The sequence below is a fragment of the Macaca fascicularis genome, chromosome 8 (genome assembly GCF_037993035.2).
Source record: "Macaca fascicularis isolate 582-1 chromosome 8, T2T-MFA8v1.1".
Taxonomy (NCBI): domain Eukaryota; kingdom Metazoa; phylum Chordata; class Mammalia; order Primates; family Cercopithecidae; genus Macaca; species Macaca fascicularis.
The window spans coordinates 13957189-14028185 of record NC_088382.1 but is presented as its reverse complement, the minus strand read 5'-3'; the positions used below and the strand labels follow the sequence as shown (position 1 = coordinate 14028185).

The window sequence follows — 70997 nt, the reverse complement described above, 5'->3', positions numbered from 1 at the left end:
TTACATGTAGATATCATTTGAAGTCATGGGACTGACTGTCAGTAGAAACAAGAGAAGGCAAGGAAAGTTTTTATATTTATATTTATATATAATTATATAAAATTAATATACATAATTATAATATGTAAATATATCATATAGGCTGAGCACAGTGGCTTACACCTGTAATCCCAGCAATTTGGGAGGCCGAGGTGGGCAGATCACCTGAGGTCAGGAGTTCGAGACTAGCCTGACCAACATGGAGAAACCCCATCTCTACTAAAGATACAAAAATTAGCCAGGCGTGGTGGTGAGTGCCTGTAATCCCAGCTACTCAGGAGACCGAAGCAGGAAAATCACTTGAACCCAGGAGGTGGAGGTTGTGGTGAGCGCAGATTGGGTCATTGCACTCCAGCCTGGGTGGCAAGGGTTAAACTCCATCTCAAAATAAATAAATAAATAAATAAAACAAGAAATAGATATTTATGTCTAAATATATAATTATAATACATAAATGTGTATATATATACATTTATTATAAATTTATTAATATATGAAATATGTTTATTTCTGAGACAGGGTCTGGCTCTGTCATCCAGGCTGGAGTGCAGTGACACTATCATAGCTCATTGGAGCCTTGAACAGATGGCTCAAGCGATCCTCCCATCTCAGCCTCCTGAGTGGCTAGGATTGCATGCACACACCACCATGCGTAGCTAATTTTAAAATTTTTTGTAGAGACAGGGTCTTCCTTTTTTGCCTAAGCTGGTCTTGAACTCCTGGGCTCAAGTGATCTTCCTGCTTCAGGCTTCCAATGTGTTAGACGTGGGCCACTGCATCTGGTCTAATGCATTTTTTAATTTGCGAGTTTATATTATTTAATATTTTTAAGTACTGAATGTGTTGAACAACCAACTTGCAGAATTCCTGAACAATGGACAGTCAGCTGTCATGTCCTGGTTCAAATTGCCCCAGCACACCACGGCTAGAAACCTTTCAGCCAACTTCCGCTTATGTCTCCCGGGGCAGGACAATGTCACTTGGCCAATCCCCACTAAGAGGAACTCTGGAAAGGCAAGAAACTATTCTGTTCTCTACAATGGAAGGTGACCAGGGAGAAGGCAGCTGGGAGGGCCAGCTGGGCCCTGCAACCAGCAGCGTCCAGCATCAACCAACTGCCCTAGAGCTACACCGTGCTGGGCATTTGGGGCACTGTTATGAGCAAGAGTTTCCATTTTTCTTCTCATGGGACCTTCATGCTGGTGGCAAGAGACAATTTTTTTTTTTGAGACAGTTTTGTTCTTGTCACTCAGGCTGGAGTGCAATGGTGTAATCTTGGCTCACTGAAACTTCTGCCTCCTGGATTCAAGCAATTCTCCTGCCTCAGCCTTCCGAGTAGCTGGGATTACAGGATTGCACCACCACATCTAGCAAATTTTTGTATTTTTAGTAGAGATGGAGTTTCATCATGTTGGCCAGGCTGGTCTGGAACTCCTGAGCCACTGCACCCAGTCAAGAGGGACATTTTAAATCAATAAGTATAATTGTGATGAATGCCAGAAAGCAGAATGTGTGTGATGGGGAAGGGACTTAAGTTATTGTCTCATATTTTAACACTTTCATAGGCAATAACTAAAAACTTAGAAGCTTAAAAAAACACACACCTTTAAGCCAATTTTGGCAAGCTAGGAGTTGAGCACATTTTAGCGGGTCCTGTGCTTGGGATCTCACGCTAAGCAGCTGGGCTGCATCCTCATCTGAGGCTCCACCAGGGCAGAATCCATTTCCAGGTCCGCCGAGGTTATTGGCCGAATTCATTTCCTCGGACCCGCTTGGCAAGGGCCCAGCGTTTTGCTTCCTTGCCTACGGGGCTCCTCCAAAGGTCCTTTCTCAGCACAGCATCTCCCTCCTGCAGCGCCTGCAGGCGGAACCGTTCTCTCTAGTGTGCGAAGGTGACGCACTGTGACATTGACATCCCATTGCTTTTGCCAGGCTCTATGGGTTAAAAGCCAGTCACCGGTTTTGCTCGTACCCAAGGTCAGGAAGACTATGCAAGGTCATAGGTCATTGGGGGGACAGTCACTTTAGGGTGTGGCTGCCACCACTGAACTTGGTGAGACTTTAAGAGTTGGTAGGAGCTGGCCAGGTACAGGGGTCAGGCAGGGGTGAGGGCATGGAGGCGGATGCAGAGGCCTGCACCCTGGAATGTCCTTTCACTCCCTGAGGTTTTGTTCTCCTGATCCCTGAGTACATCCCAGAACACGGTGGGGCCCTAGCAGGGGAGAGGTAGGGAAGCATGTGTTGTTCATCCGGGGACCTTGTTAGGCAAATCAGATTAGGGGCCAGGCTTTCAGTGGTGGGTGCGAGCGTGGGAGTAATGAGGGTGCAGGTGTGTGTGGGAAGAGCGATGGGGATGGGGTCAGCCCCAGCCACCATGAAGACTTTAACTGTGCATCCACCCATCCCAGCAGCCTCCCTGGGTGAGTGCCTTCAGGGTGCAGGTCCTGTTTTACACATGAAAGTGAATCAGAGTGGGACACTGCCTTGCCTTAGGTCACACTTCGTCTCCTTCTTCTTCTTTTTTTTTTTTTTTAAATTTGCGACAGATTCTCACTCTGTTGCCCAGGCTGAAGTGCAGTGGTGTGATTGGCTCACTGCAACCTCTGCCTCCCAGGTTCGAGCAATTTTCCTGCCTCAGCCTCCTGGGTGGGGTAGCCGGGATGATAGGCACGCATTACCATGCCTGACTAATTGTTGTATTTTAGTTTCACCATATTGGCCAGGGTGGTCCCAGTCTCCTGGCCTCAAGCAATCTGCCCGCCTCAGCCTCCCAAAGTGCTGTGACTACAGGCGTAAGCCACCACACCGGGCGAGAGGTCACACTTCATGCCATGTGGGTGGCAGCCACTCAGACAGCACCCCAGCCGGCGCTGGGAGTGAGGGGTGCTCAGTGTCCTAGGAAGGCAGAGGGCTGCATGAGAGGTTCTGGGAGGAAGGACTGGAGGAGGATTTGAGATTTTCACCTGAGCAGCTGGGTGGATGGAGGGGCTGTTTACAGAGAATCACAAGAATGTGGATGAGCAGGTTAGGGCACTAATAAAGCACTCTGTTTTGGCCTGTGGAAAATTTGAGATGCTTCCCTGCGTCCAGCTGGAGCTTTGGGAAAGGTCAGGGCTGGGCATCTGATGGGATGGATGTCTCTGGCAGGCAGCCGAGCATGTGGATGGTTTGTGAAGCCCGGAAGGGCATGAGATTTCCTGTGGCAGTGCCCACTGCAAATGGAAGGGCATTTGGCCTGATTCCAGACATATACAAGTTGGGCAGAGAAGGGGGTGGGTCCCTGGGACCCACGGAGGAGCAGCTATGGAAGTACAGGGAAACCAAGGGTGTGGGGTCACATGAAGCAGGAAGCTCAAATAAGATGAGGAAAGAGGTTTTAAAGACGATCAGGGCTGGGGACAGTGGTTCATGCCTGTAATCCCAACACTTTGGGAGGCTGAGAGGAGAGGATAGCTTGAGGCCAGGAGTTTGAGACCAGCCTGGGCAACATAGGGAGACCTCATTTCTATAAATAAATAAATACCATTGGTACTTGCCATTTCAGGCGGGGAACAGCAAACACATGAAAGCTCTGAGGCAGGAAAGGGAAGTGATTAGTGCTCGCTCCTGGTTCCTTTATCAGACCTTAAAGAGATGCAGAGACATTTCAGGTACTCCTTGGCCGAGCTCCTTCAGGGAAGGCCTAAGTTCGCTTCTACTTCCCATCTATTAATTTTTTTTTTGGAGACAGAGTCTCACTCTGTCGCCCAGGCTGGAGCACATGCAGTGGCACCATCTCAGCTCACTGCAACCTCCACCTCCCAGGTTCAAACGATTCTCCTGCCTCAGCCTTCCCAGTAGCTGGAATCACAGGTACGCGCCACCACGATCGGCTAAGTTTCTGTATTTTTAGCAGAGATGGGGTTTCATCTTGTTGGCCAGGCTGGTTTCGAACTCCTGGCCTCAAGTGATCCACCTGCCTCGGCTCCACAAAGTGCTGGGATTGCAGGCGCGAGCCACCGCGCCTTGCCCTACTTCACTCCTAACGCCCACCATACGTGCTTCCAAATGTTTGCTGAATGACAAGGTGAACGAGTGAATGGGACTACGTGACTTCGGGCAGCAGGCAATCCTATTCCTTGGACCTCAGTTTCCCTTTTTGTAAAGCAAGCCTGTCTCTCTCTCTCTGCCCTAAAAGCCTGAGTTCTGGGCTTGAGATGAGCGCGTCCTGTAGAGCAGACTCCAGGTGGATGTTGAGCTGGGTCCTCTAGGAGGCCAGGATCTGGCGGGCTCTTGGGTCCCGTCCTCCCGCTGGACCCCGCACGCCCAGTCCCAGCGCCGCCCCGCCCAACCTCCCTTTGTTCCCCCAGGCCCCGCCCTCTCCGCGCAGCTCGCTCCGCCTTGGCCGGGGGACGGGCCCTGGGCGCCCGGCTCCGCTGGGGGCGGGGCGGCGGGAGGCGGGCGGGGCCGTGTGCACCTGCACGGTGTGTTTCCCGGCCGCAGCCCCGCGCCAGCTGCAGCTCCTTGATCCAAGCCGGATCCTGAGCGGGGAACACGAGCTGAAGCGGCGGCGGCGGCCCCGCCCCGGGGCTCGGTTGTTGAGGCTGCCGCGGCTCTGTTGGCTGCTCAGCTGCGCTCCAGTCGGCCCAGGCGCCCAGGTGAGGAGGGAGCGCTGCGAGGCGGCGGCTTGAGGTGAGACGACGCCACGGGCGACGGGGTCTCCGGACCGGGCGGGGGTCTCTGCCCCGGGCGTGGCGGCTCCAAGCTGGGCTCCCCAGGGTCCGAAGTCGGGATCCGGGGTCCTTGCGGCTGGGCTTTGTCTCGGCCTTGGGCGGCACCGGGGGCTTAGAGCCTGCTGCGATACGGCGTGGGCCCGCGCAGGGGTCCTGGTCGCCCTGCGTGTGGGGGCCGGTCCCCACTGCTCCCCGGCTCCCCGCGTCTGCCGCGGAGGGGACTGCATGGACCCGGGCGCTGGCTTCTGCCCAGTCCCCCGCGGCGTGGCTGGTCCCCGCGTGCGGCAGAGGGGGCCCTGCGAGGACCCACTCGTGGGGCGGGGTCCGGGTCACGGCGAGTGGGAGACTCCGCCGCCCTCCCCGCCCTCCATCGCGCAAGACTGCTTCGCCAGACTCACCGAGGGGACTGCGCGGACCCTCGGACGAGGGAGTCCGTGACTCTGCGTGGGGGCTCTTTCCCGGCCCCGCATGACGGCTTCCTGAGTGTTTTGTCACCTATATAGGTGGCTGCGTGGACCCGCGCGCGTGGGTCCTGGCCGTCCTGCTAGTGGGGCTGTGCGGCGCCCCGTGGCTCGTCTGGGTCGACCCCGCCTGGGACGCGCGTGTAGTGGAGGTCCGTGCGCGGAGGGCGCGGTTGGTGGGGGCGCACTGCCCCCGCCCCATGGTTTATCCTCTCACTTGCCTGGCGGGAGGAAGCGAGAGGCGCGGGCCCGGAGCTGTCGCGCAGCGGCCACACAGACCCCACTGACCTCTGCCCTGGCCGGCGGGTCCCCGGGGTGGAGGGGCTGTCGCCGCGCGTCCCACCGCTGCACTTCCTGCTCTGGCCCCGGGCTGGGCTCTTATTGGCGGGAGCAGGGCGCTTCTGCCCGGCGCTTCTTGATTTTTTCCGTTAGTAATGGGAAGAAAAAAAAAAATCTGTAAAGCCAGATTGAACTTTGTAGCTCTCAGCGCTTGGAGAGTGGAAGAAACTCTCCCAAGAATTTGGCGGGCTGGAAAATGCGTTTCAAGCAGGAGCATCCACACCCATGGAATGAGACCAAGGCAGTTACAGTTAGAGGTCAGATTTATGAGGGGAGAGCGAGGGTAAGGTCCTTGGGTGGGGAGACTCCGACCTCAGCTTGATGGGAAGACCTGATGCTGCCCCTCAGACGCTGTATTTCTCAGCCACCAAAGAAAGTGGAATCACTCCTTAGTGAATGCTTTCATCAAACTTATGAAAAACCTGTAATGTCCCGGGAAGCAAAATCGAACTGGACAGTTTTCCCCTTTTAAGAGTGTTAACCGTCGCGGAGACAAACAGCAGAAGGCTCAAGGAGTCCAAATACTCAACCTGAAGTTCTTTCTGAACAAGAGATGGTGTATAAGTAACAGGCATACAAGACAAAACTGAACTAATGACCGCAGCTGTGGCTCCTAGCCCTGTAGCGTGTCATGCAGGCCCTTTTGCCTTCTCTGCCCTCCGCTATCCCAGACCCCAAGGCTACCGCGCACCTCCAGTCATCAGCTCCTGCCGACCCATTGCTATGAACTCTGTTTCGGTGGCTCTCTTCTCTCTGAAGTTTTGCTTGTTCTCCTGAAGTCCTGGTCTTTAAGAGCTTATGATTTGCAGGGACAGATTGGCTTTGGGCAGTACATAGTTAACTGTAGCACAGCTTGAAAAATGCTCTGATAGAAGTGCGCAGGCAGTTTGTACATACGGGTAAATGCGAGGTCCTTTTTCAATACCATGAATCCAAGTATTCATGCTATTTTAAATCTGCGATTCTTTGACTCTCCAGAGGGTTTTTAGATTAATTTTTTTTTCTATTACTTCCTAGTGTTTGTTGCATAGTTCAGAATACTTGATTAAAACTTACCAGGTTGGCCGGGTGCGGTGGCTCACGCCTGTAATCCGAGGACTTTGGGAGGTCTAGGCAGGCGGATCACTTGAGGTCAGGAGTTGGAGACCAACCTGGCCAACATGATGAAACCCTGTCTCTACTAAAAATACAAAAATTAGTTGGGCGTGGTGGTGGGCGCCTGTAATCGCAGCTCCTCAGGAGGCTGAGGCAGGAGAACAGCTTGAACCCAGGAGGCGGAGGTTGCAGTGAGTGAAATAACTGCACTGCACCCCAGCCTGGGCCATAGAGTGAGACTTCCTCTAAAAACAAAAACAATGTACTGGGTCTACCTCCGGCTCTGGAATTCTCCTGGAAGGCCTTCACTTCTGGGCTTCATTTTTCTCACTTTTGAGGATCGTAAACTGAATAATTCCCAAGAATTTTTGCCCTACACCTTTAATTCTTTCAAGCAAATATAGCAGAGAAAAATTCTCTTCCCCGCAATGGTGTAAATAATGGAGGCCTTTGAAAATGTGGATTCTAAAGTGGAAGTTCTTTTTCTTCTTCCCCTTTGTTTGCTTTTAAACGAGTTTAGTTACATGAGTATATACTTTATCTCAGAGTTAAGGACAAGTATCTATGATGAAACCTTAAGCAGCTTTTTGGCAATATCTTGCATATTCTTCACAATTGTGTTTTATGTGCAGCATCTTCCCTATATCCAGTTGGTGTTTTTTTTTTTTTTCTCATTAATGGAGTTGTTGAGCTCCGAACTTTTCAGGAGCATTTTGTTGATCTTTTAAGTGTCGTGTGAAATATGTTCCAATTTAACATTTTATTTTGTCGAGTAAAATGGGAGTAAATGGAAACTTGAGAGTGCCTTGAGTAGATGTACTTGGCTTTGTGTAATGGTTTGAAGCATAGTTGAAAATTACCACTTGTGGCCGGATGTGGTGGCTCACACCTATAATCCCAACACTTTGGGAGGGCAAGGCAGGCAGATCACGAGGTTAGATGATGGAGACCATCCTGGGTAATATGGTGAAACACTGTCTCCACTAAAAATACAAAAAATTAGCTGAATGTGGCGGCACACACCTGTAGTCTCAGCTACTCGGGAGGCTGAGGCAGGAGAATCACTTGAACCCGGGAGGTGGAGGTTGCAGTGAGCCGAGATTGCACCACTGCACTCCACCCTGGGTGACAGAGTGAGACTCCATCTCAAAAAAAAAAAAAAAAAAAACCACTTGTAAAAAATTGCATCACATGTTGAATGACCTATAAAGGAGTTACAATTCTAAGGAATATGCTAATTAATTCTTTAAAAGAGTCAGGCCGGGTGCTGTGGTTTACACCTGTAATGCCAGCGCTTTGGGAGGCTGAGGAGCGAGGATCACTTGAGCCCGATTAGAAGCTGCAGTGAGCTATAATCATGCCACTGCACTCCAGTCTGTGTGACGGAGTGAAACCCTTTCTCTAAAAAATAAAAAGGTAAATAAATAATTTAAAAATAAAATACTAAGCTCCTTTCCAATTTATCTGTTTGGTAAGGTGGGAATTTGATGTGCTTGAGTTTCTTAAAGCCACGTGTCTCTGTAGAAAGGAGACACAATTTTCTCTGCTATTCCTAGTTATTTGGATGATTATAGGGATTAAAAATAGCCATTTGGTCAAGTCTTGAGCTACTGAATTACAATTTTTGCTTCGCTCAGTAGGATTTTGCCTTTATTTTGATTTGCATTCTTATCTTAGTTTAGGAAAAGATCTTTGTTATATGCCCCATGCACTTTGTTCTTTTGGGGAATCTGATCTTAGGAGAGGGCGTCAAAACGCGACCAGATTTTCTTTATGGTTTTCTAGATTTTATTAATGTCTTAATAAAACTTAGCTAGTTAATGCTGCTTCTGTGTCGAGGTATTTTTCATTTAGAGTAGGCTTGATTTTTATATGGATTAAATGAAAGGAAGTCTCTCACGGAAGGGGACACATGGGTATGGAGAAGACAGAAGGTATATATATATGTTGTTTTTTTTTTTTTTTTTTTTTTTTTTTTTTTTTGAGACGGAGTTTTGCTCTGTTGCCCAGGCTGGAGTGCAGAGGCAGGATCTCGGCTCACTGCAAGCTCCACCTCCTGGGTTCACTCCATTCTCCTACCTCAGCCTCCCAAGCAGCTGGGACTATAGGCGCCTGCCACCACGCCCGGCTAATTTTTTGTATTTTCAGTAGAAACAGGATTTCACTGTGCTAGCCAGGATGGTCTCCATCTCCTGACTTCGTGATCTGCCTGCCTCAGCCTTCCAGAGTGCTGGGGATTACAGGTGTGAGCCACTGCCTGTGGCCGACAGAGGATGTATTTCTGAGCTCTACATTTCAGAGTTCTTTTCTCTAGCCCTGGCCTGGGTCCCAAACAGGGAACTTAATTCACTCTATCACTGAAGTATACTCTTGCTTTGATGCCATTGGTATGTTGTCCTAGAGATTTGCTGTGGCTGCTAGGAGTGTTTCAGAGTTAAGAACTGATGCAACCTTTCTTTTGTCAGATTTTGAGCCTATAAACCATCTTGTTTCCTTTAGCGTTATCTCCCTGGAACTGGAAGGTCAGAGATGAAGTTTTCTTAGATTATAAGTCTCAGCCTTTGCTATCTACCTTCGTCTGTCTCCCATATCACCTGCTGTTTTTTTCCCCGTTTTTCATTTTAATGTTTTTATTGGATAGGTGTCTATTATTGCAGGCTACCTCAAAACATTTTTGGATATTGACAGGATATCAGTATGAATAATATGTAAAAGATAACTTATTCTAGTTCTTTTGAGCAGAGGATTTGGTTTCGATATGTGGCCCTATTAAAGCTTTTGTTAAGCCCAAGTACTTGCTGAACTTCATTTCCCTTACCTGTAAAATGGAGTTAGTTGTTAGTAATAGCTGTTCTGCCTAACTCAGGAGATTGTTTGGGGATCAAATGAAATTATGAATGTAATGGAATTTTGTAAATTTTAAATGAAATATTGTATTACCTAAGAATTTTTTTTTAAACGCCGTATTAAGAATGGAATGAATCTGGGTTTTCCTTTGAAATCCCAAATGTTTAATGTACAGAGAAGTTTTAATGTGTCTGTTGGGGAGCTTCATTAGGATTGTTTTCTATCTTTAATTGGCCAGTATTGTTTTATATCTTAGCATTTTTGGGGAACATCAAAATTTGTGTTTCAGTTATCATTAATATTTTACAAAGTTATTGAATGTGCATGATTTAGTCTTTAACAATCTCTTCAATTATTTACATTCCCATGTAAAAAATGCAATAATGAACGTCCATGTAAATAACATTCCCATGGTTCAATGAAGCATAATTTCTTGACATCTCAGTTTCTAAGTGCCCTGTGTTGAGGTTGGGAAAGCTAAAGGGCAGTCAGAGGTCAAGGTCAGCAAAGCGTCACCTTTGACATTTGAAATCCAGCAGCAGGTATCACAGTGAACCCCATTCCAGCATCCAGGAAGTTTCTCTGTCCTGCCTCTCCTCCAGCCACCTCCGAATCTGTGTCTGCGGTGTTGGTCCTGCTTTCCTCTCTCTCCTCTGCCTTTTCTTTCTCTTCACCAACTACTACCGAGTGCCTCTGATGTCTCAGACAGTGGCAGTGGGATTACAAAGGCTAATAAACTCAGCCCTGGTCCTCAAAGAATTGATGTTTTCTGTGCAGATATTAAGTGACACTGTCATACATAGTGTTGACAAACATTGATACAGATTTCCTGTGAAGTGCAGAAGCACCATCCTAGAAGCAGAGATGCGGAGGCAGCACTGGTGACTCACACATGGAGAGCTGGAGTTCTTGGTCTAGTGGGATCAACTGACATGGACATCATTTCAGTGCAGCGGAGTGAGTGCTGGGACGGGCTCCCTCGGGGCATCTGGGGCTGGGTTTGTCTGGTGTTTAGTCTCCTGCCTGGTACTTAGAGTTTATCAGTAAGATGAGCATTGGGAGGCTTCTAAGTGAAAAGAAAGGCAATCACTTACCTGAAACCTAAAATTTGTAGGTCTTCTGGGCCATTTATAATTCACTGAATCTGTTTTGTCAGAACAAGTCTATCATCTATTGTTTTGGATGGAGTGTGGCCAGCCCTGCCTTGCGATGTAAGGAAATCAGGAAACGCTTGTCAGGTGTCAACACTGTGCCAGACACTCTTCTAGGGGTTTCCACGTGAATCACTGTATTCATTTCTGTTGCTTTACCACATTTCCACAAATTTAGTGACTTAAAACAATTGAAATTGTATCATCTCACAGTTCTATGGGGCAGAAGGCTGACGTGGATGTCACTGGGCAAAAATCAGCATGTGGGCTGGGCTGCATTCCTCACTGGAGAATTGTTTCCAAGTGCTTTTGGCCAAATATAGTTCCTTGTGGTTGCAGGACTGAGGTGTCTGTTCCCTTGCTGTCCATCTGTTGGGAGCTGCCCTCAGCTCCTGAGGCCTCTATCTGGTCTTTGCACATGGTCCCATCAGCTCCGGACTAGCTAACCCAGGGACCTGGTCAGGCTCTCCAGTTCCCCTGTGTGCATTTCTCTTCTTGCACTCGGAGAAAGTTCTATTCCCTATTTTAAAATATTTTTTTGAGATGGAGTCTCGCACTGTTGCCCAGGCTGGAGTGCAGTAGCGTGATCTCAGCTCACTGCAACCTCTACCTCCCAGGTTCAAGTGATTCTCCTGCTTCAGCCTCCTGAGTAGCTGAGACTACAGGTGCCCGCCATGATGCCCGACTAATTTTTGTATTTTTAGTAGAGATGGGATTTCACCATTTTAGCCAGGATGGTCTCCATCTCTTGATCTCGTGATCCGCCTGCCTTAGCCTCCCAAAGTGCGGAGATTACAGGCATGGGATTAGATTGGACCTCCCTGGATAGCCCAGGATACTCTTCCTAAGGCCTGTGGCAAAGCCCTTTTGCTGCATGACATAGTCACAGGTCTCAGGGGTTGGAATCTCCCACCACAGTTACCGATCCACTTACTACAGCAGCCTGGGAGGTGCTTTTTATTGCCTCTGGTTAACAGATATGAATCTTTTTTTTTTTTTTTTTTTTTTTTTTTTTTTTTTTTTTTTTCAAATTGGCAGGAACATGAAGATCCTTCTTTTTTTTTTTTTTTTTTTTTTTGAGACGGAGTCTCATTCTCTTGCCCGGGCTGAAGTGTAGTGGTGCAGTCTTGGCTCACCACAACTTCCACCTCCCGGGTTCAAGCAGTTCTCCTGCCTCAGCCTCCTGAGTAGCTGGGACCACAGGCACGTGCCACCAAGCCTGGCTAATTTTTGTATTATTAATACAGACGGGGTTTCAGTATGTTGGCCAGGCTGGTCACAAACTCCTGACCTCGTGATCCGCCCACCTTGGCCTCCCAAAGTGCTGGGATTACAGGCGTGAGCGACCACACCCAGCCATGAAGATCCTTCTTAAATGAAAAAACTGTTCCTCTGACTTGATGTGAGGCTGTTGGTGAGACTGATAGCTGTGGAGACAGGTCCGTTAGAAACGGACCTAAAACTTTGTTTTCTGGAGTATTTTGATGACCTGCCCTGATCATGTAAGTTTTGCTAAGAAGTCATTAGAGTAATTCCTCTACTGGAAGAAACACCATATGGGGAATTTGGGACCTTCCCTTTTCAAGTTTTACACAAAGGACTCTTCATGGGCGAAAAGTACATGATTCCAGGTCCATTTCTAGAATGGAAGCAGCTGCATCAACCCAACAGCGATTCACATTCCTGAGTTTGAGAGAATCTGATTGTTTCAAGGCTGAAGCCAAAAGCCCAATAAACAATGTTTGTACCTTTATTAATAGTTAGGAATTAGGTGCATCCTGTGGTCAAGCAAACAACTGATGGTGGTCACCAAGTAGTTTAAAACCAAGTAGGACCTCATTTTATCATGTGGGTGTTTTTCATTTTCTTAACGAAGTTTTTATTTTCCTGTGCAATAAATGACAAACTCTGACTTGAAATGCATTTCCTTTAATAAACCAGAATCTAGGGCCGGGCGCGGTGGCTCATGCCTGTAATCCCAGACTTTGGGAGACCGAGGAGGGTGGATCACAAGGTCAGGAGATTGAGACCATCCTGGCTATGGTGAAACCCTGCCTCTACTAAAAATAGAAAAAATTAGCTGGGCATGGTGGCGGGCGCCTGTAGTCCCAGGTACTCGGGAGGCTGAGGCAGGAGAATGGCGTGAATCTGGGAGGCAGAGCTTGCAGTGAGCGGAGATCACACCACTGCACTCCAGCCTGAACGACAAAGCAAGATTCTGTCTCAAAAAAAAAAAAAAAAGAAAAGAAAAGAAAAAAGAAACCAGAATCTATAATCCTAAGGTTTTTAACCTGGCTTTCAGAACTTTATGAAGTCCCCAAAATCCTGTGCAACAATTTTGTGTATATGCATCCATGTGTGTTTATGGGGAGATGATTTATAGCTCTCCATACTTTTTCAAAGTGGTTGGATTCCAAAAAATTTTAGAATACACCACTTTGGCCTGGTGTGGTGGCTCACACCTGTAATTCCAGAACTTAGGGATGCTGAGGCAGTAGGATCCACTGAGGTCAGCAGTTTAAGACCAACAACATAGTGAGACCTCCACCTCTACCAAAAAAAAAAGAAATAAAGAATGCTGGGCATGGTGGTGCACACCTGTGGTTCTAGCTGCTCGAGAGGTTGATCACCTGATCCCAATAATTTGAGGCTGTAGTAAGTTAGAATTACACCACCGTACTCCAGCCCGGGCAACAGAGCAAGACCCTCTCTCAAACAAAAAAAACCAAAAAACCATATCACTTAATATACTATTGTTGTTGGTCAAGTATCAGATTTTGTTTAAAAACTAAATATTCTTTTTTTTTTTTTTTTTTGAGATGGAGTCTCGCTCTGTCGCCCAGGCTGGAGTGCAGTGGCATAGTCTCAGCTCACTGCAAGCTCTGCCTCCTGGGTTCACACCATTCTCCTGCCTCAGCCTCCTGAGTAGCTGGGACTACAGGCGCCTGCCACCACGCTGGGCTAATATTTTGTATTTTTAGTAGAGATGGGGTTTCACCGTGTTAGCCAGGATGGTCTTATCTCCTGACCTCGTGATCCGCCCACCTTGACTTCCCAAAGTGCTGGGATTACAGGTAAATACTCATTTTTAGCAAAGTTGTACAGGCCTACAGCTCTAAGAGTCAGAAATTAAGAAGGCTTAGGACAAAACCCAGCAATCTCCTACCTTACCCTTCTCCACTCTGATCCCTGCTCCTTGGAGGTTACTGTGTTTATGTTTTAGCTCGTTCTTCCAGATTGTGTGAAAGACAGGGAGATGTCCTACTATGGAAGGCAAGGATTCAGGCTGCTTACCTTCCCCGCTCCTCCTGTTGCCCATGTTTTTCTCCCCCATCCTCTCAGTATAATCATTGTGATAGTGAGGCCAGGCACGGTGGCTCGTGACTTATCCCAGATTTTTGGGAGGCCGAGGCGGGCAGATCACTTGAGGCCAGAAGTTGAAGGCCAGCCTGGCCAACACAGTGAAACCCCGTCTCTACTAAAAAATACAAAAATTAGTCAGTTGTAGTGTTGCACACCTGTAGTTCCAGCTACTCAGGAGGATGAGGCACAAGAATTGCTTGAACCTGAGAGGTGGAGGTTGCAGTGATCTGAGATCGCACCATAAGCTGAGATCACACCACTGCACTCCAACCTGGGCAACAGAGGTAGACTCTGTCTCAAAAAAATTTATTGTGATAGTGGGATACATAGTACAATAGTGTATATATTTAGTATTCTTCCTGGTTTTTGGCCCAGAGCTTCTAAAACCCTTGTAATTTCCTGAGTGATAGGAACATCATTGGTTATAATATTTGGTCTTAGGTTTCAAGACCTGACACAAGAGCTTCTAAGACTTTTGGAATCTCTGGGGTGATAGGAGTGTCTTTTGTGTGATAATGAGATGACAGGTGGCTTCGGCCCCTAGACAGGTTCAGGATCAGGGCTGGTTGCCAGAAAGATGAGTCATGAGTATAGAGTTGGACATGTCAGCCCCACCCCTACCTCTGGGAGGGGAGACGAGACAGGCTGGAGATTGAGCTAGTCACGGGTAGCCAATGACTTAATCATGTTGATGTTATGAAAACTCCATAAAACCCTCTAAATACTGGGTTTGGGGAGCTTCTGGTTTGGTGAACTCATTTGGTGCTGGGGAGGTGGCACTTCCAGGGATGGCATGGGAGCCCCGACGTCTCTGCTCCGTGGTGTGCCCTGTGCATCTCTTGCATTTGGCTGTTCCCGTGTTCTCTTCTTTGTAATAAACCAGTAAGAGTAGGTAACTGCCAAGCACTTTGAGTCTGTCACCTCACTTACTTTTTCAGCAACACTGTGTGGCAGATAATGTCCTCATTTTGCCGGTGATAAAATGAGACTGACGCATTGAGTAACTTGCTCAAGGTCACATAATAAGCGGAATTCAAGCTCTGACTCCGAAGCCTGTGCTTTTAACCAGCATGCTGCATACGTGGCCTCTTTATTTGTTAGGAGTTTCGGTGTCTCTAGGGCCTGACACCAAGTTGACGTTGAGGCCTAGAGCTGTTATAACGGAGCTTTTAGCGGCCCTGCTGAGAACAGAGCCAGCACCTCCGGATTGGCAGGGCAGGGGCTGTTCCTGCTGGGAGCTGCAGGTCACTCCCTGTAGCCCTTGGCTGATCTTGCTCATCCACTCCCTCCCTCATTCAGTAGTTCCTGAGTGCGGCCTCTGTGCGGAGGAGAAGGAGGCAGCCTTCCAGCCCAGGTGGGGCCTGCAGGTACAACACAGGGAGACGCAGCTCTGCACTGAGCTGGCTGTAGGCTGGGACAGCGTGGCTCCAGACGTGGTGATAGAATGCTCTGGGGCTGCAGAGGGAACACGTGCTTGTGAAAGGGAGGAAGGGGCAGGCACCGCAGAGGAGGTGTACTTGAGTTAGACTTTGAGGGAGGAGTTGGATTTCCACAGTGGAACCGAGCAGCTGAGGCTTTCTCAGCAGCTGAAGATTACAGCCAGCCAGCCTCAAATGTTCAGTTTCTCCTGAATTCCCTTTTTTAAGAGAGTGCAGTAAGTTTTCAACAGAGATAAAGCGGTCACCTCCATGTCATTCATGTTCTGCGAATCCTGTGTGTAGTTTTTGATGCTTAGCAGATGGGAGCAACCTGGGCCATAAGAGAAGAGCCTGTGTGTCCACTTGTTTGGACATCAGTCAGGTGTGGCACAGGGCAGTGATCACTGCCTTCCCCTGAGGAACTCAGTTGTACTTTTATGTGGAGAAGACAAAGAAAGGTGTTGTACAGGGGGCAGGAGACATTTCACCTGCAAAGCAAGGCACAAAATACATAGTCTTTGCCCTGCATGAGAAACCTAGCAGAACTGTGTGCTGATTCCCACCCCTGCCTCCCCTGCTGAGAGCGAACCATCCATTGTACCATGGCGGAGGGCATATCTGAAGCCTCTGCAATCGGAGTGATCTGTTACTTGCCCATTGAGCCTTAGGGGCAGCAACCAGATGGGGTGGCTGAAACACAGGCCTTGGCCAGACGTGGTTGGGCATGTTGGTTCTGCCACTGATTGTGAATTACAAAACCTTGGAGAAGTCGTTGTCTTTGTCTGTGCCTCTCATGTAAGATGGGGAACACTGTGGCCATTGCAGAAAAGCAGATAGGTGGAGTGAGTATGGAGTGCTTTGTGTGTGTGTGTCATACGGTGAATGAAATGGCACTGATTGACATTATTGATAGTAATAACAGGTTTAATTCAGGAATAAAACTGGTAAAGTAGGCCAGGTGCAGTGACTCACACCTGTAATTCCAGCACTTTGGGAGGCCAAGGCGGGCGGATCATGAGGTCAGGAGTTTGAGACCAGCCTGGCCAATATGGTGAAACCCCATCTTTACTAAAAATACAAAAATTAGCTGGGTGTGGTGGTAGTCCTGGGTGTGCCTGTCGTCCCAGTTACTTGAGAGACTGAAGCAGGAGAATCGTTTGAACCCGGGAGGTGGAGGTTACAGTGAGCCGAGATGGTGTCACTGCACTCCAGCCTGGGCTAGAGAGTGAAACTCTGTCTCAAAAAAAAAAAAAAAAAAAAACCTGGTAAAGTATTTTACCCAGCCTAGGTACATGTGGTAGAGCCGAATGAAAGCTTAGAAAAAGATGACTTGAGAACTAGCCAAGCAGAGGAATCAGGCGGGATGTGTTGTTACTAAGTTAAATTTCCACCTGCTTTCTCCCAGGCCTCGCTGAGTTGTGTACAACAGAGAGGTCAGGTGTTGGGGGCAGTGGACCCGTTGAAGAATGCATTGCTATTATGTGAGGAACATTGGGCTTTGAAAAAGCAGAACTGGATCCACGTTCTTGCCTGGTAACTCTAACTATCATCTAGTTTGTAAAGGGGAATGCAGTTCACTGAAAAATTCTTATGACAGTGGGGAAAGGATTGGGGCGTCTGCATTGGTGTCTGTAATATAGTTCATATGAAAGAGCATTTAGGCTGGAGGGAGATTTTCATCTCTATAACTTTCACAGAACAATTCCATCATGATTTGAAGATTTTTGAGTCAAAACTACATTGTTCTGCTATGTGTTTCGGGGCAAATTTATATATACAATTTGCTTAAATATTTCAGATGATACAAGAATATATGTGTAGCATAAAAAGCTGAAATTTGCATTTCCCCTTCTCTAGAAGTAACCATTGTGAATAGGTAAGTCTGTATTCCGCTATTTTGTGTATTATAAATACACTGTGAATATATGATTGTATATATACATATATGTTACAGAAACACATTTTTAGAGATGGAATATTGCTGTGTTGCCCATGCTAGTCTCAAACTCCTGGGCTCAAGTGATCCTCTCGCCTCAGCCTCCCAAAGTTTTGGAATTACAGGCGTGAGCCACCGTGCCTGGCCTGCATGAATATATTTACTAATTGCTAAGTTACTCTGTTCATTACGTGTTTATTGAACTCCCCCATGTGCCAAGCATTGTTCTGAATACCTTATATGCACGAATTCACTTAACTTTGAGAGCAGCTCTATTATTGTGGCCCTTTTACAGTGAGGAAACGGAACCACAGAGAGGCTGGGGACGTTGTCTAACATCACACAGCCAGCGCTGTTGGAATTGAGGTTTGAACCCAGACAGCTGGCTTCAGATCTCTTAGCTGTTATCATAGATGGCACACCCAAACCTTAGGGCCGCCTCCCAAGCCTTGCCTGAGCTCTGCCTGAGCTCTGCGAGAGCCATATATGTGAGGTTTCTTTCCTCTTTAAGAACACAAGTTTTGGAATTGTCCCAGACGCTGGTAGGACCTCTTGAGGACCAAAAAACAGGGATTCTTCAAGCCTGCCCCAAGGCCAGAACTCTGATTTAGCTACTTGGAAGGTAGACGTGGAAGAGAGTAATTTTGCCAGAACAAAAAGTCAGGATGGCTGGGCTGACTCAGCCAGATGCAGTGGCTCATGCCTGTAATCCCAGCACTTTGGGAGGCCGAGGCAGGTGGATCGCCTGAGGTCAGGAGTTCGAGAGCAGCCTGGCCAACAAGTTGAAACTTCGTCTCTATTAAAAATATAAAAATTAGCTGGGTGTGGTGGTGGGTGCCTGTAATCTCAGGTACTTGGGAGGCTGAGGCAGGAGAATTGTTTGAACCTGGGAGGCAGAGGTGGCAGTGAGGTGAGATTGCACCATTGCACTCCAGCTTGGGTGACAGAGTGAGACTCCATCTCAAAAAAAAAAAAAAAAAAAAAGGGAAGGAGAATGGCTGGGCTGTCTCATCCTAGGGAAGAGACCCTACAGCAGCCGTAGGACCTTGGCCACTTGGGTGGCCTGCAAAACCACACTAAACAGTCTGCAGAAACTGCCGGGCGCGGTGGCTCAAGCCTGTAATCCCAGCACTTTGGGAGGCCGAGACGGGTGGATCACGAGGTCAGGAGATCGAGACCATCCTGGCTGACATGGTGAAACCCCGTCTCTACTTTAAAAATACAAAAAACTAGCCGGGCGAGGTGGCGGGCGCCTATAGTCCCAGCTACTCGGGAGGCTGAGGCAGGAGAATGGCGTGAACCCGGGAGGCGGAGCTTGCAGTGAGCTGAGATCCGGCCACTGCACTCCAGCCTGGGCGGCAGAGCGAGACTCTGTCTCAACAACAACAAAAAAAAAAACAAAAAAACAGTCTGCAGAAACCACACTAAACAGTCCACGTCCTGGAGCCTGGCCACCCCATTTGCTTCTCTTCTCCTTGGGTAGAGGGTGTGGGGAGATTTCTACCCTGGAGGCTGAGCAGTGCAGCTTCTAACCAGGGTAGGCATTTGTCTGTCCCTGGGAATACAGACAGCATTCTCATAAGCAGCCCAAATCCTCCTGAACAGCTTTTTGTAGGGTGGGGCAGGGCAGGGCAGAGGGTCATTTTGACTCATAGGTACCATTTCCACTTTCACTGCTGATAACTGTGTTACAGATTAAAGTTTTGTTTTTGATACTGAAGAGGATTTAAGAGAGTGAGGTATTATGGCACATCTGAGTCTGCTAAAATAGAACCACGGGGTAGTGTAGGAAAATCTCTTCTAAATTATGGATCATATATGGTGAACGTTAGAAGCCATGTGTACCTAAGTTGAAAAATCAAAACGTGGCTTGTATTTGGGCGACCCGGGTAAGTCTGGATCCCACTGCGCCTTGTGTGAACACAAGATGCTGAGGTGTAGGGATCAACAGGCTTTTTCTGGACATCTTGCGCTTCTCCCTTGGGGTAAAGTGGGGTGGCAGTAGGAGCACACAGCTGTTGGGTCCCTAATATTTGTCAGCTGTTTTACATGTGGGATTCCATTTAATGCAATCTTGGAAGTAAAATTATTTTATTGAAGATGAAGATAGAGGCTTAGACAAGTTAAGGAAATTGTTCAAGGTCACGTCATTTGTTTTGTTGTTGTTGTTGTTGTTCGTTTTTGTTTGTTTGTTTGTTTGTTTTTGAGACAGAGTTTTGCTCTTCTTGTCCAGGCTGGAGTGCAATGGTGTGATCTCGGCTCACCACAACCTCTGCTTCCCAGGTTCAAGTGATTCTCCTGCCTCAGCCTCCCGAGTAGCTGGGATGACAGGCATGCGCCACCACACCAGGCTGATTTCATATTTTTAGTAGGGACGGGGTTTTTCCATGTTGGTTAGGCTGGTCTTGAACTCCCAACCTTGGGTGATCTGCCCAACTCGGCCTCCCAAGGTGCTGGGATTACAGGTGTGAGCCACCACGCATGGCCAAGGCCATGTAATTTGTTAAGTGGGAAGATGAAGTACTTGATGAACTCAGAAGTTTGACTTCAAGGCCCTTGATCTTTCCATAACACGTGGTTCCTTCCCTGGTTGGTGGGGAGTGACTGAAGAACTCAAGGAAGCTGTGTTTTGTGGAAAGAGGACCTGAGGGGTGTATGGTCTTTCCAGGCTTGGAATTGCCATGCTGGGCTTCTGAATTGTATAGCTTGGCCATATAGAGAGAAGCCCCTCATTGAAGACTTATTCTTCGAGGGAAACAAAGGAAGGACGCCCACATGAGACAGGCAGAGGCAACTTTCTCAGTGCTGCTGTGGCAAGGGAGTCAGCACTGTCACTTGCGTGTGGCAGAGACTGACATGCAAGTGAGTGGCGGATGAGGAGTGGGGAAGCTTCAGGATGGAAAAGAACGACTCCCAGTGGAGGCTGTTGTGGGGGCTGGAGGCGGCTGTGCAGAAGTGGGGTGTCCTATGTGATTGGTTAGGGGCGTATTTGGCTTTGTCTGAATTATCCTAACTGGAAATAGGGGCCAAAATTAGGGTGGCTGTCAGTTTTGAGTCAAGTCCTGGCCACGTGGGACAGAGTTGTGGTATAGTTTCTGGGTTGTGGAGAGAGAGCAGTCTGGCTTCCTGTCTGATGTGCTAGCCTGGCTGGCCTCCTGGCTGTTTACTGTAGATAGGGGATTGGTTTCCTGGGTGGGCAGCTACCGGTTGTGGTCTGAGTTCTGTCTTTATACATATGATCAGGCATGGTCTGTTTGTATATTCAGTCCCTCATTTTTCTTGTCAGTAAATATATCAAATGACAAATTGGATACATTGAGAACTTTTTAGATGTCTGCGTCCCCTGGAGGAAGTTTTCACGTTCACATTTAACCAGAATGAATATAAACAATTGGGCCATTTATCTTGAAGATGTAAAATAGGAAATCTTCAACAATACTACCTCGGCGCCATTGCCTGTCTGTCCATCGTTAGGGAATGTGTTTTTATCCCCCGCCGGCTCATCGTCCACCAGTTTGTGGTTGATCCACTTCTCTATACGTCTTGTCTTGTGTGCATCTCATTGTTTGCTAGTGTTAGCTTTCCCGTTCGTCAGTGTAGTTTATTTGTGTAGCCTCTGTTGGTAGGAAGTTATTTGTGGAATTTGTGAATGGAAGGGACCTTGGAGGTCTGCTAGATCAGCCCAGTGATTTTCAAGATAAACGGAAATACAGGGAAATGTTCCAGCTTCTTTGGTGGCAAAACCAGGAATAGAAAGCAGTGTTCTTTGTGCCACAATGTCATTGGAAGACAACTCAATGTGGGCCTATTGGAAGATAACTCAATGTGGGCCTAAATTGTAGAGTAACTAACTTTCATGTATGTCTGCTTCTGACTCTTGTTATCAGACATTTTAAATTGACCTTAATGTATTAGCAGAAATATGAAAATTCCTGACTTGTTTACATATAAGGTACTTCTTCGCCTACTCATTTGGTTGCTTTTTTCAACAGGATTGAAAAGACATCGTTATAAACTGAATGTTTATGTCTCCTCCAGATTCTTGTACTGGAGCCCTAACTGCCAGTGTGATGGTATTAGGGGATAGGACCTTTGAGAGGTGATTAGGGTTAGATGAGGTCATGAGCATGGTCCCTGGTCTGACAGGATTAGTGCTCTTAGAAGAAGAGAAACAAGGCTGGGTGTGGTGGCTCACACCTGTAATCCTAGCACTTTGGGAGGCCGAGGTGGGCAGATCAGGATGTCAGGAGATTGAGACCATCCTGAAACCGTTTCTACTAAAAATACAAAAATTAGTTGGGTGTGGTGGCACGTGCCTGTAATCCCAGCTACTCAGGAGGCTGAGTCAGGAGAGTTGCTTGAACCAGGGAGTCGGAGGTTGCAGTGAGTTGAGATTGTGTCACTGCACTCCAGCCTGGTGACAGAGTGAGACTCTGTCTCAAAAAAAAAAAAAAAAAAAAAAAAAAGAGAAAGCAGAGAGCTCCCACTGCCCTGGTGTGAGGAAACAAGAAGAAAGGTGGCTATCTGCAAGCCAGGAAGAGGTCCCTGTCCCAGAACTGAGTTGGCTGACACCTTGATCTTGGACTTCCAGCCTCCAGAGCTGTGAGAAATAAACTAATGTTTAAACCACACAGTTTTTACATTTTTTAATGGTATTTGCCTATAGTATTTTTATGGTGTTTTTTATGGTATTTGCCTATAGTATTATGGCCATCTGATTTGACTGATACAGAGATGGTTCCAGAATACTGTAGCCTGTATCTAAGTTGGTGATGCCATGAAAATAAATGTGGTAGTTTATTCCTTTATATAAAGATAGGGCTGTGAGCCCAGGGCCTTTGCTCGTGTCTTAGTTGAGTCTTGTCTTCTTATAATAGCTTCCTAATTTCTCTTTTCCCCCTCTAATTTATATTATATATCTGGATTAAATAATATATGGTATGATTTTATACTTTATGTCTATACAACCTTTAATGATTTTATTTCATTTCTTTTATTTTTGAGACATGCCCTTGCTCTGTTGCTCAGGCTGGAATGCAGCAACAGAATCACAGCTCACGGTAACCCTAAATTCCTGGGCTCAAGTGATCCTCCGGCCTCAGCCTCCTGAGTAGCTGGGATTACAGGTGTGCTATCCTGCCTAGCTAATTTTTAAATTTTTTGTAAGGACAGAGTCTTGCTGTGTTGTCCAGAGTGGTTTCAAACTCCTGGCCTCAAGCAGTCCTCTCGCCTCAGCCTCTCAAAGCACTGGATTAGAAGCATGAACCGCCGCACCCGGCCCAGTGATTTTTCGTTGTTAAGATCAAGGAGGGCTTCCCTGGCTTGGCATTCAAGGCTCATGATCTGGGCGTGATATGCAAGTTGGGTTTCAGTGTTTCTGTTCCCGCCATCAGCCTTGCATTCCAACTTGTTGCCTAAGCCCTGTTCTGAAGCCCAGCCTGAGAGCTGCATTTAGAATTTATACCTTCTCATTTCTTCATTTTCTTTGCCTATGTTCTTATCTCCATCTGGGACATCATCTTCACCTGTGTTCTTATTTCCGTCTGGGACATCGTCTTTGCCTATGTTCTTATCTCCACCTGGGACATCGTCTTCGCCTATGTTCTTATCTCCATCTGGGACATCATCTCCACACTTCTGCCTCTTTAAATCTTCTCCATCCTTCAAGACTTGAAATACTTCCTTTACATGATCCCCGCTCTGACATCCAAGCTAGAATTAATCTTTCTTCCTTTGAACTCTGATAGTGATTAATGTTTTTCATCCTTTAATTATGCAGCAGTCCTGTGTGTTAGATATTATTATTTCCCCAGTTTTTCATAGTTACTCTGAAAATATTTACTGTAGTCATATATTTTGAGTATGTAATATGAGCGACATTCAAAAGGTCCTGGAGAGTGAAAGGCAGTCCTACTCCCATCACTGTTCTGTGACCACTGTTGACAGTTTTGTTTGTTTGTTTGCTTGTTTGTTTTTCCAAGATGGAGTCTTGCTCTGTCACCAGGCTGGCGTGATCTCAGCTCACTGCAACCTCCACCTCCTGGGTTCAAGCGATTCTCCTGCCTCAACCTCCTGAGTAGCTGGGACTACAAGCGCACGCCACTGTGCCCAGATTATTTTTGCATTTTTAGTAGAGACGGGGTTTCACCGTGTTGGCCAGGATGGTCTGGATATCTTGGCCTCGTGATCCACCTGCCTCAGCCTCTCAAAGTGCTGGGATTACACATGTGAGCGACTGCGCCCAGTCTATGTATCTTCTTTTTAAAAACACAGATGTTGGCATAAGATAAACAGTGTTCTTCACCAGTTCCCCACTGGTAAATATTTAGGTTATTCCCAACCGTTTGGATTAATCAATGCTGAGTTGTACGTAATTCTTGCATATTTGCGTCAATATACTCATAGGATGCATTGCTAGAAATGGAATTGTGGGATCCAGGGTTCTGCGCATTTTAAATGTTGATGGGTGTTGCTCGATTCCCTTCTGTTAGGGCCATACCGTTATCTCACTGTCAATGTGTAAGGACGTCTATTTCTATTTCCTTGCCAACAGTTTCTTCTGACATCACACACACACATAAAAATAGCCCTTTGTTCCAAAAACATGGACATTTTACGTTTCTACTTAAAGTGTGCGCACACTGACTGAAGCTCTGTGTTGCAGTGATATGTGCTGCTAGGATTGTGGCTCTGTTTTGAATTTGCTAGCCAGGCTATGGCTTTCCACTCAGGTATTTTTTGTTTTGTTCATGTTGTTGCTGCCGTTGGGCCCGGGTAACCTGTGTGAATTTCCTTCTACTGCCCAGCCAGATTTCCTTTCCAGTGGACGTGATTAGTGTCTCATCTGGCTGCCCTGTTTCCTGGTGATCTGGGCTGAGTGGCTCCATGAGAAGTTGCACCCATCTTCTCCAGTAGTGCGTCTTTTCACAGCAAGCAAAACATTTTCACCACGTTTCTAGCGGGACAGGCACTAGCTCTTTTCTGGGCATCAGGAGACCTGGCTTTGTTCTGGTTCAAGCAACAGCTGGTGAGTTACCAAAGACAAGTCGCATCTGGCCCCTGGTCCTTTGCTTTATAAGTAGAATCACAGTCCGAGTGGGCATCACTGCCCTGGTCTCTATGTGGTGCTGAGTGTTGTGGGGATGATGGCTAAGTGTCCGGGTGCATTTCCACCACTAGGGGATTACAGGCCAGCCAAAGACACAGGAGGAAAGCTAACAGCCCTGGGCAGGTACACACAAGGAGAGGAGCCTGGGCAACAGCGTGAGACTCCGTCTCAAAAAAAAAAAAAAAAAAAAAAAAAGGGTGGTTCCAAGCTCCTTGGTGTGATTGATGTGATCACAATAAGTCTTTTATCTCTAAGTCTTGGGCCATTGGACCAAGAGAAGAGAGAGCTGGTGTTGAGTTGTAGTGAGAGGTGCGTGGTTCGTGAGCCTGCTGAGCCTGGCTGGGACTCAATTCCATTGAGTCCCATTCCATTTTACCTTCTGTTTCCACCTTTTTCGTGCTCCTGCTTGTTTCTCCAGAAAAAAATGCAATAAATTCCTTTCAAAAACTTTACAAAAGCCATAGATGCTTATTGAAAATAGTTCAAATGATTTGGAAGACAGAAAGATAGTGAATGTTTTTCTCCTGTGTGTTTGGATGAATGTGTCTTTGGCGTAGTCACTATTAACACTGGGTGTATTTCCTTCCAGATCTTTTCCAGTGTACCTACAAATATACATGTACACATTCTAAAAAACAAAATAGTACCTGGTAAACATTGAGTTCCCCTACTCCCACTCCGCAGTCTACCTGGACATCCTTTCATGGTGATACGATGAGACTTGATCGACTCCTTTTGTTCGCTGGAGTGGCAGGTAATAATAGCTATAGATAACTCACCTTCAGTGGGCATTTACCATGTGACAGGGTCTGTGCTCCAGGCAGGCTACATGAAGTGGGTCTTAAGGCTTTTTACTACAATGCTATGGGTGAACACAGTAATTGTTAACATTTTGCAAATGATAGAATTGCAGTAGAGAGAAGCAAAGCTGCTTGCTCAAACTCATGGCATGATTCCTGAGAGACAGAGAGAGAACACTTTTAAAACAATTGTTGTTATAGTCAGGTGATTTATGATCATTCAAGAAATAGTGCATTCAGCGAATACATTTCAGGGTCTGGTACAGTCTGGGAGCTGGTCCTGGAAATGCACTGGGCTAGAGGTAAGGGAGCGGTCCATTGGCCTTGGAACCCTAGTGCAAGGAGGGAGGTCCCGGGGAGAGGGGTCATGGAGAGGAGGTCTCTGAACAAACCTTGCAACATCCATTTCGGCTGAGTCTGGTCCGAGGTCTGGGTCTTGACATGTACACTTTTCAGAGATACTTGGTTTTGATTTTTATCATGGCTCACCTGAGCAGCCATGGTTTCAAACTGCCTGGAGATGTGGTCTGGCAGGCCAGTGCTCTGCCCATCCTTCCCGCTCCTGCAGGAGGGGAGTCATCCTGGACTAGAGGGCTTCGCCTGTAATCAGCTATCTCATAATAAGTGGATTTGATGCTGGTTTCGCTAGGTCAGGAAATTTCCCATTTGGAAGGAAAACTGATACTTGTTTTTGGGTTTTGCTGAGGAGCCACAGGGTTTAGAGCAGGGACTGGAAGTTTGTTGAGACACATGTGAGTGCACTCAAACATCTTCCATGAGACGTGGAAATGAAGACAGTGTTCCAGAGAGGTCCCTGGCTTTGGGATATAAATATTTCTGTAACAGAATGGCACTGGATGTCTGCTGTATTTTTTTCTCTGCTATTTTGGCAAGTTTTACCTGGGTGTGTGTCTCCTGTACAGAAGGTATGACATCCGTTTTTGCCACCAAGGGTTTACAGCGGTTGGTCCCTCCTATGTGGGTCACTTTTGTGCCGTGGTTTCTTTGGGGAAATTGTAGGTCTCCTACCCAAAGCACATTGCCCATTTCAAGGTGTTCCTGGTTTCTGAACACCTGTGGCAGTGCCTTTCCTGTAGGTGAAGCCAGCGGAGAAAGTACCCCTCCCCAGGAGGTGGGGACTGGTGATTGCCTGAGTGAGGAGGCTGGGGATGAGCCCTGGACTAGAACTTGTGACCGGCTGCTTTTCCTTCCCCTCCTCTCCCTCCTATTTTGCCACCACCCCCTCTTTATAAAATTTATTAAAAATTAAGCAACTATTTTGGTTTCCTTTATTCGCTATTCCTTGCTAATCGCATGCAGAGTGAGCCTGGGACAGTGGAAAGGAAAGTTGTATTTGGCTTCAGATGATCCTTCCAGCCCCGCATTGAGGGGCTTCCGCCAGGCGGCATTGTCAAGTGGCGTTGTGGAGGTTCTCCTTTCAGTCCTCAGCGTTAACCAGCAGAGGCAGGTGGTACTTATTCCTGGTTAATGTTGAGGAAGTTGAGCTCAAAGTGGCTAAGGGAACTTCCCAAAGTCACATAGGAAGTAGCAGAGTAGAACCAAACACAGATTGTCTCTGAATCAGGCAGGTCGTCCGATTCCAAAATGGACTCTTAATTTTTGGAGGTCAAAAAGCTGAACAGGGTCAGGAGATCGAGACCATCCTGGCTAACATGGTGAAACCCCGTCTCTACTAAAAAATACAAAAAAAACTAGCCGGGCGAGGGGGCGGGCGCCTGTAGTCCCAGCTACTCAGGAGGCTGAGGCAGGAGAAAGGCGTAAACCCGGGAGGCGGAGCTTGCAGTGAGCTGAGATCCCGCCACTGCACTCCAGCCTGGGAGACAGAGCGAAACTCTGCCTCAAAAAAAAAAAAAAAAAAGCTGAACAGACACAGATATTTCTCTCTCTTTCTTTCTTTCTTTCTTTCTTTCTTTCTTTCTTTCTTTCTTTCCTTTCTTTTTTTTTTTTTTTTTTTTTTTTTGCTAGGGTTTTGCTATGCTGCCTAGGCCAGTCTAGGCTCAAGCTGTCCTCCTGCCTTAGCATTCTGAGTGCTGGGCTTACAGGTTTGTGTCACCACACCCAACAGAGCAGACATTTCTTGAAGGAAGACATACAAATGGCCAAAAAATATGTGAAAAAAATGCTCAGTATCGCTTATAATCAGAGAAATGCAAATCAAAACCGCAGTGAGGCATCATCTCATCTGTTAGGATGGGTATTATCGAAAAGACAAAAAATAACAAGTGCTGGCAAGGATATGGAGAAAAGGGAGCGCTTACACACTGTAGGGGGGTGTAAACTAGAGCAGCTGGGCGAGGGGCGCACGCTGACATCCCAGCACTTTGGGAGGCCGAGGCGGGCAGATCACCTGATGTCAGGAGTTTGAAACCAGCCTGGCCAACATGGTGAACCCCGTCTCTACTAAAAACACAAAACTTAGCTGGGAGCGGTGGATCACACCTGTAATCCCAGCACTGTTGGGCAACTGAGGTGGGCGGGTCACTTGAGGCCAGGAGTTCAAGACCAGCCTGGCCAACGTGGTGAAACCCCATCTCTACTAAAAAATACAAAAATTTGCCAGGTGCAGTGGCGGTTGTCCGTAATCCCAGCTACTCGGGAGGCCAAGGCATGAGAACCACTGGAACCCGGGAAGCGGATGCTACAGTAAGCAAGCCAAGATTGCACCACTGTACTCCAGCCTGGGCAACAGTGAGACTCTGTCTCAAAGAGAAAAAAGAATAAGAGTGAGTAAGCTAGGGCACCCACTATGGCAAAGAGTATGGAGGTTTCTCAGAAAACTGCAAATGAAATTACAGTGTGATCCAGCAGTCCCACAACAGTGTAGATACCCAAAGAAAAGGAAATCATTGTCGAAGGGGCATCTGCACCTCTGTGTTTCCTGCAGCACTGTTCACCATAGCCAAGATATGGAATCAGCCTCGGTGTCCAACAGCAGATGATGGATAGAGAAAATGTGGTCTTTATACACAGTGGAGTACTATTCAGCCATAACACAGGATGAAGTCCTGTTATTCTCAGCAACGTGGATGGAACTGGAAGATATTATGAAATAAGCCAGGGACAGAAAGTTACACAGCCCATGTTCTCTTATGTGGAAGGCAAAAGAGAGTGGATCTCATGAAAGTTGAAAGTAGACAGAGGATCCTAGAGGGTGAGAAGGGTGGGGGAAGAGGGAGATAGGGAGAAATTTGTTAAAGGATACAAAATTATAGCTGGATAGGAATAAGTTCTAGTGTTCTATAACATAGGATGACTATAGTTAACAAGAATATATAGTTTCAGGCTGGGCGCAGTGGCTCATGCCTGTAATCCTAGCACTTTGGGAGGCTGAGGTGGGTGGATCACCTGAGGTCAGGAGTTTGAGACCAGCCTGGCCAACGTGGTAAAACCCCATGTCTACTAAAAATACAAAAATTAGCCGGGCATAGTGGTGGGTGCCTGTAACCCCAGCTCAGGGAGGCCGAGGCAGGAGAATAGCTTGAACCTAGGAAGCAGACGTTGCAGTGAGCTGAGATCACACCACTGCACTCCAGCCTGGGCAACAGAGCAAGACTTTGTCTCAAAAGAAAAAATATATATATATATCTATATATATAGAGATATATATATAGTTTCAGATAATTGGAGGAAGGGTATTGAACGTTACCAACACAAAGAAATGATAAATGTTTGAGATGGTGGATATGCTAATTACACTGATCACATACATTACATGTATTATAACATCACTATGTGTACTCTATACGTATGTACGGCACACAATTATGTGTCAATTAAAAAAGAAAAAGCTGAACTTAGATTGGAATGGCTATGAAGTAGCTAGCTTTTTCATATTTTTGATATAGACCCTAGGCATTTATTTTGAGTTAACTACCCTTGGCTTCAGAAAATGTTTAGTATTTGAATTTTAGCCTTGCATTTTATAATACAGAGAAGTAAAACTGTAGGCTTGCTTTAGATACAGTCACAGGGGTTTGCTGTGATGACTTTTTTATGTAATAAGGGGGAAATATACCTCAATTAATAGGCATACATGCTCATTTTTCTCCCTCATACACATTTTTAGTTGTTGTCCAGACATTGTGATACTTATGTAAACAGTATGCGATATCTTAGGTCGGAATCAGAATTTTAAGTTAAGAATACTTATATATTTTTCAAGCTTTCAAACTGGACATTTTACATGTCCATTATATAACTGTAATTAAATTTTCAAAAAAACAATACCTGTCTTTAATATGGGTGATGCTCTAGCTTTTTTTTTTGTTTGTTTTTTTGTTTTTTTTTGGAGACAGTGTCTCACTTTCTCCCAGGCTGGAGTGTAGTGATGCGATCATGGCTCACTGCAGCCTCAGCCTCATAGGCTGCAGAGATCCTCCCACCTCAGCCTCCCAAGTAGCTGGGACTGCAGGTGTACAATACCATGCCCAGCTAATGTTTAAAATTTTTTGCAGAGACAGGGCCTCCCTCTGTTGCTCAGGCTGGTCTGGAATTCCTGGGTTCAAGTGATTCTCCTGCTTCATCCTCCCAACGTGTTGTGATTACAGTCATGTGCCACTGCCTGGCCCCATATAAGTGGGATGATGACTTTAGTCTAGGAGTTCCACACCAGCCTGGGTAACATGGCTCAAGACCCCGTCTCTACAAAAACTAAAAAAAATTAACTGGTCATGGTGACACCTGCCTGTGGTCCCAGCTACTCCAGGAGGCTGAGGCAGGAGGATAACTTGAGCCCAGGAGTCAAGGCTGCAGTGAGCTCTGATCCTGTCATTGCATTCCAGCCTGGGTGACAGAGTGAGACCTTGTGTCTTAAAAAAGTTACTGGCTACCTGATTATTCATAGGAAAAAAACCTGAACTCTGATCTAAACCTCATACCTCGCACAAAAATTAACTCACAATGGATTATGGACTAAAATGTAAAATGCAAAATAAAGATGAAAAGAGGAGCGAGAGACTGGGAGAAACTATTTGCAAACCACATGTCTGATAAAGGACTCATATCTATAATATATTTAAAACTATCAAAATTCAGCAGTGAAACCAAATCATCTACTTTGAAAATGAATAAAAGACCTGAAGAGACATTTCAGATAACATATAAGCACATGAAAATTTGTTCAACATCATGAGCCATCAGAAAAAGGCACACTAAAGCCACGTCACTATACACCTATCAGAAAGCCTAAAATAAAAAGTAGTAACAAGGCCAATGCTGGTGAGGATGCGGGGAAACGGGATCACTCACACTTGGCTGGTGGGAATGGAAGATGGTACAGCCATTCTGGAAAACAGCTTGACAGTTACTTAAAAAACTAAATGTGCAATTGCCATAGGATGCAGCACTCACATTCATGGGCAGTTATCCCAGAGAAATGAAGACTTATGTTCACACAAAAGCCTTTATGTATCTGTTCATAGCAGCATTGTTTATGAAGGCTAGAAACTGGAAACAGCCCGGAGACTGCTCGGCAGGTGAATGGTTAAACAAACTGGTGCACCCAGGCCCCAGATACCACTCTGCAGTAGTTAATGACATCCGTGTTCATCAGTCTTTCAAACTAGAAACCACCATCATGCTTAATCCCCTTTATTCCATCCTGGGTCTGAGTGGATTTCATTTTGCATTTCTTTCCAATGCATTTTCCCTCTGTCCTTTCTAGTTGCACCTCATGCCTCATTTGAACTGTTGTAAGAGCCACCGAATTGTTTCTCTGCCTCATCATGGAATCCTTTCCACACTTCATGCCCCGCATTGCCATTGGAACAATCTTTCCAAAACATGAACAAACTAACTTAAAAGAAATATCCCAGGTAGCCTTCCAAATAAGTATAAGCTTTCTGTTAGAAGTTTGACTTCTTGTCTATAGGGAACCCCAGGACTGTAGAGAGACAGATTTGCTGTCTGCATTTTAAGATCAGGCAGAAATCCCTGGAGGGGCCCATGTGGAACAGTGGCACAAATACTGGTTCTAGAATCAGAAGCCCTCATATCCTGGTTCTAACACTAGCTGGATGTTCTTGGGAAAGTTTTGGTTTCATAACCTCAGAAACTCCATTTCTTAAGAAATGGAGATGAGGAAGCATACTGAAGGGATCACATAAGGCTGCTGGGAGGAGCGGATGAGGGGCTTGGTGAACATGCTGTGTAATCCATGAAGCACGTCGTATGTGTGAGAAGTGGAGCTGTGTGAATAGCGGTTCTGGAATCATTGTATGAAAACGATGGAAAGCACATTCGTAGTTCTGCCTGATGATACCACTGGGCACCTGTGTTGTACATGCCTGCAACATGGGTGAGGCCCGAGTCAGTACAACTCCCAGTTTGGTTTTCATGCAGTTAGAAAGGCCCGAGAGGACCCTTCCCCCCTCCAGCTGTAGGAAGGAGGTGGCTGTCTCCTGCCTATATTTGGTGGGATTGTCTGTGGCTCCTTAGGGACAGGAATGCAGGGAGTGGGGGAAGAAAGCCGGCCTGACTGCTCGCTAGTCAGCCTTCCCCAGGGAGGCGTGGAGGATTCATTTCGTGGTAACTTGCCAAGTCTTTCTTAACCCATCTTTTAGAAATGACCAGCATGACAAGTAAAAGACCCGTTCGAGACAGATGGGCTGTGTGTCCCCTGCGTTTATGGCTTTGTGGCCTCAGAGCTGCCAGAACTCAATAGATTTCTGGGGAATGCTGTGTCAGCCAAGGGGCTGAAAATAGTGAGAGGAAGAAAATTCCCCCTCGCTGCTCTGGTCCGGGAGTGATTACTAAGGAGAGCAGCATGGAGGGTCCAGCCGTGGGGTTCCTCTCAAGCACGCCCTCACCGCAGTGGGAATGCGGTTCTCAACCTCCCTAGGCCTCCGTGATTTTCATCTGTCACATAGTCACCTCCAGCAGGGATGTCTATGGTGATGAGATGAGGGAGCATCATAGCACATGTGGCACTTAGTACGCTTGCGGTGAGTGGACGCTGGCGTCAGTGGAACAGGAGACTGGGCGCTGCGTGTGGACGCACTCACGTGCTGCTGGCATGGGTGGACAGAGGAGAGAGGGACGCTCTGCAGTTCTCCTTTTGGTCTGTCACCCCCGCTGTTGTGAACAGAATCCGTGAGTGTATTCTGTTGCCCTAGTTAACTTGGTAGGCTGATTGCTCAACTTTCTGCTTCCACCTTTGATTTCTTAAGAATAGGAAAAGGAATATTTCAGTTACTTTTCAGGTTGATGGCATACATTCCTTGATATCACCTTAATGCTTTTTAATTTCTATGTATTTTGGATGCTGGAGCTTCCCTGACATCTGTGTTTTTATGCCTCACCCTCTCGTGTAACTGTTGGCCACACCAGGACCAGAGAGAAGTGACCAGAGCGATTGGTAGCAGGGCTAGGACTGGTATTTCCCAGCCTTTTGCCACCCAGCAGGCTCTGTTTTCTGTATTGCACTGCTCTTCCCTATTTCGACCCCTGTTAGGACAGTGGATGTGAAATGTAGCTGGGCGCTTTTGGGGGTGTGCTAGGAGTGTGGCAGATGCCTCAGACTGGCATTTTCCCCTGATTCTGAATTCTCATGGCTCAAAGTCAGTCTCTAGGCTACTGACCAGGAAGATACAGGAAGTTGTTTAGTGTGGCAAACTATGCCAGGGCATTTTTTTCACCCGGCAATTTATTTGGTTTGGACTGGAATAAATCTTTGATATTGATTTCTTTGCCAATATTATTAGGGAGTGGGGCCTGACTTGTTAACTTAGCCCAGTTCATAGTGCTTAGAATCTCAGTGAGTGCGTGTTGAACTGAGCAGAAGTGTGAGAGCCACTTGGACAGTGGTTTGCAAACCTAGCTGCATCTGGAGGGTTGTTAAAAAAGCATGCGTGCTTACTCCAGACCAGTTGAAATAGAATCTGCAGGAATGGAGCCTGCGCAGCTATAGTGCTGTTAAAAACCCCCAGGTGGTTCTGATATACCGTAAAGGTTGAGATCCACTGATCCACAGTGAATTGGAGTCCTGGATCATAAACATGCCTTATGCTTTCACCAGCTTATAATGGTTCTTGTGCTTTAGAACTGTGAAAAAAAGTGTTATGCAAACAAATGTGGAAATAGCCTAAATGCCACATCCTGTTACTACCTGCCATGAAGTATATTTACCAGTTATTCACTCTATTCTGATCTCTACCCATTCCACCTTTTCTTCATGGAACAATAATTTGACAGTTGGTTAGGCAGAACCAGAGTAAGTCTAGTTTGATTCGTGGGAAACGATTTTGGGTATGAAGTGCTCTTTAGGCATTTATTGAACTCTCGTTTGTACCACCGCTGTGGTGGACAGTTTATAAATATTACTTCTTTAAACAAGGCCTATGGATTCAGGCTGCCTGGGTTTTGCTAACTAGCTGTGTCATTTGGGCAAGTTTTTAAGCTTATATAAACCTGACTTTCATCTATGAAATGGGATGACAAGGGGTCATTATCATCTCACAGGATCGTGCAAATGTGTGTGTAAAGTGCTTAGTTTGGTGCCTAACACATAGTAACTACTCAGTAAACTTATTATTACATCATCATCATATTCAAATGTAAATATTAAGAGCTAATAAATTTGTAAAAGGTAGTATACCCTTACCCCTTGAACCAAAGACTACTTTAGTTTTAAGTGTTTGGGATAATTTATCACTTAAATATTGGCCTCTTGAATACCTTGAATTTAAATTGAACATAGCCAGAGGATTTCATAATTGGACCGTTGCCTCTGGAAGTTGGAGCTTTGTTTGTTTTTTGGTTTCACTTCGTACACTAAGCATGTGGCTGTGCGCACCTTTCTGGTGACTTCTGGTACTGGGGAATCAAAGCTTCATTCGCTTCTTTGGAGGAGATGATCTTACGCTATACGAAGCACTCAGACTTTGTTAACTATGTACCATCCAGACAAGACCAGGTGCTTCCCATGGCACCCTGTCCTTTTCTTAGCTCTCTCATCAATCTAGCCTGTTCCTTCTATTCCTCTTTATACTAGAACTTCTCTTTGAACAAGGAATGTTGTTTTGTCAGTGCTAGGTCCCCAGCAGTTAGTAATGCCCAGCACATACTAGGTGCCTCCTGAATGTTAATAGGTGATAATCTAGCAGAACACAAGATGAATCCGCAGGTTGAGATTTAAGCTGTGTGGTATGAACGCTGCATTGGCAGACTTACTGAATCAATTTTGTTAATACAAGTTTAAAATGTCTTAGTATCTGACTTAGTTCAGGAATCATTTACTGAGTGTCTTCTAGGCCAGACATTGGGGACAGAAAGGTAATAATATATGATCCCTGCCTCATGCACAGGAAGTCTAGTGCGATGGACAGACACATGCCAATGGCTGCCATGGAATATGGTGAGTATTAAGATAAAGGGGCACCCTGTGTGCCCTTGGAGCATAGAGCAGGGCTTGTGTTCTGGGAACATGGGCTCCATGTGAAAACACAATTTAAATTAATTTTCTTTTTTCTTTTTTTTTTTTTGAGACAGAGTCTTGCTCTGTGGTCCAGGCTGGAGTACAGTGGTGTGATCTCAGCTCACTGCAACGTGCTCCCCCCAGGTTCAAGTGATTCTCGTGCCTCAGCCTTCTGAGTAGCTGGGATTACAGGTGTGTGCCACCACACCTGGCTAATTTTTGCATTTTTAGTAGAGATGGAGTTTCACCATGCTGGCCGGGCTGGTTTTGAACTCCTGACATCAGGTGATCCTCCCGCCTCAGCCTTCCAAAGTTCTGGGATTATAGGTATGTATGTTTTCATCCTTTTAAATATCTGTGGGTAGCACTTAACTTTAAATGGGTACTAATTAAACTATTGAATGACTTTAGTATGGATTGAATGACTTTGCTCGGGCCTCGTTTTTAATTTCCTTCATTAGAGGAAAAAAAAAAAAAAATGCGGGTTGAATATTCCTCATCCAAACTGCTTGGAACCAGAAGTGTCTCAGATTTTTTTACATTTTTGGATTTTTGAATATTTGTATTATACTTGCTGGTTGAGCATCCTGAATTCAAAAATCCAGAATCTGAGCTGCTCCAATGAACATTTCATTGAGCATCACGTCGGCACTGAAAAAGTTGTGGATTTCAGAGTTTCTGGTTAGGGAGACTCATCCTATATGGGTGCTGGATTGTCACAGGACTTCTGGACCAGAGGTTAGGTGACTAGGCTTTGGTTTTCGCTTTGTTACTAAACAGGCTGTTTTCTTCCATAAGCTCAGCTTTAGATCCCCCGGTTGTCAAAGAAGGGGATGGGCCATCTGATGTTTAAGGCCTCTGTTAGTTCTGACTTGGAGACACCTGGCTTCAGTTCATCTTCCTTAGGAGTGGACAAAGAATATGGGAATTTTGAAATTGTTAGTCAACATCTACAGGGTCGTTGCAGCCTGGTTTTGGGTAAAGGTCATCTTTAGTGAGCCCAGGGAGAAGCAGTGGTTTAGCTGTCAGCTGAGAGGGGTAAGCGGTCCTATTAATTTTCCTCTGTGGTAGTGAAAGCATTGTTAAGGGTCACAGCGTTAGTGGAGCTGGATGGAAAGAGGAGGGGAGCTCACTGTTACAGGTTATACTGAATGTCTTTTCAGTCACTAAATGCTTTTTATGATATGTTTTTCAGGATTTCAGTGTTGCATGATTTCTCTGTGTTTAGCACAGGAAATTTAACATCAGCAAAAAAGAATGCTCTTTCTTTTTTTTTTTTCTTTGAGATGGAGTTTTGCTCTTGTCACCCAGGCTGGAGTGCAGTGGCATGATCTCAGCTCACTGCAACCTCAGCCTCCTGAGTTCAAGCTATTTTCCTGCCTCAGCCTCCCAAGTAGCTGGGATTACAGGTGCCCGCCAGCATGCCCAGCTAATTTTTGTATTTTTAGTACAGATGGGGCTTCGCCATATTGGCCAGGCTGTTCTTGAACTTCTGAGCTCAGGTGATCCTCCTGCCTCGGCTTCCCAAATTGCTGGGATTACAGGCATAAGCCGCCACGCCTGGCCTTAAATGTTCTTTCTATGGGAATCTACAAAAGCCAGCTTTTGAGCCTAGTGGCAGAAAACCTCTTCTCCGTTGTTTAGCTGTGCTGTGAGCTTGGAGGGCTTCAAGCCCAGCTGAAAAATCTGTAGTATTTTCTGTCAGTTGGCTCTCTTGGAGAACTTAGTGAGCACTGGGCTGGAGTGATACTGTCAGAGTTCATGAGCTGTTTGAGGCTCTCGAAGCCTAGATACTGGGGTTGCCCAAATACATCAGCTGGACTCACTATTTCTCTGGGGAGTCGGGGGGTGGAAAATGCTGTGGTCTTAACTCTGCTCTTAATTTGACAGTGCTGTTGTTAATGGTAAGAATGATGTCATGCGTTTGTATTTTGTTTCGTAATTCACAGAGAATTTAAAAATCCATTATCTGATTTTATTCCCTCAGCAGTTCTGTGAAAAAGGCAGAGCAGTTTTCATATCTTCTGTTTTCCCGTGATTCTCTTGTGGCTCACAGAAGCTAAGAGCCTTCACCAAGGTCATAGGGTGAATGAGTTGCAGAGCTGGGAGTAGAGGCTCAGGCTTCTAGTGACCCTGTTTCTTCCTGGATAGCTCGCTCTGGTGGCGCTATGCTCAGGTAACTGCGCATGCTCGGGTAACTGCGCATGCTCGGTTTGGTCTTTTGTAAATTCCTGCCCCATTTTGGGGGAGGTTCTTGGGAGGCTTCTATTCATTTTGGAGCATTTATGTATCTTGTCCTCTCTCCCTCCCAGATGCATGGGCATTTCTGCAGGCCTCCGGGCTGGCCCTTGTGCGTGGGGGTGTCTCCTGCCTCCACGTTGCTTGCATGCCCCCTTCTGAAGGTGCTCTTCCCCACATGAAGCCCCCTCGTGCCTGCCTCCACACTGCAGGCTGTTCGGTAAATGTTACTGACTCAGCATCGTTGTTTTCTAGAAATGGGACGGGGTATGGATGCCAAGTTCGTTTGTGTGTGAAGGCTGCGATGGTATCATCTTGCCTTCCCCGTGTGTGCTCTTTGAGGGTGTCGCTGTGCTGCAGTCATCTGTGTTCCCTAGGGTGCCTCCCTTGGAGTCCCGGCCGTAGCAGACATGAAGTCAGTGCTCACGGTCTAAATAAGAGGAAGGCCAACAGAGCCATTAAATCTGGAAAATGACAAGTGAGGGAAAGGAATTTTTATTGAAGGTATGTGAAAAAGAAACCTTTTTAGGAAATTTGACCTGTTTCTCAGCTGGAGCTGAATTTCAGCTCAGAAAAGCAGCTGTGTGCCCAGAGGGCTTTGGGATTTCAGTTTGGACAGATGAATTTAATTTGTTGTTGTATTACCCTTTGGGGTTTTATTAGACCTTTCTCCCAAATGGAATCGATTTTTCTATACAAGTCACACTTCCTTTTTGAGAAGTGTAACACTAATTGTATGGGATGGTCTCCCAAAAGATTACCTGCCAGGAACCAAACACACTGCCTCAGACTCACGGCCCCTGGTTTCTGCCTGTGCAGCTGCAGGGGAGAGATGCACGCTCGAGCTGAAATCAAGACGCATGTCTGCATCTTCTCTTTCTTGACTGCTGTTTCGTCTCTGAGCTGGCCTGCCTTCAACGTCTAGGAGCTTGGTGGGTGTAGACACATTACGGTATGGAGGAGGGATATGGTGTTGCAACAGCCAGGAGACTCACTGAAGTCTCTGTTCTCTTCCTGCTCACTGCTCTGACTTTGTACAAGTCGCATTTGTAGGGCTGTGCACAGTGGCTTACACCTGTAATCCCAGCACTTTGGGAGGCCGACCTGGGAGGATCTCTTGAGCCCAGAGTTCGGAACCAGTCTGGGCAACATGGTGAAACCCCATCCCTACAAAAAATAAAAATTAAAAAATTAGCCAGGTGTGGTGGCTCATGCCTGTAATCCCAGCTACTGTGGAGAGGCTGAGGTGCGAGAATCACTTGAGCCCGGGAAGTCGAGGCTGCAGTGAAACATCATCACTCCACTCCCTCCAGCCTGGTCAGAGCAAGACCCTGTCTCAAAAAAAAAAAAAAAAAAAAAAAAAAAACAAACAAACAGAAACTCATTTGTAATAGTGGCAGTAGTTAACTTTTGAAAGTTTGGAGAAAAGTTCCTAAATAAGCTGTGACCATGGACAACTTACTTAGCCTTTCTATGCCTGAGTTTCCTCATCTATGAAAAATGAGAGAATATGGTACTGATCTTACCGGATTTCAATGAGAACTCAACGAGATCAAACTCAGAGCCTGGCACCTCGTGAGTGCACACTCAATGTTATTATTTCAACATTTTAGAGGAAAAAGAATGCTAATGGGTCATTATGGCCAAACGTAGTCTATCACTGGCATTACTATGGTATTGGAAGGAACTTGAATTCTATATAGATAGTGTGATGGAGAAAGTATTTTGGGGATTGGCAGCATTTATTCAAAGGACAAAGGACGTGTCTGTCCTGTGTGGAGAGCTGTTTCCGCTTGTTTCTTTAAATGCTATGGGAAAAGCAGTTGGCCCTGTGCTCTCTGCCGGACAGCTTCAGTCTCCATGTGTTGATTTGGCCAATTGTCGCTCGCTGTCATCATGGGAGCAGCAGTTGAAGGGACACCTTGTCTTGATTTGCATTTTTGGGTGTTTGTGCTATTTATAGACAATTAAGACATGAAAGCCTGTTTATGGTAAGCTGGCAAATTCAGCAAAACACGGAAAAACCTGTTAGCACAGTTTGCACGTGTGTGGGCACAGAGCAGCCAAATAAACACACATGTATTCCTGTATTTTAAAAACCCTCTGGAAAAAAAAAAAAAAAAAAAAAGACATTAAACCATTGCCCAGATGGCTTATAGAGCTAGAGCTTTCTCCTTGAAGTACATGAGTATGGCTGTCCGACATCTGAAACCCAAAGCCATCTTAAAACATCACCATCATTTTGATGCTACCCCTACCCGCCGTGTTTTTCCATTTGTAAGGGACAAGGATCCAGGAAGGAAAGTATCAGCTTACAAAGGCTTTTGTTACAATTAATCGTTCATGTTCTTTCTTTTGGTATCTTATTCTCTGTTTACATTTTATTTTTATTTTTACTTTTTTTGAGACAGAGTCTTGCTCTGTCACCCAGGCTGGAGTGCAGTGGCACGACCTCGGCTCGCTCCAACCTCTGCCTCCCGGGTTCAAGTGATTCTTGTGCCTCAGCTTCCTGAGTAACTGGGATTACAGGTGTGTGCCACCACGTCCAGCTAGTTTTTATGTTTTTAGTAGAGACAGAGTTTCGCCGTATTGGTCAGGCCGATCTTGAACTCCTGAACTCAGGTGATCCACCTGCCTCAGTCTCCCAAAGAGCTGAGATTACAGGTGTGAGCCACCGAGCCCGGCCGCTGTTTCCATTTTGTAACGCTAGCCTCACCCCAGTGTAGGGTGGTTGGGGTATTGTTCTTCCTGCTTCCTGGTGTATTTTCCTCTGCAGCATTGATCACTCTTTAACATACTTTTTGGTTGTCTGTCTCTACCTACAAAACTATATGTTCCCTGGTATATCACCAGTGCCTGACACGTAGTCAGTCAATATTTGTTGAATGAATGAATGAATGAATGAATGGGCTGAAAGGACCTTCTTCTTCTTTCTTCTGTCACTTCACACCAAATGCTTTTGGAAAATGCTATGTGAACGGGGATCGTAAGCAGGAGAGGTTACACACATTGCTGTGGGATAGCCCATCATCCTCTGATACTTGTCTGGAAGGAGGTGGAGTACTTGAGTAGAAATGATACAAGACAACTTCTTCAGGAAATCAGCCAAGTGTCACAGCTTTTCACATAGGTGTGTGATGTTTGCGTATGTATGTATGAAGAGCTGTCGTGTTCTAGAATCACGGGCCTTTAGATCCCTTGTACAGATAGAAAAGTAAAGGTCGAGGCCCAGGAGTGCTGCAGGCCACTGAGGTAGAGTCCCTGTCTGCCCTTCTCAGTGCCCGGTCACTTCTCACTGCACTCCCCTCTTTACTGCTAAAGCCACTTTCCCTGACTCTGAATGTGTAACCACGAGGGAGAAAATGTACTCCAGGCTCACAGTTTGTGGAGAAAAAGCCCAGCAGCTGAAAATCATGTTCACAAAGTTTGTACCTAGAAAAAGTGGCCATTTTTATCATGTCTTTAAATTTCCCTGTTTCTCGTACATTTTATGAACAAGACAGTAGAAGGAGATTCGGGAACAGCAACTTTAGAACAAGGGGGAAAGAATCAAATCTAGAGCATTTCAGTTTCTGTTTTCTTCTCAGTTTAGGGCTGAGGCACTTTAGCTTTCTGTCTAAAGGACCACTCAAATCTGATTAGAAGCCATTGTGGGCTGGTAATTATCCATAATTTTAGAAAGATGCAGCACCAACTCTGTTCTCTAATAGCAGGCTTATTAATTTTAAATTTGCATGGCAGGAGAAGCAGATGGTGAGGTGGGATAAGCGTTCAGATGCTTGGTCATTGATAGTTTTTTACTTCCATGTATCACATGGGGATTTGGGACCCGGGAAGCCCCCTGAGAAGTGATGATTTTCTGTCCCCTAACCAGCTGGGTTCTTTTTCATCCTGAGCTCAGAAAGATTGCTCCTACTGCAGCCAGGGAAGACAGGTGGTTGACTGGTTAGAAATCACGGCAGGTTATTTTCTCCATGGGCAGTTCGCATTTGGAAAGCAGAGCTATCAAAAAGTTGTCTTCTCTATTGTATTTCAAATCTGGGTGTTTAAAACATTGTGTAAGCAAATTAAGCGTTTCTTTAATGGTAGTTGTGTGTGTTCTTGATGTGAATGAGAAGTGCATTCCCTTGTGAAATCCCTAGGACTTTATAGGAGGATGTGAGCCTTAGAACAGTTGTTGGTTTTCTAGATGATCATGTAGACATGATGCTGAGCACCAGACAAAGATGTCAAGTGATTTAAAAAATTTTTGTCTGAGTTCAGATTTTACACCAATATTTAGAAAATCAGCAAAAGAACTTGGAGGAATGTTCTCAGGCATCCAGTTCAGCCTCCTGCGCACATTGTCATAAAATCCGAGCGTGTGTACAGGGAGGCACATTCCTTTCTATTCTCATCACAGATCCTTCCCTGGCTCTGCACCTGCGTGTCATGCGCGTCCCTGTGAAGAGACCACCAAATAGGCTTTGTGTGAGCAATAAAGCATTTTAATCACCTGGGTGCAGGCGGGCTGAGTCCGAAAAAGAGTCATCGAAGGGAGATAAGGGTGGGGCCGTTTTATAGGATTTGGGTAGGTAAAAAAAATTACAGTCAAAGGGGGTTGTTCTCTGGGCAGGAGTGGGGGTCACAAGGTGCTCAGTGTGGGAGCTTTTTGAGCCAGGATTAGCCAGGAAAAGGAATTTCACAAGATAATATCATCACTTAAGGCTAGAACCGGCCATTTTCACTTCTTTTGTGGTGGAATGTCATCAGTTAAGGTGGGACAGGGCATTTGCACTTCTTGTGTGATTCATCAGTTACTTCAGGCCATCTGGGCATATACGTGCAAGTCACAGGGGATGCGATGGCTTGGCTTGGGCTCAGAAGCCTGACATTGCCCTCTTCCCTACCTTCCCTAGCTTTTCCCTCCTGTGCGGTTCTCTCACAAAGTGAATGGCCTCAGCCACAGCTTCTCTGCAGCTGCATCAGACTGTGGCGACAGGAGTGGTGGCTGCTGCAGGGTCTGCTGTCCCCACGGAGCCCAGTCTTGCTTGCCGCTGCAACCTGGTCACCATTTTGCCCCGAAAGTATGTAATTCTACAGAATGAGAGCCCACATGCTGGGGATGGAGGCGTCTTTATCACGGTGCTCTGCATATTTTAATCTTGGGTGGAAAGTATGGAAAAGTATGTGATACCTGTGGTTGGATGTCAGAAGGACGTTGTGAACTTGATGTGGACTGAGGATGTTAAGGTGCAACAGGCACCCCGGCTTCATTAAATGAGACTTCCCCATCTCCCTGCCAGGCACGCACAGGTGTATGGCCACGTCTTATGTGTTATCCTTATCTAGAGTACGCCTTGTCATCATGCTTAACATTACATGATGATATTCTGCCTCATAGAGTAGGTCCCAAACTGCATTCAACACAGAAATGTACTCTTGCTATTATACATAGAAAATGCTTTCATATACCAAGTGGGAGAGCAGTCCTAAAATCTGGGCTGAAATCGCAGAAGGAAGGCATTGGAAAGCAACAGATTCCCTAGTCCAAAGCTGGTTTTTGATGAACCTAGAAACAGGACCAAGAGAAGTGAATTTGCCTAAGGCCCTGACAGTGTCTCACGGTAGCATCTGAACCTAGCAGTTTCTTGACCTATTTCTTTAAATGATTAGTCAAGCTTCCTCTGATTCCTATATAAACATATTCCTCATTCATTCTTTTGTTTCAGTGAATTATTGCAGTGCTACCACGAAACAGTATTTGAGTCAAAATGTGGCAGTGTTGATCCCTTCCCAAGGATTTTAGTTGCACAGTTTGTCAAAGTTGTGCTTACAGTTTCTTGTTGGTTGCAAGGTGTCCTTTCAGAAGCCAATTGTGTGGTGTATTTATGTTGATTGTTGGAGGTAGTTTGGTTAGAACCTACTTCGAGTGGCTGGCGTGGGCCTGGGGGACAGTGACAGCTGCCTGCTTCATGGGCAGAGATGAAGTAATTGCTTCCTGGGAAGTACCATCCTCCTGGCCACACTCTCCAGCCCATTTCGTTTGTGTTGGTTTCCTTGGCATCTGCACATTTCTGGCTTCATGTGAGTCTCATTGATTTTAGCGTATGACTTCAGGCTGTGGGGAAGAATGGCCATTTTAGCACAGAGATGCACACAAAGGAACAACTGGCTAAATGTGAGTGAAGACATTTTTGGGGGGATTTCATTTCTTTTATATTGTAACAGGCAGTCTGGGAAGCAGTCTGGACACGTGGCCTGCGCTGTCACAGTTCCTCCTTGTAGGATCACAGATGTTTGGAGATTGTAGTGATAACTGTTATCATTGAGAATGTCATTCTCACAGGCTCTAATAAGTCAGGATGTATTCAGTGTTAATTTGTTAAAGACAACTGTATTTCTAGCCAAATCCATGTGAGACGTTTCTCCTGGCAGTGTTGCTGGGGGGGTATTCCCGTGGCTTAGTCTTAGGGAAGCACACGCCTTTGAATACTGCTGAAGCTGTGAGTACCCAAAGCGCACCGGAGTACTTTTACCATACGGGGTGTTAGTCACTGATACACATCTCAGTCAGACCTGATGGATTCTTGACCCCTTCCTTTTTTAATTTTTTAGTTTTTAATTTTAATTTTTGTTTTTTAAGAGCACAACCCCTCAGGTGGCCACCATGAATCTCTGGTGTTTTCAGTTGGCTGCAGCCTATTTGCCATCTCTGGTTCAAACATATTTGAAGCCTGATGATGCTTTCCTCTGTTCTTCTGCTGTGTGACCCCCGCGCCCACAGGGTTCAAGACTGTCAGAGCTGGGAGCCACCTTCACAACTACCAGGGTTTCCAGAACCTCCTTCCTCTAGCCCTGGGGATGGAAGAGATGTCATCAGAGGTGAAGGCTTATTAGGTTTACATGCCATTGATAACGAATGAGGAGGTTTTCTTTTATATAAGGGGAGCTTCTTAGAACGTGCTTTAGTAGGGTAAAGAAGCTTTTGAGGTTTGCTTTCTCTGGAAAGATAATTTGTGATCCTGCCCTTGTTTTCAACAAAAATATAATTTGCATACCAGTGCATGTTATGTTACTGGGCACTGGCTGACAAATGGTTCTTAACTTGTCATTCACTCAGCCACTGTTTCTTGAATGGCATATGTGTGCCAGCTGTAGTAGGAACTCGCTGGGCTCTAGGACTAACCCTTATGAAACAGAGGTCCTGGGGGAAGCAAAAGCATATAACTATAAACGTTTGAGGTGATATCAGAGGGGGTGCCTATAGGTGCAAAACTTCGTTCATTCATTGCCCCATCTAGGAGGTTTTGTGTCTTAGCAGCGTGTTCCATAGCAACACATCCCTCGATCAAAATATTCATCATATTGTTTTGAAATTCTCTGCTTACGTATGTGTTTTTCCGACTAAGTTTAAAACAGGTTAAGGACAGGCTATGGGGTATGTACTATATATATCTACAAACACACATATATTTATATTTATATACATTACCAATGTAAATATACTATATATATAAACACATAAGTATTTCTCCCTCTCTCTATATACACACACACACCACACACATATATACACACACACACACACTTCTACTGCCAAGCACAGAAAGTCAAAACTAGGCAAGGGTTCTTTTAGTGTTCATGAAAAAATAGATGTGTTAGTTGAGAGCGTCCTTCAGTTGCCAGGGGAAAGACAGGATGGGTTCACAAAGGGAGACAGTGTTTTAGTTTTGTTTTTGTTTTTGTTTTTTCTTTGTTTAACTCTTGAATTCAAAATACTCCAGACTTATGGAAAAGTTGAAAAAATAGTACAGAGAATTCCCATATACTCTTCCCTCAGATTCCCCAAACATTTCACCCCATTTCTACTTTCTCTTTCTCTCTCTGTGGATATAATTTTTTTTTTTCTGAAATGTTTGAGAGTGGAAGGTAGAATGCAGGGCAGGGTGAAAGGTGGAAGGAGAGACGTGGGTTGGGAGGCTTTTTTTTTTTTTTTAACATTCTGAGATGGAGTTTCGCTCTTGTCACCCAGCCTGGAGTGCAATGGCACGATATCGGCTCACTGTAACCTCTGCCTTCTGAGTTCAAGTGATTCTCCTGTTTCAGCCTCCTGAATAGCTGAGATTACAGGCACCCACCACCATGCTTGGCTAATTTTTTGTATTTTTAGTAAAGGGGTTTCACCATGTTGGCCAGGCTGGTCTTGAACTCCTGACCTCTGATGATCCACCCACCTTGGCCTACCAAAGTACTGGGATTACAAGCATGAGCCACTGTGCCTGGCGATTTTGGAGGCTTTTGCAGTAACCCAGAGCGCTATGATGAGGGCTGGACCTGGTTGGAAATGATGAGAAAGGTGAGAAGTGGTTAGGTCTGGCATAGAGTTTGAAAGGAGAGTTTAAATGGGTTAGATGACAAGAGAGAGACGTGGCTCTGAAGGCATAGTAGCCCTTGCCCTGCTGGGCCGGACGAGACAGGCAGCCTAGGGCTACTACCACACCCTGCGGGCAGCTCAGGACCTGGGCCAGCGGAGGAACCAGGCAGTGGTGCTGGCCAACTTCGGGACCCTGTGCCTGCACGCGGGTGCCAGCAGCATGGCCCAGCACTACCTCCTGGAGGCCGTACGGCTGTTATCGAGGCTGTCCTGCAGGGAGTGTGGCCGGGACTTCACCACGTGCTCCTGCAGCTGGGCCACCTCTGCACCCACCAGGGTCCATAGTAGCAAAGGCTACTATGAGTGGGCCCTTCTGGTCACTGTGGGGATGGGCCATGTGGAGAGTGAGTGCCCCGGTTCCTCATGTGCTCCTTCCGGGGCCACTCAGGTCAGGGCACACCTGGGGTTTGTGATTCAGAAACAAGTGGTGGTTTTTCCACCATTGAAAGTGCTGAGTCATGGCCAGCAGCAGATGTTGGCAAGCGCCCTGGAGACAGGCGGTTCCCACACAGGGCTAGGCTGTCTGCCCTACTGGGGCAGCCAGCTCTTCCCAGTTTGCCCAGGGACCATGCTGCCTTGAGCACGGAAAGTCCTGCGTGCTGGGAATCCCTAGCCATAACCCTGGGATCAAGGCAGGCTCTGCTGAGCTGGGACTTGGGGCCCCTCCATGAGCCAGGCCGTGAACGCCGGTTCTTGTGCCCGTGTTATCTGCTTGGTATGTTGGCAGCCTGCGCACTTGTCATCCCACTTCACAGAGGACACGGGGCAGGTGATTGCCCAAAGCCGCAGAGCAGTTCATGCAAAAGCAGCTCGTTGTGCACTGTGTGCCAGGCCCCACCCACAAATGGGGCTTGTGGGGTCCTCGGGTGGCAGGGACTGAGCGTGGGAATGTGAGCTTTAGGCCAGAGAAGCCACAAAAGGGTAAGTGGTGTGATGGCGGGGCAGCACTTGGCCCCGGGTTAGGGAAGCCTCTTTAGTCTGGGACCAGAGGGTTGAGAGGATTTAGTCAAGTAATAGGTGGTGGGGGAGGGGCTGGTGGTGTAGCCTGTGTGAAGGACCAGGGATGAGCGAGTGTGGGTGAGTGGTGGTGAGTGAGTGGGGGTGAGGGAGCGGAGGTGTGATTGGGGTGAGTGAGTGGGAGTGTGAGCGGGTATGAGTGGGGTGTGAGCAGGGGTGAGCGAGTGGGGATGAGTGAGCGGGGATGAAGGGGGTGTGAGCGGGGGTGATTGAGTGGGGGTGGGTGAGTGGGGGTGAGTGAACGGGAGAGAGAGCGGGGATGAGTGAGTGGTAGTGAGTGAGCGGAAGTGTGATTGGGGTGAGTGAGCAGGGATGAGTGAGTGGGGGTGAGTGAGCAGAGGTGTGATGGGGGTGAGTGAGCAGGAGTGTGAGCGAGGATGAGTGGGGTGTGGTGGTGTGAGTGGGGGTGAGTAAGCGGGAGTGTGAATGGAGATGAGTGGGTGGGGGTGAGTGAGTGGAGGTGTGATGGGGTGAGTGAGTGGGAGCGTGAGCGGGGATGACTGGGGGTGAGTGAGCGGAGGTGTGATTGGGGTGAGTGAGCGGAAGTGTGAGCGGGGATAAGTGGGGTGTGAGCGGGGGTGAGTGAGCAGGGCTTATGCAGGGAGGTGCAGAGTTAGGAGTGGGTGGTTTGGGTGCTGGATGGTGAGAAGCTCTTCTGGAGAGCTAAGCAGGGCCTGGGGCCTCAGGCTGTGGCTTGGCCTTTTCCCCAAGAGCTCTGGGGAGCCATGGAGTGCAATCGAACAGTCACTGCAGACTGAGCAGTGAACAGACAGACAGTAGGTGGGCAGGGCTGTCTGAAATCTAGGCCGCAGAGGATAGATGAGGAAGTTGAGTCCAGGGAAATGGCCGAGACAAGGGATACTGTTGTGGGTCCCCTCTGCCTTGCAGCGGTTTGTCATGGCATAGTGAGACCACTCAGAGATGCCTCCTGTGGCCTGGACCAGAGTCCCAGGGGCTGTGGCCAAATCTGCCCATTTCCCAGCACAGGCCTGGCACCCACTCCTGGCCCTAGGAGGGATGAGATTTTGGAAAGGACCGTGTGAAGGGGCCCCGGTTCAGACCCAGGCTTCTTCCCCAGGGGCATTCTCTGACTGGAAGGAGACCCTCCAGGAATCCAGCGCCCCAGCCCCCACTGCAGCCTCCGGTTGCTCGTGGCATAATAGCCTGTGGCACCTCCTCCTAGGAGGCCCTCCCCAGGGTGCTGGGGGATTCAGACTTGGAAATGCAGGCCAGGGAACGGGGATCATGCTTTCCTGTCTCCCCACCCCGCGCTGAACGGTCGAGGAGACCGAGGGCGGGGCTGCTACCCCACATGCTTACTCGGGGTCATTTTTGAGTCACTTTTGGTAGTTTGTGTCCTTCTAGGAGCTTGGCTGTTGTGTCTAGATGGTCTGATTTGTTGGTGTACAATTGTTCGTAGTGTTTTCATGGAATCCTTTTATTTCTGTCAGGTCGGCAATAATGTTTCCTCTTTCATTTCTGATTTGAGAAACTTGGGTTTTTAATTTTTTATTTATTTCTTTTTATTAGAGATGGGGTCTCATCATGTTCCCCCAGGCTGGTCTTGAATGCTGGCCTCAGCGATCCTTCCACCTCGGCCTCACAAAGCTCTGGGATGACAGGCGTCAGCCATGGAGCTCAGTCTCTGATTTTAGTCATTTGTGTCCCATCTTTCTTTTCTTGGTCAGTCTGGTGAAAGATTTGTTAATTTTGTTATTTTTTTCAGTAAACTCACTTTTGGTTCTGTTGATTATCTCTTTTGTTTTTCCATTCTCTGTATTTTTACTTCCCATTTCCACTCTCATGTTTATTATTTTCTTCCTTTTATTTGCTTTGGGTTTAGTTCATTCTTTTTCTAGTTTCTCAAGGTGGAAGGTTAGGTTTTTGATTTGAGATTTTTCTTCTTTCTTTGAATGTAGACATTTACAGTTATAAATTTCCCTTTCAGCACTGCCTTAGCTGCATCTTGGAATTTTTGATACACTGTGCTATTTTTTTTTTTAAAAGGCAGAATTTTGCTCTAATGCCCAGGGTGGGATGCAGTGGTGCAATCTTGGCTCACTGCAACTTCTACCCAGGTACAAGCCATTCTCATGCTTCAGCCTCCCAAGTAGCTAGTATTACAGACGTGCACCACTGCACCCGGCTAATTTTTATATTTTATTTTTTTATAGAGACGGGATTTCACCATGTTTCCCAGGCTGATCTCAAACTCCTGGACTCAAGCGATCCTCCCACCTCGGCCTCCCACAGTGCTGGGATGACAGGCGTGAACCACTGCGCTGTCCCGGGCTGTGCATTTGTTTGCATTCTTCTCAAATTAGTTTTCAGTTTCCCTGATGGTCTCTTTGACTCACTGGTTGTTTAGGAGTGTGTAATTTCCACATATTTTTGAATTTCTCACATTTCCTTCACTGTTGATTTCCAGTTTCGTGCCAGTACAGCTGAAGAACACCTCTGCTTCGGTCTCAGTCCTTCTCCATTCACTGTGGCTCATTTTGTGGCCTGGCACATGGTCTGTCATGGGGAATGTCCCCTGGGTGCTCGAGAGGACTGTGTATTCAGCTGTTGTTGGGTGGCGTGTGTAACAGATGTCCATTTGGCGTACCTGGTTTCCTGTGTTAATCTCCGGAATGTTTCTGGCACTAGAAAATCAGAAACTTTCCACCGTTCCCAGCGCCCTGGCTTTGGGAGAGGCCAGTGAGCATGTGGCTTGGGAGCCTGGTTGCATGAGAGAAGCATGTGTGGGAACACCAGGGCCCGGCTTTGAACCCCATTCCCCCAACATGATGCCATGTGTGGCAGACATGACGCTTGGCTTTGCTCTCTCAGCGTTCCATCGGCGACAGGGGCTACTTGTGCCCCTGGCCTCATCAGCTCAGGCTGAAGGCAGCCCTGGTCCTGGCCTGAGGGGCTTTGTGAAGCAGAAATAGATGGCCTGGTGCAGGGGCCGAGCCTGGCCAGGACCTCGGCCCTGGGAGTTGTAAAGAAGGCTGGCCTCTACCATGAGCCTCTGCACCAAGGTGTGCCCATGTGACTGTGTGCTCGGCGTCTGCCCTGGCACGGGTGCATGGCCTGTCTGCGCTCAGTCTCCCCGCCTATGGGGCCCAGGCTCACAGAGGTGTGAAAGAGGCAAGCACGGCGCAGGGGCCTCCGAGCCCAGCCAGCCTCGCTTCGATGCTGGGAGACTAACGTCTTCCATTTTGTCTTCTGCCCAGGCCAGTTGCGGGCCGTCCACCGGCTGTGCTACTTCTACAGCACCGTCATGCCCACCGAGGCCCAGTGTGTCATCTACCATGAGTTCCAGCTCTCCCTGGCCCGCAAGGTGGCCGGCAAGGTGCTGGAGGGGCAGCTCCTGGAGACCATCAGTCAACTCTACCTGTCCCTGGGCACCAAGCGGTAAGGGCTGGCTTTGCAGTGGTGGAGGTGGGGGTGGGCAGGGCAGGGAGGGGGGCAAAGGGAAGCTGGCCCAGGACACCAGCAACCCCTCTCCTTTTGATCATTTGGTTCCTTGGCATCAGATGTTTTGAGCTGGTGGGCCTGGGGTCGTCCCAGGGCTGCTGCTGGCCCGTGAGTCCCAGCTTGAGCCTCCCTTGTTGGGTCAAAGGTCATCTCAACCCCAGCAGAGGCAGTACGTGCACTCTGGGCTGTTCTTCCTACTATGATGGCTTTTGTCCTCTGACCTCTGCCTGCCCTGAATCTTCACTCCTGGCCTTCATCTGTCCCCTTAAATGTGACCACAGCAGCCACCTGTGGCTTCTCTCCCACAGAAGACAGAGCCAGTTGTGTCACCTGCTTCCCTGGGACAGGGTTTCAAGGTCTCACGTCCCATATGTGGCCTACTCGGCTTCCCCCAAGCATCCTGACCTGGTGGGGTAACCATGGCCCTGGCCACCCCACCCACAGGGCCCAGTGACATTGCTGCAGTCACACCCCCTCGAGTGTCAGACTTACTGAGAGGGCAGGGAAGGAGCCAGATTCCATGGGGACCCGGGAGACTGCCTCCAGTCTTGGTCTCAGGTTCACAGAAGGAAAATGGGCCAGTGTGCTAGAGCCATGCTTCTCAAAGTGTAGTCCCTGGACCAGTAGAACAGCATCCATGTCACCTAGGAGCTTGTGGCAAGTGGGAGTTCTATGGCCTGCCCCAGGCCTGTGGAGCCGGAAGCTCTGTGGGCAGGGCCAGCAAGCTATAAGGACTGGCCTCCAGGTGACTGTGATGCCTGCACACCTTGAGAACCATCGGCCCAGATAGCCTCTGAACACTAACGGCTCCTGGTGCGTCTGGAGAAGACACAGGTCATGTCTGGGAGGCAGGGGAGATGGACTAGCACACTCCTCCTGCCACAGGGCAGCATGATGCTCGATTCCCTCTGAAGGATGTCCTTCATCTTTTCCATGCCATGTGTGTTCACCCTGGCCCTCCCAGCAGCCTGGGAAGAGCAGAACACTGCACACACAAGAGGGCCGTTCCCAGTCCGCACATTCTAGATTCATCTGTCACCAGACCCACGGGAGGAGGCAGACTGGTTCCAGGAGGATGAGAACCCTTGTTCTGACACCTGTGTCTGATTCCAGGGCCTGCAAATCCACTCTGGACTACACCAAGGAAGTCTGGGGATTTTCATTGACCTTCAGAAGGAAGAGAAGGAGGCGCATGCCTGGCTGCAAGCAGGGAAGATCTATTACATCCTGCGGCAGAGCGAGCTGGTGGACCTGTACATCCAGGTGAGTGGCAAGGGATGCAGGAGGACCCCTGTGTTGTTGACTCTCCATCCACCCATCCATTCATCCTTCCATCATCTATTTACCTGCTCATCCTTCCATCTATACATCCATCATCCATCCATCCATCCATCCATCCATTCTTCCGTCGTCTTCCCATACACCTGTGGGTCCTTCCATCCATCCATCCTTCCATCCTTCCATCCTTCCATCATCCATCCATTCACCTGTTCGTCTTTCCAAGCATCCATCCATCCATCCATCCATCCATCATCCATCCCTCCATCCATCTATCATCCATCCATCCTTTTATCATCCATCCATTCACTTGTCCATCCACCCATTCACCTATTCGTCCATCCATTCACCTGTTCGTCCATCCATCCATCCTTCCATCTATCTTTCCATCATCCATCCAACTGTTCATCCTTCTATCCATCCATCCATCCATCCATCATTCTTCTGTTCACCTCTTCGTCCATCCATTCACCTGTTCGACCATCCTTCTATCCATCCTTCCATCCATCTTTCCAGTATCCATCCAACCATCTTCCATACATCCATGATCCGTCCATTCACCTATCCATCCATCCCTCCATCCATTCTTCCATCCTTCCATCATCCATTCACCTGTTCATTCTTCCATCCATCCATTCATCCATCATCCATCCATCCATCTATCATCCATCCATCCTTCCGTCATTCATCCACTCGCCTGCTCATCCTTCCATCCATCCATCCGTCCGTCCTTCTAGCATCCATCCATTCACCTGTTCATCCATCCATTCACCTGTTCATCCTTCCATTCACCTGTTCTTTCTTCCATTCATCCATCCATCATCCATCCATCCATCCATCCATCCATCCATCCATCCATCCATCATTCATCCATTCTTTTATCATCCATTCATTCAGCCACCATCCATCCACCTGTTCGTCCATTCATCCATCCATCCTTCCATCATCCATCCATCTTTCCATCATCCATCCTTCCATCATCCATCCATTCACCTGTTCATTCTTCCATCCATCCATCATCCATCCATCCATCCATTTATCCATTCATCCATCCATCATCCATCCAGCCATCATCCATCCATCTGTCCATTCATCCATCCATTCTTATATCATCCATCCTTTTATCATCCATTCTTATATCATCCATCCATTCATCATCCATCCATTCACCCGTCTATCCATCCATTCACCTGTTGATCCATCCATCCGTCCATTCATCCTTCCATCAACCATCCATTCACCTGTTCATCCTTCCATCCTTCCATCCATCGACTTGTTCATCCTTTCATCCATCCACCTGTTCATCCTTCCATCCGTCCAACTGTTCATCCTTCCATCCATCCACCATTCATCCATCCATCATTCATCCATCCATCACACTCACCTCCTGTTCATCCTTCCATCCATCCATCATTCATCCATCTATCCATTTATCCATTCATCCATTCATCCTTCCATCATCCATCCATTCATCTGTTCATCCTTCCATCCATCCATCATCCATCCATCCATCCATCCATCCATCCATCCATCATCCATCCATCCATCATCCGTCTATCTGTCCATTCATCCATCTGTCCATTCATCCATCCATCATTCTTCCATCCTTTTATCCATCCATTCACCCGTCTATCCATCCATTCACCTGTTCATCCATCCATCCGTCCATTCATCCTTCCATCATCCATCCATTCACCTGTTTATCCTTCCATCCATCCATCATCCATCCACATATCCATTTATCCATTCATCCATCCATCCATCATCCAACCATGCTTCCATTATCCATCCATGCTTCCATCATCCATCCATCCACCTGTTCATCCTTCCATCCATCCATCATCCATCCACCCATTCATTCATCCATCCATCCATCATCCATCCTTCCATCATCCATCCTTTCTCCCATCCATCCATTCACTGTTCGTCCATCCATCCATCATTCATCCATCCACCCACTACTCTACCTATTACTCCATCCCTCCATTCATCTATCTGTCCATTGGTTTATCCATACATTCGTCTATCCACCATCTAGCCATCAATATGCACATACATCATCTACCCTCCACCCATCCATACATTATCTACCCACCCATACATACATGCAGACATACATACATCATTCCACCCACCCACCCATCCATCCATCCATCCATCCACCCATCCGTCCGTCCATCCACCCATCCGTCCGTCCATCCACCCATCCGTCCGTCCATCCATTCATCCATCCATCCATCCATCCATCCACCCATCCATCCATCCCAAAATTAATCTATCCACACACCCATCTATCCATCCATGTGTCTACATCTCCTCATCCATTCATCCATCCATCCACTCATTCCTAAGCCACTGCTGAGCACCTGTTGTGTGCCTTTTCCCTCCCTCCAACTGGTTCCTGCACATCCTCCCCCAGTGGCCAGCATCTTCTCCCTGAGGGCAGAGGCGCGGCCCCTCACAGTGCCCAGCACCTGCTGGTGTACAGCACATGCTCAAATAATGTGACCACTCAGTTAACACACAGAAGAACTTGCTCCAAGCGACACGTGGCACATCTCCTTACAAAATGAATCTATCATAGTGGCTGTTTTCAGCGGCTTTCCCAAACACAGTGTGATCTGGAACAAATTGTGAAGCTCACCAGCCTGGTGAAGCTTTCGTGATTGAGCACCTGCTATATACCTCCTTGAGCTGAGGAGAGGGATCAAGAGCTCATGGCCAAGAGGGGACCAGGCCCACCCACAAACACTGTTGATGTGGCAGGGATGTGGCAACCCAGAAAGGAGCCAGGGGATGGGGTCCCAGCTATCTGGGGGCCACGGAGACTGGTTTGAGTACAGGCGGAGTGGGCTAGGCCTAGCCCTGGTGGTAGGATTCACGGGTGTCGGGCTCCTGGGCTGCAGCTGCTCAGTCACCTCCTGGCACTCAGGTGCATCAGTTCATTGTCCTCACGCCAGTGGTGGGGGCATCCCTAATGCACAGAGCCTGAAAAATGCTCAGGTGTACCTGTAGTGTGTGAGAGGAAGGAGGCTTGCAAAGGTGGGCGTGGCCACCTCGCCAGGTGTGGGTCTTGAGGGAACTTCTGTCTCCTTTCAGGTGGCACAGAATGTGGTCCTGTACACAGGCGACCCCAGCCTGGGGCTGGAGCTGTTTGAGGCAGCTGGAGACATCTTCTTCAATGGGGCCTGGGAGCGGGAGAAAGCCGTGTCCTTCTACCGGGTGAGTTGGCCTGTGGGCTGATGTGGGTGGGCCTCAGGGGAGCACCTGGAGGGCTGAGGCACAGGTGTGGCAGGGCAGAGGCCTCCCACCTGGAGGCAGGGCCACCCATGCACATGCTTAGTTTCCAAGTGGTCTCACCGGGAATGATATTGACCATGCCCCTGCCCGGGACAAACGTTTGGGGCCTGGATGTGACAATGGCTCTACCCTTGTACCTGATGATCTCAAGCAACCATGAGCTGGAAGTTCTGTCCCCATCTTCCAGATGAGGAAACTGAGGCTCAGAGAGGCACAGGGACATGTCAAAGGACACACAGCATGTCAGTGGGAGGCCCAGGTCTGCTTGCACCCCGAAGTGGGACGGCTTCTCCCTTCCTCTGAGCTCACGGTGTGGCTCAGCCCTGGGCACAGATAAATGCGGTGTTTTTAGAGCAGAGAGGAGTGCTGGCTCCCCCCAGCCAGACCCCCTGGTGCCCAGGTGGGAAAGGCTGGTCTGAGGCTGCTGGGTGTAGCTGGATGGGCCTCAGGTGACTCTTCAGCCCCCAACTTGGGTGTCTGAACTGTGTGTTATCCCAAAGCACAGAGCTGTGTGGAGGTGCAAGGGTAGCTGGGGCGTGGGAAGCTCCAAGCACATGTTTGAGCTCTGAGGAGGGCACTGGGCAAGGTGGGTGCTGTGGGAAACCTGAGCCACCTGCCTGTGTGGTAGGACCGGGTCCTGGCCCTGGCAGTGACTACGGGCAACTGCAAGGCGGAGCTGCAGCTACAGCTGTGCAACAAGCTGGTGGCACTCCTGGCCACACTGGAGAAGCCCCAGGATGGCTTGGAGTTTGCCTACATGGCCCTAGCACCCAGCATCACTCTGGGTAAGTCCCCTGAGCCCCCACCCTGCCAGGACCCACACTTTGCCAGAGCCCAGCCTCCAGGTCTGCAGGGCAGGAGCTGAAACAGCTGCTGGATTTTCCTGGTCTCCTGTCCAGGCAGGCAGATCTGCCCAACTGGCTTCCCCGTCTAGCTGTGGGGCACGGCCCGAGGTGTCTCACGCAGTGCAGAGCTCCCTGCCTGACTGAGCTCTGTTTCCTCTGCCTGTTCCCGCTGCTGACCACAAGGGCCGCCCAGTGTGCCCTCTGCCTTCCAGACATGCCAGGCATCTCGTTGGTCCCTGTATGTGCCAGGCTGAGTGGCACATTCCCTTTCTCTTGTGCCCTACCCAACCTCATCAACCACACGGCTCTCTGGCTGATAAAATCCCAGTTCTCCTTCCAGCAGTCGGCACCTTAAGGCCGGGCATCCCCTGGTGCTGTGCCAGGGTCGTCTGTCCCCCTCCAGAGACAGGGAACCCTAGGCAGGCCGCATGCCCCAGCACCTTGTGCCCCGTGGCCCAGTACACAGTAGGTGTGCAGCTGACTCCCCAAAGTAGGGGGCTCTGATTGTGACACACGCAGGAGGAGTCGGATGTCACGTCTGTGGGTTGCCTGGAGCCGGGGTACCCGGGAGCACCTGGACTGCATGGCTTTTGGGCTCCCCTGGTTAAAACCAGTGAGCAAAGGCAGGTGGCTATGTGTAGGCACAGAGCTGGGCCATCCAAGTCCGACTTTGCCAAAGCCTCACAGTAGACAGGGGCAGGCCTTATTAGTTCTGCTTTGCAGATGGGAAAGTGAGTCTGGGAACCTGGAAGGGACTGGCCAGAGCTGCCCAGGTGACTGCAGGTGCCTGGAGGCAAGCCAGGTGCTGCCCGGGGTCTGCATACCTGCTCCTGAGGGGCCTGTGCCCTCCCTGCCCCAGGGAGCCACTTCCTCACACCTGCCCCTTTGGCTTGCACCCCAGGGGACGGGCTGAACGAGCACGTGGCCTACCACCGCCTGGCCACCCTGCACCATCAGCTGGGCCAGGGCAAGCTGGCGGAGCACTTCTACCTCAAGGCCCTGTAGCTCTGCAACTCGCCACTGGAGTTCGACGAGGAGACCCTCTACTACGTGAAGGTGTACCTGGTGCTCGGTGACATCATCTTCTATGACCTGAAGGTGGGTGGGGAAGGGCAGGGCTCGGGGTGTTCCCGGCCCCCTTGGAGTGGGATCTCCACCCAGACCTCAGAGGCCTGGGTTCCAGCCTACCTTAGGAATGGCCCAGTGGCCTCCCTGGAGCTCTGCATGCGGCTGGAGGAACCGGCAATGTTAGCAGATACAACCCAGCTCCCAAGCTGGCCAGGCCCCACCCTCAAGAACTCAGTCTCAGCCAGGGAGGCTGACACATGAGTGGGCAATGGTGGCCCCTGGGTAAAGAAGGCGGATTGTAGTCAGGGGGACCCTCCTGGAGGAGGTGACACCAAAACTGAGTCTTGACAGTCAAGTGTCAAGTTGCATTTAACAAAGAAAACAGGGTCAGGAGAAGGACATTTCGGAGGACCACATCATCCTGACATTGAATCCACGTTGCAAGATCCAACCCAAATCCTGACGCCTCCTCTAGGAAGCCTGCCCAGGGTGCCAGCCTGTACTGAGCAACTCCTTCCTGGAGTCCCGAGACACCTTGAACCTTCACATCACCCAGGAAGGGTGGGGTGGGACCAGTGTCTTACCATCGGGTTCACAGACAGGGAAACCCCAGCTCAGGGCAGGTGCAGTGGGGCGGGGCCCCAGCCAGCCAGGCTGAGGCCTTGCTGGGTCGGGTCTGTCTGGAGCGGAGGTGCTGTGCTCCCTCTGCCCCCAGCCCTGCAGGGGTGGAGAGCTGGGACTGTCAGGTTCAGACCTGGCGTGTCTCCACCCCTCTGCCCAGCAGGCACCGCCCCTCCTCAGCATCGCACCGGCACCGCATCAGTGCTCCTTATGGGCTGAGGGGCCAGGGCACTCCAGTCCAGGGGCCGAGATCTTGGGGTCCTTAGAACAACATGAGGATCTGGGGCAGCCCTACGACCTCGCCCCGTATCCCCCACCCGCAGGCCTGGGGCTGCCCGGGAGGCCCCCGCCCAGTGCTGGCGACACCTGGTGGTCAGAAGTGGTCCCTGTGGCCTCCCAAGTCCCAGCCAGACAGGGAGGTGCCAAGTGTCAGACCCAGAGGGACGCTGCTCACCACTCAGGGGCTCGCCTGGGACCCAGGGGGACGGGCCTCCCAGAAGAGGCCTTTATCTCTCTTGGTCAAGGCTGCCGCCCACTCCGCCTGCCCAGGAGGAAGGAAAGGGCCAAGTAGTACCTGAGAGGCCAAAGTCCACGGTTGGGGTTGAGGGGCAGAGGCCTCCTTCACCTCCTTCCCATGCACAGCCCTCTGGGCCTCATCGTGACTATGCTGTCAGTGCAGGCCAGCTTCCCACAGGGAGGTCCCCTTGGAATTCCCTAAGGGCGGCTGTCTTTCCAAGGCTACACCCTCCTCCTTGTATAGGAGGCTCTGGACCCAGGGCCCAGAGGAGTAGGAGAAAACTCCGGGCTGCATGGGGCCTGGAAGGCTGGCAGAGAGGCAGGGGTAAATGGGCATCTTTGCCGATTGCCTCTAAAATGGGGTCGCCTTTAGTGTACACGTGAGAGTGAGCCCTGGAATAGGGAAGATTAGGTGTGTCCTGGCTCAGCCTGCCACTCACTAGCTGTTGTACACACTACAGGCACATGGAAATGCACACGCAAATGCACACGGGCACAGGCACACGCACACACAGGCATGCACACAGGCACACAAACGCACAAGCACACGCACAGGCACATGCAGAGACATATGCATTGGCTGGCTCCTTCCTGTTTAGTTGGGTTGCCCCCACCCCTTCAGGAAGCCTTTGCCTTCCACCCCCGGCTGAGTCTGGGGCCTCCTGGGCCCCCCACAGGCTCCTGGGCTTCCCTCTGCCACAGCCTGGGCCACCCTGTGTGGTCAGTGTTTACTCCCAGGTCCCTCAGACTGGGAGCAAGGACGTTAGGCTCAGCCACGCACCCAGCACAGAGTCCAGTGTTCGGCTGGGCCGGGGGCGTTGGATGAGCAGTGGCGGTGACTCGGGGCCTTCTCACGCCCCTGCTCCGTGTGTGGGGCGGGGCAGTGGGGGAATGGACTTGCTGCATCTTGGACTTTGTCCTTGACCCTGGGAGCCATCTTGAGATGGTAAAGAGGGACAGGCCAGGCATAGGTCTCAGAGAGGTTCCTTGGGTGACCCCCATGTGGAGGAGGCGCCTGGGGAGAAGCCGGGTGGGGGATGGGAGGGTGAAGGAGGAGGTCTGGGAGGCGGCATCCCAACCCAGGGATGGTGAGTTTGGGCCAAAGATGCATTGAAAATGGGACTGGATGTCTGGGGCGTCACACTCCGTCAATATTTCAGGGAACATTGCCAGAGAGGACACCTGTGAGATGGTTTTGTACCTGGCCTGTCCCGTGGAGGGCCTGGAAATGGTCAGCATGGACAGGGGCCAGAGGGGAGCCTGGGTCACTCAACGCTGTGCCCCTGCTGTGGCTCGGAGCCACGGGTCCTGCATGGAACTCTCAGAGCAGGCAGGATCTGCCCTGACCTCAGCCCATGGGGAAAGCAGCCACTGCCTGCGGAGAGGGTGGCACTGGGGCAGGACGGTTGGGGTGAGTGGGGCGTAGGGGCAGTCAGGAAGGCTTCCAGTGGTGTCAGGGTCATCCCCACTTCCTGCAGCTGAGACCACAGCAGTGTAACACGTTTCGGGGCTCATGGGGTGAGCCAGCATTGGCTGGACACGTGGAATGACCTGGAGACAGGAACGGCCTCTGGGAAGACGGGCTCCGAGTCCCCCTTTTGCTGAGCATGACCTGTCCCCTTCAGGACCTGTTTGAGTACTACCAGCTGGCACTGGCAGCCGCCGTGGACCTGGGCAACAAGAAGGCACAGCTGAAGATCTACACGCGGCCGGCCACCGTCTCCCACAACTTCCTCCCGGACCGTGAGAAGTCGCTCCTCTTCTACCAGAAGGCCAGGACCTTTGCCACAGAGCTCAACGTCCGCAGGGTCAACCTGCCTCCTCTGCCACTCTGCGGGTGGGCCCCCTGGTTGGCCCCCAGCCACCCTCACTGAGGACGGCATCCGAGGGTGTGGGTTTTGTGCAAGGAGGACGGTCTCCTCCCTCTCCTGGTGTCTCCCGTGGCTCATTTTCTGGGAAATGGGGCATGAAAGCAGGGTTCAAATAGCAATAAATTTTTCTTTGCAATAACATACCGAAGTCCCCAGGGCATCCTTCCCTGTGTGCTTCCTGGGCTGTGTCTAGGGGCCAGCTCCTTCCCTGGTGGCAGCCCTCTGATCTTGGGGATGAGAAGGACCATGAGTCCAACAGACCTGGGCCAGGTCACCATGAACCTCGGTTTCCTCGGTGGCCAGAGGGGAGATGGTGGTGGAACTCTCTGGGCAGCTCCCTGCCCTCCCTGCTCAGAGCTTTTGCTGTAGGTCTCGTGCCGCCGTTGACTTTAACCTTCAGGCCACTGTGCCCAGATGTGGGGGCTGCTAGTGTCCCTGTTTGCCATTGAAGAAATAGAGGCACAGAGAGGTTAGGTGTCTGGCCCACCGTCACACAGCAGGTAGGGGCGGAGACGCAGAGCCCAGTACACTGACCACCACACCACCCTGCCAGCCTGCAGCCAGGAAGGTGTCCCCCATTAGGACCCAAGGTCAGCTCCTGGACCTCTCTTGTGGTGTCGGGAGAGCCACAGGCCAGTGACGGTGGCCCCGGGGATCCCTCACTCAGTGTCCTCTGCTCCCAGACTTGGTTGGGCTGAGCCTGGCCAGTCCCACCTCTGGCCACTGGTCAGCCCTGCGGGAAGTGAGATGCAGGGATCTCTGCCTGTGTAGATGCTGCTGCCCAGTATTGAAAGCCTTATCTGGGCTGCCCCCAAGCCATCCCCACATACCCCTCCCCTTCCGGTCCCCGGCCCTCATCCCAGTCCCTGGAATCCCAGGTTTTCCTTGTTGGAATCTCTTGACCTTAGGGAACACAGCTCACACGGTCTCTTTGCCAGTTTACGGCAAGGAAACCGAGGTTCAGAGACTGTGGGTGTCCCACGTGATTCTCACATACACTGCACTCTCCCAGGCCCCCCTTTTAAACACTTTAAATGAGGTGACATTCACATCGCATGCAATGAACTATTTCAACGCGAATAATGTGGTGGCATTTGTGGATTCACAGTCCTGTGCAACCACTCACGCCATCTAGTTTCAAAATGTTTTCATCTCCCCAGAAGAAATCTGCCATCCTCACTAAGCTGTTACCCCTCCTTGGTATCCCCCAAGCCCCTCGTTTAATGGAAGGGGAAACTGAGGCCCGGAGAGAGACTTGCCAGTGGGCGGAGCTCTGATCATAAGGAATCAGGCAGCCATCTGCTGCTTCAGTCCTGGGTTGGTTTGCCACCCAGCAGAGGTGACAGAGCCAGGAGGTTCTGGGAGCGCCACAGGTGTCACTGGTTCAGTCCTGGGTTGGTTTGCCACCCAGCAGAGGTGACAGAGCCAGGAGGTTCTGGGACCCAATGCTTGCAGCCAGAGCCCTGCCCCGAGCCTCCCCACCAGGGGGCAGCAGAGAGCTTTCCAGAACTGGCCGCGGGACTGGCGGGAAGCAGCGGGTCAGAGCTGCTGACAAACCTCACGTGGACCCCAGATCGCTGTCTCTGTGGGTCGGGCTTGGGAATTGGAGAGGAGGCCGTATGATTGGAAACGTGAAGACGGCACGGCCTGGCTGGAGGAGTGGGAAGCGCCGTCACGTTGAGGACACAGACCTCCTGCCCGCTGGGCCGGGTCTGCAGCCATTCTTCTCAGGGTGGGGTCCGCAGGTCCGGCTTGCTCTCGGCCCCCGACCTGCCTCAGAGTCCGGGGGGCTTTGGAACTGTGCCTTCCCATCTCCACCCACCCTGGCTGGTGCCATGAGGGGCCTGGATCCTGGGATCCTGTTCCTCTTGGGCAGCAGAGACTGGGGGACCAGAGGAGATGATGGGTCTTCAAGCCCCACATTCAAACCCCAGCCCACCACTGACAGTCTGGGGGTTCGAGATGAGGGAGTTGATGTCTCTGAGCCCCAGTTTTGTCACCACTAAAATGAGGCCGACATACTGGGGCAGAGTGCCAGCCCCAGGACTAACAGAGGCCTGTTTCCTACTGACAATACCTCTTACTCCTAAAAACAGCTCCAACAACCACACACTAGGAAACACTCAACCCAGGCCAACTTGTCAGAGGCACGAGAACCAGAGCGACTCCATCTTGAATGGGGCCTGGGTAAAGGGAGGCTGAGAACTGCTGGGCCACATTCCCAGGAGGCTAGGCATTCTTCGTCACAGGATGGGATAGGAGGTCCCCACAAGATACAGGTCATAAAGACCTTGCTGATAAAGCAGGTTGCAGTAAAGAAGTTGGCCAAAGCCGCAAACCCAAGATGGCCACGAGAGTGACCTCTGATTGCCCTCACAGCTCATCATGTGCTAATTATAATGCGTTAACTGCTACAAGGCACTCCCACCAGCGCCACGACAGTTTACAGATGCCATGGCAACATCTGGAGGTTACCCTACATGGTCTCGGAAGGGAGGGCAGAAACTCTCAGTTCTGGGAATTGCCCACCCCTTTCCTGGAACACTCATGAATAGTCCAACCCTTGTTTAGCGTATGATCAAGAAATAACCATGAAAATGGGCAACCAGCAGCCTTTGGGGCCACTCTGCCTATGGAGCAGCCATTCTTTTTTTTTTTTTTTTTTTTTTTTTTTTTTTTTTTTTGTGAGATGCGGTCTTGCTCTGTTGGCCAAACTAGAATGCAGTGGCATAATCTTGGCTCACTACAACCTCCGCCTCGTGGGTTCAAGCAATTCTCCTGCCTTAGCCTTCCTAGTAGCTGGGATTACAGGCACCTGCCACCACACCGTTAATGTTTTGTATTTTAGTGGAGACAGGGTTTTGCCGTGTTGGACCAGGCTGGTCTCGAACTTCTCACCTCAGGTGATCCACCTGCCTCGGCATGCCAAAGTTCTAGGATTACAGGAGTGAGCCGCTGCTCCCGGCCATAGAAGCCGTTCTTTTATTCCTTTTCTTTCCTAATAAAGTTGCTTTCACTTTAAGGACTCACCCTGAATTCTTTCTTCCGTGAGATCCAAGAAACCTCTCTTGCGGTCTGGATTGGGACTCCTTTCCAGTAACAAACTTTCTTAACCTCTCAGACCCGTTGTCTCTTCATCTGTAACCAAAGACAAAGCCTCCCCCGAGGTTCCAACAGTGAGGAGAGAACACATGGGAAACGAGGGGCACAGAGTTGGTGTGCAGAACCAATATCACAGACTGAGTGTCAAGCCACTGTCATATTGGAAGTAATATCATGCTCTCCCCTACAAGTTATGAGGAACAATATCACAGGGGGGTGTGTACCTTCTCCAGTAGTGGGAGTAGTATCATCATCTCTTCCTTTAGATGACAGGAACAATATCACAGGGTGGGTGTACACCCCGTGTGTTTTTGGAAGCAATGTCATTCTCTCTTGTTCTAGGTTTTATGATTCATGTCACAGGTGAGGTGTACACATCATCCACTCACCCCCTGGATATCAGCAACCATATCACAGAAGAGGTGTCCACCCCCTTCGATACTGTCAGCCATATCATCTTCCTCTCGCCTGGATATTAGGAACAATACCCCGGGGTTGGGGGCGGTGTACACCCACTGTGATATCGAAAGTAAACTCAGCCTCTTTCCCGCTGGATATTAGGAACTATATCACAGGTGTGTGTGCACCTTCTGGGATATTGGGAGTACTGTCAGCCTCCAACCCACTGAATATTAGGGATAATATACAGGGGACAGGGTGGTTACATCCCCTGCGATATTGAGAGCAATATTCTTCTCTTTCTCCTGTACATTAGGAACCACATCACAGGGGTATGTACACCTTCTTCGATATTGGGATTAATGTTTTTGTCTCCCCCAACTGACCGTCAAAAACGATATCACAGAAGGGTGTACACCCCCTGCGATATGGCCAGTAATATCATCGTCTCTACCTTTGGATACTAGGAACAACATCACAGAGGGTGTGCATACTCCCCAGCAATATTGGGCATAATGTTATCCTCTCTTCCCCTGGATATTAGGAACGATATCCCTGGTGGTGGGAGGTGGAGTACATTCAGAACAACATCACTGAGTGGGTGTCCACCCCCTGCGGTATTGGGTGTAATATCATCCTCTCTTCCCCAGGATATAAAGAACAATATCACAGGAGGGGTGTACAGCCACAGCCCCTGCGTTATTGGGAGTAATAGCTTCTTTTCCCACTCTCGATATAAGGAACAATATGCTAGGGTGGGTGTACATCCCCTGTGATATTGGGCATATTGTCATCGTCTCCCAACGTGAATATTGGGCGTAGTGTCCCAGGGGGATGTACGCCTTCTTCCATATTGGGAGTAATATCATCCTCTCCCCTCAGGATTGTAGGCAAAATATCGAAGGGGTTTTACACTTTGTACGATATGGGCAGTAACATCATCCTCTCCCTACCTGGATGTAAGGAACTATATCACAGCCGGCTGTACACTTCTTGCCATATTGGGAGTCTTATCATTCTCTCCCATCATGGATATTAAGAAAAATATTACAAAGGGGGTGTACACCCCCTGAGATATTGAGAGTAATATTATGCTCTCCCCTTCGGGATATTAGGAACAATATCGCAGGAGGTGTGTACAACCCTTGCGATATTGGGAGTCATATCATCCTCTCCCCCTGAATATAAGAAACAATATCACAGGAGGATGTACCCCCCCATGATATTGGGAGTCATATCGTGTTAGTCGGAACAATAGCACAGTGGGTGTGTACATCCCCTGCGATATTGCCACTAGTAACATCGCCTCCCTCCCAGGATATAAGGATGAATATCCCAAGGGGGTGTACACCCCTGCGATATTGGCGGTAATATCTTCCTCCCCCCGGCTGGCTATTAGGAACAATGTCACAGAAGGGGTGTACACCCCCTGCTTTATTGGGAGTGATATCATCCTCTCCATTCCTGGATATTAGAAACAATACCACCAGGGAGTGTACACCTCCTGCAATCTTCAGACTGATGTCATCCTCTCGCCATCTGGATATTAGGAAACATAGAACAGGGGTGGTGTACAACCCCTGCGAAATCGGAAGAAATATCACCCTCTCTACCTTTGGATGTTAGGGAAAATATCACGGTGGAGGTCCACGCCCACAGTGATATTGGGAGTCATATCATCCTCTCCCACCTTGGAAAGAAGGAACAAGATGTCCGACGGGATATACCCACACTACGGTAGTTTTAATACTATCCTCTACCCCCTGGCTACTAGGAATAACATCATAGAGCAGCGTACACTTTCTGCGACAAGGGGAGTAATATCATCCTATCCTGGCCGGATATCAGAAAAAAGGCTATTAATTACTAATATTAATAAATATAAATGATAAATATTAATTATAGATATTAAAATCACAATTAAGATACTAAAATTAACACTGCTTAAAAAAGTTAATCATGAGTATTAATAATTAATATTTAATAATAATAAGACAATTAATAATAAAATAATATCAACAATTAACGTTACTTAATACTAAGTGATATTGGCTATAAAATAATAATAATTATTAAGAAATATTATTATTGATAAATGACATTGATATTAAAAATTAATCCTTGGAGTAGATCATAACCTATTCAAACAATTATAATAATTACCAGCTGGCTATTAGGAACAATGTCACAGAAGGGCTGTACATCCCCTGCTTTATTGGGAGTGATATCATCCTGTCCGTCCCTGGATATTAGGAAAAACATCCCCAGGGAGTGTACGCCTCCTACAATACTGGGACTGATATCATCCTCTCGCCATCTGGATATTAGGAAACATATCACAGGGGTGGTGTACAAACCCTGCGAAATCGGAAGAAAGGTCAACCTCTCCGCCTTTGGATGTTAGGGAAAATACCACGGTGGAGGTCCACGCCCACGGTGATATTGGGAGTCATATCATCCTTTCCCATCCTAGATAGAAGGAAGAAGATGACCGACGGCATGTACACACACTGCGCTACTTTCTTTTTTTTTGTTTTTTTTTTTTTTTTTTTTGAGACGGAGTCTCGCTCTGTCACCCAGGCTGGAGTGCGGTGGCCGGATCTCAGCTCACTGCAAGCTCCGCCTCCCGGGTTCACGCCACTCTCCTGCCTCAGCCTCCCGAGTAGCTGGGACTATAGGCGCCCGCCACCTCGCCGGGCTAGTTTTTTGTGTTTCTTAGTAGAGACGGGGTTTCACCGTATTAGCCAGAATGGTCTCGATCTCCTGACCTCGTGATCCGCCCGTCTCGGCCTCCCAAAGTGCTGGGATTACAGGCGTGAGCCACCGCGCCCGGCCACTGCGCTACTTTCAATGTCATCCTCTACCCCCTGGCTACTAGAATTAACATCATAGAGGACTGTACACTTTCTTCGATACTGGGAGTAATATCATACTCTCCCGGCCAGATATCAGGAAGAAGACTATTAATCATTAATATTAATAAACATAAAAATGTATATTAATCATAGACATTAAAAATCACAATTAAGATACTAAAATTAATACTGGTTAAAAATGTTAATGATGAGTATTAATAATTAATAATATTAACACATTTAATAATAAAATAATGATATCAACAATTGCTGTTACATAAATCAATACTAAGTGATGTTGGCAAAAAAATAATAATTATTCAGAAATATTAATATTGATAAATGATATTAATATTCAAAATTAATTCTTGGAGTAGAACATAATCTATTTAAAACAATAATTAAGAATTAATGGTAAACTATTAATTGATAGTATTATTGATAATAAAATGGATCCTTGATGTTTAATAATTAATTATATTACTGCTCCCTGAGCAATACACTGAACGTGTACACCCGTCTGTGAAACAGTTCATTATTTCCAGAGAGGGAGACGAAACTACTCACAATATCGTCAACAGGCTGAGAATCCAACATGCCTCCCAATAGCCAAGGGGGGGAGAGGGGGTGGCTATTGGTCCCCATCTCGTGGGGGGTGGCTCACCCCCCCGCGAGGTGGCTCCCAATAGCCAAGGGGGGGAGAGGGGGTGGCTATTGGTCCCCACCTCGCGGGGGGGTGGCTCACCCCCCTGCGAGGTGGCTCCCAATAGCCAAGGGGGGGAGAGGGGGTGGCTATTGGTCCCCACCTCGCGGGGGGGTGGCTCACCCCCCTGCGAGGTGGCTCCCAATAGCCAAGGGGGGGAGAGGAGGTGGCTATTGGTCCCCACCTCGCGGGGGGGTGGCTCACCCCCCTGCGAGGTGGCTCCCAATAGCCAAGGGGGGGAGAGGGTGTGGCTATTGGTCCCCACCTCGCGGGGGGGTGGCTCACCCCCCTGCGAGGTGGCTCCCAATAGCCAAGGGGGGGAGAGGGGGTGGCTATTGGTCCCCACCTCGCGGGGGGGTGGCTCACCCCCCTGCGAGGTGGCTCCCAAAAGCCAAGGGGGGGAGAGGGGGTGGCTATTGGTCCCCACCTCGCGGGGGGGTGGCTCACCCCCCTGCGAGGTGGCTCCCAATAGCCAAGGGGGGGAGAGGGGGTGGCTATTGGTCCCCACCTCGCGGGGGGGTGGCTCACCCCCCTGCGAGGTGGCTCCCAATAGCCAAGGGGGGGAGAGGGGGTGGCTATTGGTCCCCACCTCGCGGGGGGTGGCTCACCCCCCTGCGAGGTGGCTCCCAATAGCCAAGGGGGGGAGAGGGCGTGGCTATTGGTCCCCACCTCGCGGGGGGGTGGCTCACCCCCCTGCGAGGTGGCTCCCAATAGCCAAGGGGGGGAGAGGGGGTGGCTATTGGTCCCCACCTCGCGGGGGGGTGGCTCACCCCCCTGCGAGGTGGCTCCCAATAGCCAAGGGGGGGAGAGGGGGTGGCTATTGGTCCCCACCTCGCGGGGGGGTGGCTCACCCCCCTGCGAGGTGGCTCCCAATAGCCAAGGGGGGGAGAGGGGGTGGCTATTGGTCCCCACCTCGCGGGGGGGTGGCTCACCCCCCTGCGAGGTGGCTCCCAATAGCCAAGGGGGGGAGAGGGGGTGGCTATTGGTCCCCACCTCGCGGGGGGGTGGCTCACCCCCCTGCGAGGTGGCTCCCAATAGCCAAGGGGGGGAGAGGGGGTGGCTATTGGTCCCCACCTCGCGGGGGGGTGGCTCACCCCCCTGCGAGGTGGCTCCCAATAGCCAAGGGGGGGAGAGGGGGTGGCTATTGGTCCCCACCTCGCGGGGGGGTGGCTCACCCCCCTGCGAGGTGGCTCCCAATAGCCAAGGGGGGGAGAGGGGGTGGCTATTGGTCCCCACCTCGCGGGGGGGTGGCTCACCCCCCTGCGAGGTGGCTCCCAATAGCCAAGGGGGGGAGAGGGGGTGGCTATTGGTCCCCACCTCGCGGGGGGGTGGCTCACCCCCCTGCGAGGTGGCTCCCAATAGCCAAGGGGGGGAGAGGGGGTGGCTATTGGTCCCCACCTCGCGGGGGGGTGGCTCACCCCCCTGCGAGGTGGCTCCCAATAGCCAAGGGGGGGAGAGGGGGTGGCTATTGGTCCCCACCTCGCGGGGGGTGGCTCACCCCCCTGCGAGGTGGCTCCCAATAGCCAAGGGGGGGAGAGGGGGTGGCTATTGGTCCCCACCTCGCGGGGGGGTGGCTCACCCCCCTGCGAGGTGGCTCCCAATAGCCAAGGGGGGGAGAGGGGGTGGCTATTGGTCCCCACCTCGCGGGGGGGTGGCTCACCCCCCTGCGAGGTGGCTCCCAATAGCCAAGGGGGGGAGAGGGGGTGGCTATTGGTCCCCACCTCGCGGGGGGGTGGCTCACCCCCCTGCGAGGTGGCTCCCAATAGCCAAGGGGTGGGAGAGGGGGTGGCTATTGGTCCCCACCTCGCGGGGGGGTGGCTCACCCCCCTGCGAGGTGGCTCCCAATAGCCAAGGGGGGGAGAGGGGGTGGCTATTGGTCCCCACCTCGCGGGGGGGTGGCTCACCCCCCTGCGAGGTGGCTCCCAATAGCCAAGGTGGGGAGAGGGGGTGGCTATTGGTCCCCACCTCGCGGGGGGGTGGCTCACCCCCCTGCGAGGTGGCTCCCAATAGCCAAGGGGGGGAGAGGGGGTGGCTATTGGTCCCCGCCTCGCGGGGGGGTGGCTCACCCCCCTGCGAGGTGGCTCCCAATAGCCAAGGGGGGGAGAGGGGGTGGCTACTGGTCCCCGCCTCGCGGGGGGTGGCTCACCCCCCTGCGAGGTGGCTCCCAATACCCAAGGGGGGGAGAGGGGGTGGCTATTGGTCCCCACCTCGCGGGGGGTGGCTCACCCCCTGACAATATCACGGTTGCGTGTGCACCACCTGTAGTTCAATGAATGACATTATCTTCTCTCCCTTTAGCCCTGAGAACGATATCACATGACGGAGGACACCCCCAGCAATATTCGGAGTAGTGTCATTTTCTTTTCTTCTGGATAGTTGAAAAAATATGTCCGGCGAGTTGGACAACCCTTTTATTGAAGGTAGTATCATCCTCTTCCAAGGTGGGTATTTGGAACCATATCACAGGGGGCCTTTTGGCTTCCTCGGTATTCGTCGTGAAGTCATCCTCTCCTCACTGGGTATAGGAAACAATATGACAGCCGCAGTAGACACTCCCCGCGACCTGATGTGTAATATCTCTGCCTGGATATTAGAATTCACGATGGACCCACAGCGTTTTTACGATTTTTTGTGTAATGTCATGTCCTCCTCTAGACATCACGAACAGTATCAAAGACGGGTGTACACCCTCTCCAATATAGGGAGGAACATCATCCTCTCTCTGCCTGGCTATTAGTAGCAAAATCAAAGTAGTGTTTATAACCCCTGCGATATTCTGAGTAATATCATCCTCTCCCAGGTGGAAATTATGAACAGTATCACCGGTGGCGTGTACACCCCCGGCGATATTGAAAATAGTATCATCCTCTTCCCTCCCGGGTCATGGGAACATCACTGGGGGGTGTACACTTTCTGTGATATTGGGTGTAACATCATGTTCTGTGCCTTGGAATATCAAGGGCAATTTCACGGGGTGAGCGTGTACATCTTTTGCAATATTGGGAATGAAATTATCCTCTCTCCCCCTGCAAATTAGGAAAGATATCACAGAGTGTGTTTTCACCTCCTGCGATATGGGGATGAATACCATCTTCTCCCCTTCCGGATATCAGGAAGAGTATCACACGGGGATGTACAGTGTCTGCGATACTGGGAGTAATATGAACCTCTCGGCCTTGAGATGTTAAGAAGAGTATCACAGGGTGAATGTTCACCCCTGCCATATTGGGAGTAATATCAGCCTCTCCACTCCACGGATATTAAGAACAATATCCCGGGCTGGGTGTACGCCTCCTGCTCTATGGGGAGTCATATCATCCTCTCCCTTCCAGGATGTTAATAACAATATCACAGGGCGGTTGAACACAGCCTGCGCTACTGGAATTATTATCATCCTCTCCCCCTCCGGATACCAGCAACAATATCCGAGAAGAGTTGTACACTCCCTGCGATATTGGGAGTGATATCATATGCTTCTTCCGTGAATATTAGGAGCAATATCACCAGGTGGCTGTCCATTCGTTGCTATGTTGGGAGTCATGTCATACTGTATCACCCTAGATATTAGGATCGGTGTCACAGCGTGAGTGTACACATACTACGATATTAAAACTAATATCATGCTGTCCGTCCCTGAATATTAGGAACGACATCATAGGTAAGTGTACACCCCTTGCGGTATTAGGAGTAATAATATGATTAGTTATTAAACATCAATGATTGATTTAAATAATTATCAATGACAGTATTAATTAATAGGATACCATTACTATTTATGGATAATTATTTTATATACATGATTATGCACACTTAAAATTAATTATTAATATTAATGTCATTTAACAATATTATTAGTTCTTAATATTAATCATTATTTTATTACCAACATCTCTTACTATTGACTTAAGCAATATTAATTGCTGATATCATTAATTATTAATAGTGATATTATTATTAATTATTAATACTAATTGTCAACATTTTAACCAGTATTAATTTTTACTATCTTTTTTATGATTATTAATATTGATGATTATTATTAATTTTTATTATATTTATTAATATTAATAATTAATAGATTTGTTCCTGATATCCGGCGGGGAGAGGATGATATTAGTCCCAACATCGAAGAAAGTGTACACCCCTCTATGAGTTATTCCTAATACCCATCGGGTAGAGGATAACATTATTGAAACTATCACAGTGGGTGTATATCTCCTCGGTCATCTTGTTTCTTATATCCTGGGTTGGAGAGGATGATATGACTCCCAATATCGCAGGGGTTGTAGACCTCCCCCGTGATATTGTCCCTAACATCCAAAGGTGGAGATGATGATATTTCTTCCAATTTCGCGATGGATGTACACCACCCCTGTGATATGATTCCTAATATCCAGGGGGCGAGAGGATTAGTCTCAGTATTGCAGGAGATGTTCACTGCCTAGTGATATTGTTCCTAATATCCAGGGAGGGAGAGGATATCATCCCCAATAGAGCAGGGGGTGTACACTCCTGTAACATTGTTCGTAATAGCCAGCGGGGGAGAGGAAGACATTACTCCCAATATTGCAGGGGATGTACACCCCCTTGGGATATTGTTCCCT

The 70997-nt window shown here is 48.9% G+C and overlaps 1 protein-coding gene and 1 pseudogene across 17 annotated transcripts; one reads left to right on the top strand and one right to left on the bottom strand.

Annotated features, from left to right (window-relative positions):
• Positions 1 to 4285: 4285 nt before the first annotated feature.
• Positions 4286 to 5524, bottom strand: LOC141407487 (uncharacterized; annotated as a pseudogene).
• Positions 5525 to 22361: 16837 nt separating this feature from the next.
• LOC135964636 (uncharacterized) lies at positions 22362 to 59475 on the top strand. 17 transcript variants are annotated; one of them, XR_012417045.1, is made up of 9 exons: positions 37225 to 37444; positions 37760 to 37872; positions 39352 to 39469; positions 48548 to 49772; positions 50949 to 51098; positions 54213 to 54335; positions 55042 to 55198; positions 56160 to 56356; positions 59089 to 59475. XR_012417045.1 is itself a non-coding variant. In XM_074000276.1 (7 exons), the coding sequence occupies exons 3-6, from the start codon at positions 49639 to 49641 to the stop codon at positions 56332 to 56334; spliced, it is 582 nt and encodes a 193-aa protein (XP_073856377.1). In that variant the 5' UTR covers positions 37205 to 37444; positions 37760 to 37872; positions 49592 to 49638; the 3' UTR covers positions 56335 to 56356; positions 59089 to 59475. The 17 variants fall into 17 exon arrangements, 9 of the variants coding, with proteins under 9 accessions (XP_073856376.1, XP_073856372.1, XP_073856371.1 ...); XR_010577157.2 differs by lacking the exons at positions 37225 to 37444; positions 37760 to 37872; positions 39352 to 39469 and adding exons at positions 36790 to 36878; positions 37015 to 37160 and having other exon boundaries at positions 49592 to 49772; XR_012417047.1 differs by lacking the exons at positions 37225 to 37444; positions 37760 to 37872; positions 39352 to 39469 and adding an exon at positions 43686 to 43804 and having other exon boundaries at positions 48548 to 48642; positions 49592 to 49772.
• Positions 59476 to 70997: the final 11522 nt, after the last annotated feature.

Coding starts and splice junctions, on each gene's coding strand:
- LOC135964636 (XM_074000269.1), top strand. CDS start 43,660: ATGATGCTTTCCTCTGTTCTTCTGCTGTGTGACCCCCGCGCCCACAGG. Junction 51,099..54,212: donor TGGTGGACCTGTACATCCAG/GTGAGTGGCAAG, acceptor GTCTCCTTTCAG/GTGGCACAGAATGTGGTCCT. Junction 54,336..56,159: donor AAGCCGTGTCCTTCTACCGG/GTGAGTTGGCCT, acceptor CTTGCACCCCAG/GGGACGGGCTGAACGAGCAC.